This window comes from Pterocles gutturalis, unplaced genomic scaffold (genome assembly GCF_000699245.1).
Source record: "Pterocles gutturalis isolate BGI_N339 unplaced genomic scaffold, ASM69924v1 scaffold45057, whole genome shotgun sequence".
In the NCBI taxonomy this organism is placed as follows: Eukaryota; Metazoa; Chordata; class Aves; order Pterocliformes; family Pteroclidae; genus Pterocles; species Pterocles gutturalis.
The window spans coordinates 42,026-97,263 of NW_010109431.1; the positions used below are offsets into that span (position 1 = coordinate 42,026).

Below are 55,238 nucleotides of genomic sequence, written 5' to 3' on the forward strand. Positions count from 1 at the left end.
AAGAGCAGCCTGGTGCCCTTGTGACCAGAGCATTTAACCCCTGCTTGATGTCTGAAGACAGACAGGTTTGGTTTGGCGGAATGTTTGCAAAACTGAATCATGGAAAGTTGCACATGCTGATTACATTATATTTATTTCTGCTTACTTTGTGACTCATAACTTTCCTAAGTATATGCAGGCAAAAAAAGTCTAACAATTTCTTGTATTTAAATGAAAAGTCTTCCACCATATACAAGAGACATCTGGTCTCTAAAGCTCTCCCTCTGATCCCTCTCAAGGTCAAAACCCAACAAGTTGTCTCTGAGCTGTCAGGATGCTGATGTGCAAGTGTTCCCCTCAGAGCAGGACCAGCCACTTGAGCAAGAGCATTTGGCTTTGTGCAGAGTCCGGCTGCAGCGGGGTGGCACAGTGGCTGGCTCAGGGGTATCAGGAAAATTAGCATCAACGTGCTACCTGAGTCCTAACAAAACCAGGCACAAACCAATGTCAGCAGCTTCACTTTTTTTCTTAATTGCAAAGCTGTTATAAATAAAAAAATTACACACTTTCAGTACCGAAATCTGTATATTCTTTGAGTGATTTCCAAGTTTTTATGTTTTAACTGAGGTGAACCCCCCCGCATAGTCCCCCCAGTTACTCATCTTCCCAAGCACTCTTTCATCTTCTCATCTTTCAGACTGTAAGATCTTTGAGGAAGAGACAGTCTTTATTTGTGTACTGTACAACACCCAGCACATTTAACACTAAACTCAAATGTTTGCCTACACTGTAAAATAGTTGCCAAGCAGTGCGGTTTAAGAGGGTGTCAAAGGTGTTAATTTCTAACTATTAAGAAGGGAGTGAGAAACAACGTGAATGTACTGTAGTTTTTGTTCAAAATGAAATGATAGAACATGGATCCACGTTAAGATTTCAATCAGAGAGCCCCAAGTACAGCGTTGGTCAGTACACGGTTGAGGTTGCCCGTGCAATGGCAGTTTTGCTCCTTAGCTTCTTTCTGCCCCCTGCAACTTGCTTGTTAATCGCAGCCGTCATCACAAAAAACGTTTTGACAAGGATGTTTTAAGGAAGAGTTGGAGAGGCCTAAGAAGCTACAGACACCATGTTCACACTTAACAGGATCTGTTTGTTCAGGGAAATTAGGTGTTTTCGGGTTTGTTTTCACTTCTCTAGCCTGGCCCCTTTTACCCAACAGATCTACTGTGTGAGGCCCCAGGTCTCTTATCCTCCTCTCAAAGTGCAGGCCTGCTTTAAAGTCAGAGGAACAGTGTCTTTCATGACTCTTATTTATTATACCATATAATCCCTACACTTATGTTCAGTTTATAGGTAAAAACACAGCTAGTTTGACTCTGTATGGCACTTTTTCGCATGATGTGATTCTTTGCTCCGGTGACCTGCAAGATTATGGAGTAAGTCAGAAAAATAGTATTTTCACCCTCACTTTATGTAGGAATTGTATGGGCACCAGCCACTGGAAGTTTATATCTGTTTTCTTTCCCTGACTGCCATTATAACCTGAAATCAGAAAATTGCTCTGCATCTTGCTTTTATGTGGTCTTAAGGATGAGATCTTTCAGTGTTGCTTTTTTTCTGCCTGTAATTTTAAGTGAGTAAAAGGTCCTTCTGAAGAGCTCTATTCATTTGTCTACCTGTGTGTGACTACTGCCATTTAAGATATGCCATGTAAGATGTACATATGAGGCTGGCAGGTCTGACACAGGACCCGGATGGGACCTGCAGTCTTTTGGAGTGGCACACTGAGGTTAGGTGGGGTGCCAAAGGACATGTCAGATGGCACCAGGCACCTGCGTGTGGGCAGATGTGTTGAGCCCTTGCTGAGTCCAGCAACTAGAAGAACTGCTTAGCTAACAGCTCCAGAAAGCTCCTGATCATCTCCCTGGTCATCAGATGACTTTTTTTTCCCTAAGTGCCTTGTGCATTTCTTCTTTCTTGCTCCCATGGTGTTTCTTAGCTCTCCAAGTAACCACAACCTTTATGCTTGCTACTGCATATAGTGGATTCCTAACTTGGCTATAAATATGATCATTTTACAACACCCTCATAGGGTTTCAAAATTATGTAGATACTTTAATATCACAAATATGAACTGATTATTAACTCTTAACAAACTTTTAAGAAAATCACAGCGAGAACAGAACACAAAAAAATTGGCTGAGGGACAAGATCAAAGCAGGGGTTTTTTTGAGTTCTAGCTCTGAAAACACTGAACATCCAAAAAGTGAGCTCACTCTATTTTAAAAAAAATTATTATTATAAATTTTCTGTGCCTTATGCAGCTTACCCTCATTTTTCCAAAGAAACCTGCAACAAGGTCAGTCCTGTAACATTACTGAACAAGTAATATGAGATTTACTTCAACAAGTACTAAAACTGCTAGATAAAGAAAAATGCCTTTTTCAATTCTGACCTATTGCAGTGACTAGACATTTAATATAAAACTGTCCAAACCTTCAACTCTGTTATCACGGACAGGAAGATCACCAGGAATTTCAGAAAAACTTGACCTCTTCTTTTTGTCAAAACTTGCTTCTCTCTGTATCCATTTCTTTAATAAAAGACACATGAAAAAGTGAAGTTAAAGTATGTCTGCATCTGAGGTAGCTCACAGATTTGTCTCTTACAGTGGTAGTAGGCTGGTGAGGATCAACATACAATATTGCTTGTGAGGAATAATCACATTAAAAAGCCTGGCAGAGAATTACACCTCCTGCAAGCCTTCATGCTTTGACCCCAGATATCCAGTACTTTATAGAATAAATTCTCCATGTCCTCATTACATTGAATCTGGGAAAAGCAAATTTGAGTGTGTGGTGTCATTGATCTGCAGTAATTAAGTGTTTGTAAAAACCACTGTTTACCTTACCTTGCACTCAAAGCTAGAGAGTATAACACAGGAACTGTTTTGAAACAATATTCTTGATGCTGCTGAGCCTTGGAAAGCTCACTTTCTTGGTAATTGCCGTCAGAATTCAGAGCAGAGCTATCACGCTAGGGATTCAATGTCTTTTCTAGAAAAAGTTTAGGCTGGCTGGTAGTTCAGAGGAAGTTGTACAAAGGATGAAGTCTGTCACATCTGAGGACTGTCCGTATATTGGTCTCAGTGCCTTAGGTCTGTCAAGATAAGGACCGGTCTCGTCAGCCCTGTGTCCACCACTGCAGAGTTCTCCAGGCCACTTTTGCAGTGGAGATTATGTTAATGTTAATAAAAGCTATACATAGAAAAGGGCAGTCTTTTCAGTCCATAATTTGTCCACACGTACACTCATATCCTGACAACACTGTTTCTAAGCAACTGAAACCATTTATAAATTCAATTCTAATTTGGAAAATTTTTAGACAATAAAACTGGAAAGAGGCTTTGGAAAACACAAACTGATTCAAATGTAGGATTTGCTAAGTGAAACAGTTCGTATGTTTAAGGTACTTCACCGAGAAAATTGCTTATTTATTTTAAGGAAAGCTAAAATCCTTCCCAAAACCATGGGGAAACACCTTTAGCCAGGTCTTCTCCATACACGCTACTTCACCCTGTCCGAACTCAGTCTTCAGTTTGAACAGTAAAGCTCCCTGGAAGCATCCCCTCCAGTCATGTCAGGAAAGCATTAGCTGTCCCAGCTGCACAGACTTGCCAGACTTGAAGTGGCACCAGCAAGCCACCTCCATCCCCAAAGCAGTCATGCTTGGTCCAAAGGCTGAGGAAATTTTCCCCTCCCAGAGGAAAGGGGTGCTTGCCTTAGTGGCTTCCCATCCTTCCTAAATAGAAAGCTACTTTATTTTCTCACATCAAAGCAAGGAGAAAGGGGAAAAGCAGCCCAAATCACACCACTATAGCTTTAGGACTTAGAGTGTAGCAATCACAGTGTTTGTAGTGTGAGACACAGCACAAGACATCCGAGAGCAGGGAGGTGTCCCATGGGTGTCCCTGCAGAAGAGCCCTGCCAGGTGTCCCAGAGAGGGTCTCCGACCCTCTGAGCTTTCTGGGTCGAGCAGGAGAGTGAACTGCAGAGTGTTGCTGACATGCTCACTGGCACGTTTGGGATACGGTGCTTGGGGGCAAGTATGGGCTTCCTCAGGATTACTACTTGATGCCATAATGGATGGCTAATTATAGGTCTTGCAGTAAAAGAAGCAGCCCCACAGAGATCTTAAGCTACGAGAACTTAAGCAGAGATGTTATTTCTGGAATATTATTCCCACAGGCCAAAGTACAATTACAATAGCGTTTTATGTTTCCTCACCCCAAAAAAAAGTTAAATGAGCAAACTCTATGGTTTTTAATTAATCCTCTTATCAAGGAGTCACTTAGACACAGTGTTTCACCTTCTGCTCCCTCCTTGTAACACCATTGATACCTGGAAAAGTTGCTGGTTTGAATCTTTGCGTGGCAGAGGGTAAAGGGCTTGAGCAGGTACAGCCTGGCAAGCTTGATCGTGCAAGCTTGGGTTCCTTCTTTGAAATCACCAGAAAACCTGATCCTGTATACCAAACAAACAAAAAAACAAGCCTTGTGCTATCCAGTACTCCTCCAAAACAGCCAAGGGAAAATAATGTTGTTCCCTCTATGTATAGGAGAACAAGTTCTTGAAGCAAGTCAGAAGTCTCCTTTGTTCGTAATGGGAGCCTAGAAACATGGTTAGCTATGCTTACTCACTTTAAGACGAGATAGTGCAGTACAACTCTTTGCATGCCTCTTAATAATGGCCAAGAAAAAGATTTCCACAGGTTGTCTGTAATTGATCTCTCCCCAAAAGATAAACCATATGAGGAAGAGATCAGGAAAAATGAGCTCTCAGATTTCCAAGTAAGTGAGAAGCCATTTTGCCCTCTCTAAAGTATGACTTCCTTGAGCAAAGTGACAGAAAGATGGATGAAGTTTGAAAGCTTGAAGTTGGCACAGTATTTGCTGGGAAATACCCACCTTTCTGACTTGAAAATAAAAATGGGCAGAGTATGATGGTTAGGAGTGTTTGCAAGCTGCACCTTGGGAGCAGGCAGTGGAAGAGATGAAGAGTTAACCCATCAGAACTGAGGACTGTACCTTTACTTGTTTACTGATGTGTCTGCCTGGGATATTTTCAAAGTCAGGATACTGTTTAGAGAGTCCTATGAGTTTACTCAGGATGTCATTGAAGTGCAGAAGGCCAAAGTTTGTAGGTGTCCAATACATCATGCTGTACTACTGAGAAACAGCATGCAGTTCGATGGTGAGAGGTCATTAAAATGGAGGGAAGGTGAGAGACAGGACTGTATTTTCAATAATGTTTCAGTAATATCTTTGATCCCAAAACACGTGGAAGGATTTTGCAAAAAGATTTACAAATCGTACCTAGGAGCAAGCTTGTTCATAGAAGCATGCCATTGGCTTTGTGATGCAGGGTATAAAACACAGCACTGTGCTCAGCAATACTTTCCATTTCCATTTGAAGCGTGTGAGTCTGGAGCATATGAATAGAGGAGTAATGTTTTAGGTGTTAAAAGAAAATATCAGCTGGTGAAAAGTAGTTACAAAAATGGGCTCTGGATTGTGCAACATGGAGATGGCTCTGGTATTTAATCTAGAAAGTGCAGTGAGACTTTGGTTGCATGGCCACTCTGCAGGGAACCAGGCAGCCCTCTGCAGTCCTGTGCTCCCCAAATTCTAGCTTGATAACACCCCCTGTCCTAAGCACCAAGGAACCTTCCATAACCACGGTTTAAATAGGTTGCCTGTTTACTGATCTTAAACAGCACTGTCAGCAGCTTTATACTTCAAAGATTTTGCTAGGTTGCTGATTGGGTGCCAGCACCCTGAAGGAAGGGTACCCACACCACTTGGCAGGGCAGCTGGTGTTTCTCTTTGTCTCGCCTCCAGACATCAGTGCCAAGCCTGCCCCTTCGGTGAAGGCCAGGATCTCTCCTAATGCTGTGCCTGCTGACCACACGCCTCACATGCAATAGTCTTGGCAAACACAATTAATTGTCTCTGAGAGGTACAGCAACCTGAGGAGTAGCTCCGTCTTTGGCAGAGAAAACCTGTTCCCTAAGATGCAGGTATGTGAGAACAAAGAAGAATGCATGTGGGCACTTTAATTACCAAGCCAGGTAGGCTGTTGCAGAACTATCCCAACCCCCAGTTCTCTGAACACGTTTAAAGGATGAAAGTGAGTGATCAATGAGCAAAAGAGGGATCTAGTCACAACCTAATATCCCAGTCCTAGAGTAAGATGAGTATTGTTCTTAAAGCCTATTGGGTTTCCAAAGATTTCAATTTGTGTGACAGGATGCTAGATGCATTGCCCAAATGGTCTGTCAAATCTGTCAGAGTGACAAGGAAATATTGTGCTCTCCTCCTTCCCTCTGAAATTCCTTGAATACCTGGTACCAGAAGTTCAGCTGATAATGCAAAGAGGGATGAAAGCAGACAGCCTTGTCTAGAAGAAGTTACTTTTCAGATGGGCTGTGACAGGCTCCCTTCATCTTTCTGTAACATGTCATTTTGATGCAAGCAGCAGACTACAAATAAACCCTTTGGTACAGCAAAGGCTACAGCAGTTTTCATATTTCACTAATTGTGAACTATTACTTAATTGTTAATATGCTAGTGACTATTCCATTATTCGGAATATACAGTGTTGCGTTTCAGGCTCTGAGCTAGGATTTGGCTATTTTCAAGAGACTTTTAGGTTTCCTGATCAGGCTGCTAAGTACAGGTTTATGTTAGGGTAGGTCTGTGGTGTTTGTAGTGGTATTGTTTTGATAGGAAAATTATGCGACTACTTATTTTGAGCACAGTGAACACACACCATTTTTATCTACATGATCCTCTTTTATTAATTCTGTCAACTACTATATTGAATGCGCTCTTTGTGTGTCATGGCTCAAATCCAGGTGCCGCCAGGATCACTGAGAATTCCACCGCAGACTTCAGTGGGATTTCACCTGCGCAGCTGTGCCTGATGCTTCACCTCAGGGAGGGAGCAGCCTTATTCTTCCTCGAATCCCAGGTTCTTCCTTTGAACAAGGGTTTTTCAGACAACCTGCGTTCTCTCGAGTGTCTCAGCCCCTCCCAGTCTAGGGAATGTGGTCCCTATCCGCCGCAGGTCTGGAGGCTGGGGTCTCAGTGACCACCCTCCTCCAACCAGACAGAAGCAGGTGCCATCACGCAGGGAGCGTGGGACTGTATGCAGAGCCGCAGCTGTGTCCCTCACTGCCTCCCAACAAACACTGCCAGAGATGACAGGTTTTAGGTCTCTAATACAACAGAAAAATTTCTAAAGGACAGGGGAAAAAGCCTACCTAGAAAACAAGACAGGGCTGCCAGGGTCTGTTTTACTTAGGGCAGGCAAGCACTGCGCGAGGTGTGACTAGAAGCTACTGAATGCACACTGTGGAGTTAGAGCTGGAGACGAAATATATCTCTGTGACCACACTGGCCTCAGCACAGGCTGACAAGAGAGAGTGGCTGATGAGAGGCTGGCTGAGAGTGCTTTGCCTCTCCTGACTTAGCCCCAACATATATTAAAGCAGCCTGAGGGTGTATCCAACTATAAGGGCTCCAGTGGACCACTGAGGTGCACAGGCAGGGTTTGGGAATGGTTACAGGTTTTCTAGGTTATTTGAAGCATCTATGGCAACACGTCAGACTGATCCACAGGAAGATAACTAAAGTCTACTCAGCTGCACATGAGCTCATCTTTCTGAGACAGGTCCAAGGCTTTACAAAAATAAGTGTGTTTACATAAGAGAGCAAATATTTCCCATATTTGCAGCTCCCAAAGCGATCTATGGCGGTCAGTCCATCATGGGAATTATTCTTCTGTGTTTCAGCCCCTCATTTTAAAGCATGTTCCTACCATGCAACACAACAAACCAATTCTTCTAGACTACTTACCTGTGCAGGCCATTCTCCAGCCTCTGTTACAGCAGTGTGCTTCCAGGATAACCTCCCTTCCCTGTAAGATGGCTTAATGGATAACCTTCCAGTAACGTGAGGCTGAGAACAGGAGCAGGAGCAGCACTGCACAACAAGGTCAGCATGCTGTGTTTGAGCTACCTAAGAATATGTATCTGAGGTCTGCCTGTGCCTCATATAGCTTAGAAAAGTAGTATTAGTCCCTTCTGACACAGTAGAGCAATGTCTAATATACCCATGGAGAGAGGTTGTCTCTCCCAATGAGAAGAGACTTTTGATTTCCAACTATAGCAACCAGTCCATGAGTTTCATATTCACACATCTCATATATAGTTGCAGATACAAGCACCACATACATGCAGGACTTAAGCACAGGATGTCAGTGGCAAATATGTGAAGCATGAGAGAATAATTACATTTGCTGCCTTCAGACTGCTTTCTTAGCTGTGTGGTGGTGTAACTCTTACGCCATTCTGTTTTTTTTCACCCTGGATGTTAAGTTAGTTAAGTAAGCAGCCTGAGAACACTCTAGCAGCCACATTCAGAAGAAGCCTTACGGGTTTAATGTGCTTTAACTTCATGGGTTTAGTTCATTCTCCCACTCCAGTTCCTCGCCTGGACTCCTCCAGTGTTTACGAGCCTTTACTGTTATTTTAGCTTCTTACTCTTGCATTCGTCATAATCTGTGAAAATCAGAGTTGACATGATGACAAAAGTTGTCACACTGAATACATTGTTTACTTGGCTTGAACAGTTATTTTTATAGTCTCTCCAGAGAAAGTTTCTTATTCAAATTTGCCAGAGAGACTCCACAAATTTAACTAGAAACTTGGCATTTCCTCTTCCAAAAATTCTTCGAGTGATATTTTCCAGCAACAGACTAATTGACAACATCTTGCTTCATAGAGGCACACATCCTTCTGCATTAGATTTTCTCAACACATTCGCACCTGGAGTTTGGGGATCGGCAGTTAGGCACAGCATTGCACAACCAGTAAGCGGCTCACCTAGGAGGCAGGCTGATCAATCCCCAAAATGCAATTTTGTGTAAACAAGGGATAAAAATCCTGACAATTCATGACAAGAGTGATTCTTCACACCCAGACTAAGATTTCTCCAGTGTTCTGCCCTGTATATTTTACATACTGAATCTCTCAGCAATTTAATTTTCCCCAAGGCTTTCATATTGTTCTAAGGGAAACAACAGCTGAGATCTTTTCCAAACCAGTGTAACGAGACATTGTGTTTGACAAGAAAGGTCTAAAATTTATGTTTTACTTGCTTCATGCTTAGACTTGAGCTTGCAAAAACAGCATCTACAAGAGGAGATTGTCCCTGGTTATTTATAACCACTGAACACCGCAGTCACCTGTGTGATCCAAGACCGTTTGTGTCTGGGTTATTTCCGAATTGATACCTGCAGACATTTTAACCTGGAGGATGATGGGTAGGCTACTTTAAATTTTATTTGTGACCAACAAGGAATACCTAATCCACTGAACTTTTTAGCTTAGAAATAATACCTCCCACAAATTTGGGCTAGGTAGATTCATTAGCACTATGAAATGCTTCATGATATATGCCATTGGCCTCCAGATAGCCATGCACCAGTTTGCAATATCTCTGCATCAATCACTATTAGCTGCCTACAGAGCTGCAAAACAATACTTCTAGGTATAAGCCACTTGGTAAAAATCGGTGTGATTTGCGATCTACAGTGTGGTTAAGGTAGAAGGAAGCATGAAGACATGGTAATCCAGTGGCAGCAGCTATGATTTCAGGGTGGTCAAGAGAAGCTGAGTTCTGCATCCGAGAAACATGTTTATTTGGCTTAAGAAAAATTTAAGGAGAAAACACCACCAATATCTGACCCAGCTCTACAGCAGGCAAAAGAAATGGCTCGTGAAGGTTAACAGCTGGCTGTCCCGCCAGCCACCAGGGAGCAAACAAAGCTGTTTATAAAAGAAAAGGGAAAAAAAAAAACCCAAACTTTGTCATTCTGATAAGTCTCATCTATTCTGTTTCCAATTTGCATAACATTCTAGGCTTCAAGGAGTAAACAATATGTTTCTGCTTCTGGCTCTTCAAGCAGCTATCTGATTTACCTTTCTCAGCTCTAAGACGGTGGGTTTACTGCATGTCCTGCCTTGACTCCTGCCACCTGGATGCCAAACTGTGTGCCTGCACAGTGCCCAAGAGCGCTAGAGCACCCAGCATTGGTGCCATGTCCTGTTTGGGCTGTTTATCTTGCTAAGCCATCCACGCCCTGTGTGTGCCACCCTCCTCCCCTCCCCATTGCTATGGATGTCTGCCCCTTCACAGGTCACATCAGATGCGGAAGCATTACTTTGCTGGACATAAGTGTTTTTTCCAGCCTGCCCTGCAGAAGCATCACACATGTGTTTAACATAAAATGTAACTAATTAAAATATATCAAGCTGATTTGGGAGGTGGCTTTCACAATTTGTCCTGTTCAGGAGGGGAGGTTACCCCATTAGCTAACTCCATGCAGCACCCTGAGGTCTTCCAGAAAGTGCTGAAGAAGGTATTGCCAGTATAAGCTAGGTTTCGTGTGAGATGATCCAGCAAAAGATCAGGCTTCCTCCATTTCAGATGAATCCAGCAGATTAGTGCTGGCTTTTATGTACATACTAGCTTTCTATTCAGGATAAATTCAAAACTATGTGGTCCCATCTCAACAGCTTAGGTCTGAGAATAGCTGACAGACAGATCAGGCACACAGTCTTCCCCCCTCCCGATATTTCTCCAAAAGCATTCAGCTAGCACTGGCTTGTTCATATGATAGTGTAAGTAGAGCTTTGACCTGTTTGTAGACTCCTTTGAAAGCAGATACTTGACTCCAGCAATTGCTTTCTCTGGGTGCAAACTCAAACAAGCAATAATACATCTCAAAACACTCCATTTTAATGCACTGTCTTCTGAGCAGACTGAAAAAAAAAAAAAGGTAAAGAGCTAAACCCAGATATTTTCATAATCAGACTCTTTCCTCCTTGGGGCTTGATAACCCTGCAGCCTGTAAAACAGGGTCCTTTAAACTTCTGAACCTGCAGCAACACAGAAATTCCTTCTCTGAATGCCTTAACTTTCCATATAGTAGGGGTCACATAGTGTTAACAATGGGAAAATTTTAAGGTTTGTATGAAATTGAGGCTTCCCATGTTTCTTCTAAGTTGTTGTTCTTCAAAGTACAGAGGAGCTGGCTCTGCAGGAGCAATCACTGCTTTATACAAACCAAATCTTCTGAGAAGTTCACTGTCTCCATGCAAAAGCCATCCCTCAGTCTTTCACACAGAAAGCAAATACACACAGCTCTAAGCCGTTGCAGGTGTGTTCCTAAGAGACAAGACATAAGCTTCACTGTAGCATCTCCTAGACTCTGCATGTTGCCTACTACTCTGCTTCACTTTTCTGCTTCAGGACAGCAGTTAAATACACAAGGAGATAGCAACCTAATTTTACCACTGTTGACCAAAGAGCAATTGAATATCTGCAATATATATTTGCTGAGGTCGATAGTTTTGTGTTGTTTTATTAAAGTAGAGGCTATCTATTAAGGCATCCTCCAGTAGACTGAGCTCAGGGCTGGTGATCAAGAAACGTACAAGATAGCTCAGAGAAGTTAATGGACAAGGGGAGCAATTTCTTTGCTCTATTTAAAGCAGAACTGTTCTTGCCAGCCCTCACAACTGGATTCTCTCCTCACCATGCAAGTGTGCTTGTCTATAATACATTCAGTCCTCAAAAAGGGATATTAGAATTTGAGGACGAAAGCAGATTTTTGTAGCAGAAATATTGCAAAGATGTTCTGCCAGAAAAATCTTTTTCAGCAACTTGAGCATCCAACTCAAAATAGCAGCTCATGATGCTGGAGTCATTGCTCTCACCCAGCATCCCTGTGAAAAGATTCGGGCTGGCATGGCTCAGCAGTCTCCAGGAGATACGATGACAGCTTTCTGAGGGTGCAGATTGCTTTTGTTCTCCAGATGAAAACACTCTTACCATGGCAGTCTCAACATCCCCTTCACCAACCTGGCAAAGCAAGGAGCATGGAGAATGGGAATGTGTTGCTATGGCATCGCTGGCAAAACAACAAATTTGGTAGAGTTTACTCCAGCAGAATGAAAATCCCGGGGCAGTCGTTAGGCACAAAAGGAATGTATTTGCTGGTGCGTAAACAGCAATACTGCAAAACTGATATATGTCTTAAAAAGGCAAGATATTTGTTCACATCTTGGTGGAAATGATAACATGGATTATAGGGAAGGAGGGAGAAGAGCAAGTCAAAAACCTCACTAGCTTCAAACATGTAGTAGTTTAATAGATTAGATTTTATGGTCTCTAATAAATCCCTAGCTGACTGCAGGACCTTTATTCTACCCACAACCTCATCCTGGGATGTGTGAAAAAGAGCCTATAAACTGTCCAATGAAGTGCTCTATCCAGGATGTCCAAGGCCTTCATAAACATATTCTATTCAGTTTTAGATATTCACCTCAAGAAAGATGGGTGCAGGTTGGAGAAAATCCAAGTAGAAGCACAAAGAACCAGTGGTCTAGGGATCATGGCTTAACAATGCAAGATTGGATGAGTTAGGACTGTTGTGCATAATATATGACCAAGCTGAGACATGAAATCAGACTCAAATACCTCGGGGACTACTGTAGAGCAGGAGGGAATAATCTGTTCTCCTCATCCATGGTGGGTGAGACAAATGGCAGCAGCTTCAAGTGCATGAATAGAGTTGTAGATTAGACATTAAGAGAAGCTGCCTAATACCAAGAATGGCACAGCACTGGAATAAATAGACAAGGGAAAAATGTGTAATCTCTATCAGTGGAAGTTTCCCAGTTAGAGACCCAGTTAGATAGACACTTACTGAGGTGGCAGAGAATGATTTTGTCTTAGTGTGAAACAGAAGGGTAGATTAAATAAGTTCTTGAGGTCTCATCCTGTCCCGTTTTTTGTGGTTTTTTTAGTGACTGAATTATTTGATAACTGGTAAGTATGTAATAAGCATAGGTCTCAGAATCACCTTTTTTCCCCTGACAAGATGCGCTTTATTGTACTGGTGGATTGAACTGGCAAAGGTCTGTATAATTCTCCATAAAATCTAATGGCTTTCTAGTCTGGTGGTTTTGGAACTAGGTGTGTCTTGGAGGTACATAGACTTTTAAAGAAAATATAGCTGATGCAAGAATCTTGTTTTAATTAGGATAATTTGATGTAGTTCTGAGATTTGTTTCAATATAAGCTTTATTCTGTTAATGTTACCTAATCATCAAAATCACTACTTCAAAAATAGTGAGATGAAGCATAGGAAAAACATCCATACTAGCCTTGCAAAAGGAATTTTTGTGTTAAAATACTTGGCCACAAATGTTGCACACGTAGACACAAACTGTAAAGCTGTCAGATGTGACAGAAATTAAATATAGGGAGAATTAATTTTTTTCCATGTTTAGTAATAAACTGCATGAAGGCCATAAGATGGCGATGCAATATCCAAACCGGTAAGAATCTATGATCCAAGTTTTCCAATAAAGGTCCACGTGAACCGAAGAAGTGTTTGCAGTATCATCTGAATTGCAGGCAAGTTTAATCCAAGGAGGGCCTTCAGCCTCTCATTGCTGCAGTTACAGAGTTCTTAAGTGCTAAGAAAGTGAAAAAAAAACCCGCTTGAATTTAAAGCTGCAAGCTATTCTTCTTTCTTATAATCCTGATAAACATGAATTATCCATTAATCACCAAAAATTATTTTTAATCTTCTTAGAATTATCATCTTAGTTTTAGACAACTCTGCTTTCTGCCTTGTACTTCTGCCCACAAGCTGAGAGGAGTGACATACCTCTAACCAGACACATAGCATTTCTCCTCTGTCAGGGATCTCCTGCACTGCTTCCCAACAGCCTGTCTCCCCTGTCCAGAGTCCAGCATAACTGACTTCACCCCTCATCCTCCCGTGGTCATACTATAGTTTAGCAATCAGCTGCATGGGACCTAGTAACGCCATTTCTTTGAGTGCCTCCTCAGCCTCTTCCTCCCGCGTCAGAAGTCTCTTACTTATAAAGTCCAGATGTGCTCCACCAACCTGTGGTGAGGTAAATCTGTGCTCTTTGCTGCAAGGTTCTTGGACAAAGCCATCCATGGCATGTCCAGCCCTGAAGGAAAAAACCTCAAAACAAAGCAAAACAAAACAAAACAAAACCCACAAAGCACAGTGAGAACCTCCTCCTCCACAAGCTCCAAAATACAAGGACTGATGAGTCAGCATGAACTTCCAGCAAGTTCTGCCTCTTCCTAGCCTAGAGGGATCCTAAATATCTCTAATGCTTCTGCCCAGCTCTGCTCTGAAACCTGCTCAAATGTACCCAAAAAGAGACAAGAGCAGTGACCTGGACTAGCTCCAATCATTGGACACGGGTACGGTCCTGGGGCAAGTATTGAATATGTATGTTACATTTCTCTACAGCCTGAAACAAGACACAGAGAAGCGCCCATCTCCTCTCAGAGGGTACAGCCGTGCAACTGCAAAAACACCATGAGGGCCCCAGTGAGAGCAAATCAAAGCCCCAGTGAGAGAAGATTTGCTCTAACACAGAAAATGGCTTGCAGACCCCACTTTCCACACAGCACACATCCCGGCAGCCCCGGCCCATCTGCCATCATAGACTCCTCTCCTTTCCTCCATGTGCACTGCTCAGGGTGAGGGCTTTGCTTGGAAAGGCATGTGCTCAAGTCCTTTCTCTGCTGCGGTGTAATTCGTGTGTTTCACTTACAGTAGCTGCTTTGTGTGTACGTATCCCTCAGCTATCCAGCTCCTGGGTTGAGGCCAGAGTACCTATATGTCTACCTTCAGGGTGGTGTGTAACCAAGGTTTCATCCTACCAGCTTATCCTTCACTCTCTAATTCTTGTCACCATCCCAAGGCACTTGGCACGTCACTGCAGAGCTTTGCCGGGGGAAGTGCAAGCAGCTCTCTCTGTGCTGCCATGGGGCAGACATCACTGCTCTTTGTAAAGCAGTCTTCTCCCATGCCTTCAAGTAGGAGCTTGAACCTCATCACAAGGCTCATCCTCTTCCTTATCCTACTGCTCGGCACAGGATGGCTCCAGTTCTGCTTCCTGAAGCCTCGGCAACCTGTGCTGTTCCCTCATGTTGCAATTGCTTCCAACCCTGGAGGCCCCATGCATTGTGATTACCTCCAATCCTGCATGCCCTGTGCCATTTCTGGAATCATTTAACCCAGACCCCACTAGGCAACTGTCCCTACAGTTTGCCATGGAGCAACCAGCAGACAGGACCCCACCAAAGGGCAACCACAGCCTGTGCTCAGCTCTGCTGCCTTCCAGTTATGTCATGTTCCCTACTCCTGTCCTCACCCCTGGTGCCCTTTCTCCAGCCCAGGGCTCCTGATACAGACACTAGCCCTCCATGCCTTCTCCAGCTCCATGCCTAGACTTTTTCCCTGGTTCCTGCTTCCACCCAGCTTCATCCCATCTCCCCAGCTGCCCTCCGGTCTTCATTTCTCTTCTAACCAGAGAGCCCTGTCCCACCCAAACCCTGGTATATAGGTGTGGTAGCACCTTGTGGGGTTTAATGCTTAGGTGGTGCTCAGAATAATTAAGGGGCCAAATGGATTCCTCCCACAGCTTGGCTGCCCCAGGAGAGTGGGGATGTGCATACATTACCCCTGCAATCCTGCACATGGTGTTCTGACACAGCACGGCTCCTGTTTTCATGTCATTCCAAGCAGCCTTTGATGGATACAGGTCTGCAGGTCTGCAGCATGCAGACAGGACTTTTGCCATGTCAAAATGCCTCCAAGCAGCAACTACCCATCCTGGCAGTCTATTAAGTTTCTATAGATTTTTGACAAGCCTCCAGATGAACATCAAACCATCCCAAATCTCCAGAGGGGCTAAGAATATATGAAAAAAAAGAAAAAAAAAAAAAAACCCTGACTTCACACGTCATTATTCCCTGCAGCGCTGTAGCTAATTTAGAATCTGTTGATCCCGGTGCCAATAAATAGTTTATCTTTAAACTACCTCTGTACTTAGGCTTGGTTGCATTCTCAGGTTAGCGTTGGTTGTTTAGCTAGCAAGTCAGTAGTCTAACAGCATGTATAGGAGACATATTCACCTTCTATATCTGCCTGTGCATATTTGTTCCATTAAGCAGAGCCTCACGACAGCTAAATATTTCTCTGGGAAAACCTACTTTCTCAGAAGAAGGCGAGTGCAGAATTAATATATGTGCTAATGCACTGCCCCCCAGTGGAGTCGGGGTCTGGTTTAGGAGACTGAGTTTTGCAAACGTGCACTTGTAGGGTGCTTAAAGAAATCACTCACAGGACATACATTAAATGTAGGAAAATGTGTCACCTTCTGGTTTGTACTAGAAAAGATTATGTTTATTTGAGCATATTAAATGTTTATGGAGATAACTTTAAACTACATGGGTTTTTTACTGTTTCATTTCCTTCTGTCACTGGTCCCTTGTCTTCCAGACTTCTTAGGACTACTATTGCTTCTCAGAGGTCCCTTTCCTGCCCTCATTAGATTTTTCCTGTAGGAACACAGAATATTCTAGAGAATATTGCAGTTCAGTTCACAGTTACAGTTGTTATTTTGGCATGTCCAAAGACTCTTTTGTGAAAGAGCAGATTTAAATGAACATATATTTTAAAAATGCACATAACTAAATGTCTATATGGTAGAAATGAAGACCATAAGCCCATTGCTTCAATTCTCTTCTAGTGTTATCCTCATAATTTTTCTCACAGTGCTCTGCCACATTTCTGTCACATCACCTTTGTGTCAGGACAGGGTAATGCTTCTGAAACCACATCTCCAGGCTTTCATGTGCTTGTGTCGCTGGAATGGGGTGAGGCAATAAATGTGCACATGGATAATAAAATTATCTTTTTCTGCTCGCACCATAGTTGGGTTGTAGCACCATAAAAGGTATCTGAATAAGCTAAATGACCAGTTAATGGAGAGGGAGAAGAAGAAATAGAAAGACAGTTTGAAATACAATATATTTGAAGAAAACATGTAAGCTAGGCTTAGCAGTACTCAAGGCAGTAGCAGGCACCAACCCTTCCCAGGCGACTGGGGGAGGCACTCATGAACACCCCTGTAGTGCACGTGGGGAAAACAGTGCCTCACACAGCGGAAGGAGTATAGCTTCCTTGCTGTATATACATTTTCATAACACCCTGTAGTCTTGCCTTCCAGGGCATTAGTTTGCCAGCCTGAACTCCCCACTTTGCCTGTGCCTTCTGGGGTGCTTGCTGTCAGGTCAGCAGGTGGCAAAGCCTGATCCTCAGACATTGTGTGGTGGCCAGCAGCGTGTGCAATGGTTTCCAGTTACCCCAGTTCCCAGGCTGTAGACATTCAGGCTGAGATGCCAGGAGGACCCACAGGAGGCAACCCCACGCCTGCCTTGGGGCAGCCATCCTGGCAGGACACTCGCTCAGCTCCCTGCAGCAAGCAGCTGCTGGACCGGACTGGCCCCTTCTCTCAAGATGGATGCTAGCAACCTGCTCCTTCTCCCACTCAGCCTCCGCAAGCTCCTCTCCCTCACTGGACACTTCTCACAGAGAGGATTTGGGCTGGTTGGACCCACATCCTTTCATTCTTCTCATGCCCTGCCTTGCTGCTTGGCTCACGCGGTTTCAGCAGTCAGCAGTCCACTGTGGGGCTTGCAGTGGGGAGGGGGAGTTGGGTTTTGTAACACTTTTGGCTGGTGGTACCTGAAAATATTCTCCCCTCCCCATCTACACTTGGGATCAATAGCTCCAGTTGTTTTGTTAGTGGTTTTTGCACAAGAAATACACGTATGTCTTCTGTAAAATCAAAGCAGAAAGAGAGACTTCCTTCAGATGTACAGTACGATATGACCTTGGAAGGTAATAACAGGCTCCTAAATTATCCTTGACAAGAAGATTTAATCCCTAAATAGAGCAGGTACATGGGCTGTCTGCGCTTCGTAAAGCATTTGACACTGATACACATAAAGAACATGGGATAGGTCCAACAGGTAAAACATGAGCAAGCAGAGAGCTATGGGTGGGTCATGTCAGGAGAGAAATTACTGAACTGGTGGTGGTGTCTCAAAGTTCTCATGATGGGCTTGATGGTGGTGGTGGGAGAATAGGCGTGGAGAGAGAAGTGATGTCTTTTATTGGACCAGCCAATAGACCTGGAAAAAATAAACATCTGTCAAGCCTTGCCCCTTCAGCAGGCCCAAAAAGCAGCAGTAAAATCCATGCTAACTGCAGGGTAGGAGCAATCACTCTTGGATCAATCCCACCACATGAGAGAAAAAGGTGGTTAACACCTGTGGAGTGTGGGGAGCATTAACTGGGGGCAAAGCAACAGGCTGTAAGCTCCTGCAGAGGGGGAAAAAGGAGGTGGAGAAAAAAAAAAAAAAAGCTCGTTAGCACCTGTGTTATATTTTTAAATACATTATTACATTTCTGGTATTTTGTAATTAACCCAAGTTAATTGCGAGCTCTTGGCTTGCACATTTCCAGCCCAGAGGATAACCAGTTTTTAAAACTAGCTTGCTCCCTTGAAAGGCTCAGCTTGACGTAGCCTTGTAACAGGTTTATCAGATAAGGTACCACTAGGCTTAATGCACTCCTTAATTAGGAATGTAAACACCTTCATTAAAAAAAAAAAAAAAAAGAGGGCTTCAGAGGAATTATGAAGAGACTCAAAAGAGAAAGTATTCCAACAGAGAAAGCCATTTCTTCCTTCTTTCCTGGAAGCAGAGGCACCCTACTTTCTAATTGTAACCCTATGTGGCACATTAAGCACAGACATCTCCCTCCACCGGGACGTTATCCGAGATTCGGGAGATCCAGACTGAACAGAGATGTGAGGGACAGTCAGATTCTCTGAGGGCACATGGAGATAAATAGATGTCTTTGTGTTCACGTGCATGCCTGTAAACACGCAATTTCTGTAGGCACAGCCGTATAGTAGGCTGTGACTCCAGCCGCTATTAGCCAAGGTGGTGGTTGTTCCTTCTTTCACCCATACGCGTGGTGGTTGGCATACATCGCAGCCCCAGCAGGTCGTAGCTCGCTGCTACCCACAGACACGGAGGATGGTTGCACGGGCATGTTCCTCTGCCTGGCGTTGGACCAGGAGCTGCGTTTTGTCCTCTATGCCCTATCCCCTTGCTGTGTCCCTGGGGAACCCACGCCCAAGAGATGGGTGGGTGGATGAGGTACATGAGGGGGCTGCTCTCATGTACCACCCCGCATCCCCCTGCTCAGGGCACAGGGGCCCACAAGCCCTGGCTGGTGCTGGGGACACCCCGTGCTGTGCCCCCAGCCACCTCATCCCTCAGGCAACCCCCAGCATGGTGCCCGCTCACTGTGTGGCCCCTCTTCCCGGTGGAGAGCTTCCCCGCCCCGTGCTCCGGCTCCCTGCTCTTCCCAACAATGGTGGCCTGGGCAGCTTGGGATGTAGTTTTGAATTTAAATGCAGCCAGCCTTCAGTTTACAAAAATAATAAATCATCTTCAAATAGACTTATGTAAAAAGTAGAAAAATAAAAGACATAATGTTTGTTGGCAGCGTATGTATTCCTTTGTCTGCAAGACAGAGGCCTGTTGACAAACAAGAGGGTTTTCCGGGACTCTAAAATCAAGTACTAAAGTATAAATGGCCACCACCTAATACTGACTTCATTACATTTGCCAGACACATTGGTAGTGCTGCACTGTTACTTAGTGCACTTGTATACGGAGAGAAACATCGTGGCCAGGACCCTGCCAATGTCATACTCCCACTGCAGCGACCTGCTCAGGGGAGGTTCACCCTCTGAAGGTACCACCATGCTCTGCTCCACCCCCCTCCTGCAGCACCCCAGCTGCTATTCACTGTAAGATGCAGTAATTCAGATGTTTTCATGTAAACCGTGGAAAAAACAGAGCTGTGTGTTGACCTCTCTAACAATTTTCTGGCTTTTAAATTGTAAGAAATACAAATGTGCTGCAGAGCTAAGAGCAGACATTATTTATTGATAGTCACTATGGGATTTATATTCTATTTACAACTTCAATAAATTCTGTTGCTGGTCACTGTAGGATTTCACCTCAATTTCTTCTTGTATTTTTAAATTTCTCCACCTCTGTCCTGTCTGTCAATCATTATTCTATGCAAAACATGTCAGTCTCAGTCTCTGGACAGTGCTAAAAGCCCTCAGCTTCCCAAGTACTGTGAGATTTGAAGGCACCCGTCAGTTCACAGGATCAGACCCTGAGAAACAGAAGCAAAGTGTGAGCTCAAATCCTTATCGATCTTAATAATGCAAGCTAAAACTCAGCCTGTTCTTATTATCTGTTCTTATTATCTGATTATCTGTCATCTAGGAAGCATAAAGCCCAGGGAAAAGGAAAATATGTTAGAAAAACATCATCATTGCTTCGGCGGCTTATATTATCCTAATAACCTTTTAATTTTCCGCTCCAAATGGAAAGTAATGCTTGTCTTAGGAATTAAGGAGAGCTTCTGAATCTAAAATGATTTGGTTTTGTACCAGCAATTTTACCTCACCTGTGGAAATAAAATGCCAAAACCAAGTTTCTTCTCTCTCAGGTAGGGGACGATGGGGAAACTTCTTAAGAAGCAGTGATGATGATGGAGAAAGCACTGAGCCAATGCAGCTTTGGGACAACCCCGTAGGCAGTGAATGACCGTACTGTTGCTTGTTAATTCTTGCATTAGAATTATTAGGCTGGGGAGTCTAACGTGCTCATTTGCAATTTTTCGTGGTGATGTAAGACCCATCTTGCAACTATTTCCATGGAAAATCCGGGTGCCCTCCAGCAGCTGTGAGCTGGCAACGGGGCGAGCTCACCTGGGCAGCAGAGCAGGAGCTCTCCAGGAGGAAGCGGGGTGCAGCCCTGATGTGCCTCCAGCATGCTGCTCCCACCGCTGCCTCTGCCAGTGCTTCTTAAAAGGAAAGCCTGAGCCCTCCTAGAACAAACAAGTAAGCAAGCAAACCAGAAAGAATGTTTCATCAGTTGTAGCTCTTCCCAGCAGATATTAGGAGGGGCTGAAAATAACAGGGAAGCCTTTGTGTAAATCACCTTTGAAAAATTTTATTTTCAGAGAGACGGAAAGCAAGCCTCTCCCACTGAGGAAAATCCTTATGGGGACCAGCCAAACTGTCAAGATTTTCTTTCCCCGTTACAAAGATGAGGTTTCTAATTTTTTTTTAATTGTGTGTCAGAACAAATCCCATATTTTATTTATTTTTTTTTAATTATAGCAAACAAAAGAGATCATGTGACTTAGCCTAAGGGTCAGGGCAGCCTTTTGACTGGGGGAGGTACAAGTCCCTCCTCACGTTTTTGCCCGAATGAGTATTTTCTTGTTTGTATAAAGCAGCACCAACGGCAGCAGCCTCTGTGGCAGGACGTCATGAGTGCCTTTTACCTACAGCATCACTTCCCCACCAAAATATCAGCCTTTCTAGTGGAAACATCACTGAAGTGGATGCATTGTGATGGCACGTTGCGGGATCAACGAATTACCATTTTCCTGCTCAAAAAGCTGGCCCACCCTCACTCCCCACTCACCTCCCCAAGTGGCTTGGGTCACTGGGGTGGCAGGAAGGGGGGCTTGTGCCATGGGAGGACATTGGTCTGGGGATGGAGACCACCATACTCCTCCAGCAGCCCTGGGCTGGCAGGTTTGGGTTTTGGAGGGATGCTGCTGGAAGATGAGACCAACATCAGCCTGGAGGAGGTCAAATTGGGGCCATGTAAGTAGCAAGGGGACTGGGGAGCCGCTGGCTTGTCCCCAGCTGGCTGTGGGTGCCCTGGGGCTGGGCAGAGAGACCCCAGGGTCCCTTCGGCCCCTGCACTGCATTAGTGCCCCCGTTTCTGCAGGAATGTATGTCAGCTGTGTAAAGTATGTTGAAAAGAGCTTTTCCTTCTTTCTCACTTTTTTCCTGCATCATAGACTCATTTTTTTTTTCCACAAAAAACTTTTCAGAAAGCTGATGGCCCATCTACACAAGAGCCAACATGTGTCTTTGTGTAAGGTGAGAAAGCAGGTTCAAATATGGACTTCCAGATGTAGTTTCCAGATAAGCGAGTCTGTAAGAGACACACAGCTCTTCATTAGGCTTGGCTGCCCCACGTCTTCAGCACGCAGTGCCCCCATTAACAAATTAAAGAATCTTTTACATCGCCTCTTGTCAACGCAGCTCCCACTGGAAAAAATCTATCTGTGCCTGAGCAATGAATTATTTTTCTGACAGAGTTGCCAGATCACAGAGGCAATTGAAGTTTTATGTGTAGGTTGAGCTGTTCTCGCTTCCTTTTGATGTTTCAGGTAAAAGGAAGAATGGAGCTGTATCATTTTAGCACTTTTTACATCTCTCTCTGAGGTAATTCTTAAGGTGTATTTGCAAGGCCAAAGGGATAAAAAACAGATATGGGAAACAGTGTAGTTGGTGTTGTCTTACAAATGTAATATTGTTCTGTGCAATATTTTTTCACAACAATACAAACTGTAACCAGGGCTACAAAATAGTTTTCCTCATTATCTCTGCTTCCATTTGCTTATAGCTCTCTAAGTTTATTCTCTCCCTGAGCTTGCGCTGCCATCATTGTCATTCAGTGATGGGCTCAGGGAACCCTCTTTCCTCCTGAAAGAAAAACTCAGACCATATCTTTTTTTCACGAGGCTGGAGCCAGACTGAACTCTGCTGATGAACTCTGAAACCTGTGAGGCCCTGCAGTGAGGATTATATGTTTATCACAGCTAAGAAGGATTTAGCAGCATCAGAAGCACACAGAGATTATCTACTGAGCCCATAAAAAAACCAACCAACCAACCAAACAAACAAACAAAAAAAACCCTGTGATGATCTGTGGAAAAGGCTGATTGTGAGGTTCCTCTCATAAACCCTCGCATTCTGCTGTCCATTGCTGTTGCTGGTAGTAGTGGAGGTCTTGGGTGATGTGATGTGATGGGTATGTGATTAATACCCATTTGCCAGCTTCTTAGGAATTACGTTTGTAACCACAGACCTGCTAACCAAACTGCTTCTTAGAAAACCGCAGAAGAGAAATGCATATAGAAATATGAAAATGGCAAAGATGTCCGAGACGGTGGCTGTGCCTTTCCCTCCTGCAAAGTAAAGTTTTGTGTCCTTGAAGTATATCTAATCAGTGATGAAATTAAAGAAATGTAGACACAAAAAAAAAACCTCTCTACAACATTAAGAAACACGTATGTCTGTACTTCAAACCATGGAATAGTTTTCCTCCTTTTTTCACACTTTTTTAAAAAACCAAATAGTCTGTGATGGGAAATTATCTTTTGCACTCTATTAATACTGAAGCCACAGAATTAAGATAACAGCTAAGATCACCTATTGAAAGCTGTGAGCCTTAGCTTAGACCATCAGCAATGGTAAACTCATTGTTTGCGTGTTCTCTATATTTACTCCCTTTACTCACGGATACTGTAAATACCATGGCAGCACTACCTAATCATCTAAGTAAATTATCACATCCAAAGGCTGACTACCACGAATGATGCTCTTTCTCCTTTGAACAACATGAACTAAGCATTTTCTGCCTGGGGATTTTTTTATTAATTAATTTATTTACTTATATCTGCCAGTTCTCGGTAAGAAGCCTCCAGGACTATATGGGACCTTTCGTCTGGGAGGAGAAATATTTGAGTAATAGGGTCCCAGGCGTCTCTTTTCCTATTCCCCCAGGCCAAATTTGTGCCTCACAGTCTACAGGAGAGAAGCTGAGACAAAGAGTCTCTAGCATTTCTTGCTGCGGTTGCCACTGGGAAAATAGTCTTCCTTTTCCTGTCAGCTTGTGTGTATATTCTTAACAGCTATTAACGAGTATGCCCCGAAAGGCAAATATGGCTGTAATTAGCAACCCCCTCTAGTCATGACGGAGCTTGCTGCATGTTACACACCTGATCCGCAGAGACACAGGTCTGTGTTTTACACCTCCTCTCTGGAGACACCCACACGGCAAAAACAGAAACACGAGTCAGGATCTGCGGAGGGCTCAGCGGACGAGCTGCCGGAGATTCCAAATTGCTTAGAAGTGATTGCATGGTCCCAGCAAAAATACACCCCAGCTCCTTCCCATTTGCCACCACATGCCATCCCGCAGGAGAGAGTCATTTGCTTTAGTCAAAGCACGGCAGAATATGAAGGGAAGGTGTAGTATCTGTTAATTCATTAAGAACTAATTGCTTTTAGTGATTAGGAGCCATAATAACTGGCCACCTTTTCCTGCTGCTCAGCAGAAGCTAGCCAATTGTCCCAGCTTTACATGTCTTCACAGATGTCAGCTAGAGACAAAAGCGAATTTAGCTCTAGAAAATTCCGTGTTGTGTGGATGGGATTAATGCATGACTGACAATACGGTGCAGGTATAAATTAACACACTTCAAAATTGACAGCAAGCCCAAGAGCAGCCTGGCATGTCTCGGTAGACGCCATCAGGTATCATCCCAGCTGAGGAGCTACCTATGGCCCTACTCCAGAAATCTCTCGCATCTGCCTTCCCCCACTCCTTCATTATAAAAATAAAGTAAGCATTTTGGTCTTTAACTCCAAAGGAATTAAAAAAAAAAACAAAACAAAAAAAACTAGAAAATAACACTGCTAGTTTATGGCAATGTACTTGAATAGGAGGGTGAATAATTAAATTCAACTTTATGGTATTCCAATTTGGAGAAAAAGTCTCCCCTGGAGTTCTAATCTAGCCACGTTCAGCCCTTTAAACTGGCTTTTTCCAGTTAAAAACGTATTTCCCATATGTTTGACATATTGCTACATATAAGGATAGAATGCAGGGGGGGAAAAAAGTATGTTTACATACAAAACATAACCTCACATGCATATTTATATTGAGAGACAGAAAAATATTTTACATGTGTACGTATAACTTGACACTTTGAACATTTGATGTAAATAAATGCCAAATGGATGGAGAAGATTGTATTATACACTAATGGCCTATATTTCTTCATTTCCATTTTTCAAATCTGGCTATAATTGCATGCAAATACCTCAAACAGCAAACATCTGGGTGGCTTGAAAGCAACTGAAGCATGTTTTCATTGTAAGATTCATTCTTACTGTAAAATTACAGTCAAGCTTTACCAGTGAAATTTTTAGTCCTGAGAAACCTCAGACCCGATTTATAATAAATAGAGTCATTTTGCAGTATCAGCAGCGATGCAGCCTTAATAATATTTAATATTTAAATTTAAATCCTTTCTAATTAGGATTCGGTTTAACAGACATATGTATTAAGACTACATCCTTGGAACTTTTCCGAGTAACTGCACTGTCATAGCCAAAGCCTTTGTCCAACCCAAATTTTTGACAGTTTGTACAATGGCATGACTATTTTCCATCTCTTACAGCCAGATTTAGGACAATTTATCTCTGATTCTCTTTTGTTTCTAGGTTTCAAAGTGCAATTTCCTGCAGAAACTAATATACTCATAATTCAGGTTGTCCACCCACCCACCCAGTTACCTGTCTCAGCTAGCCCAATTGCTGGAAGGAACGTATAAAGCAAGTTTTTAGCTTGATGCTGGAGTGATAAAATCTTTGCTTAATCTACTTAATGTTTAAAAATGTAAATGTTAGTGGCTATCTCAAATACTAGAGCACTGCTCTCATGTAGGTTGTATACTTGAATGTGGCACAAAACAGTAATTGTGCTGTTCTGGGAGACTGAAAGCCTTGCAGTGTCTGAGACCTGGAAAATTTAAAGAGTAGTTTACATCTGCTAGGACCAAAGTGTTGCAACTGTATCTTTCTCAAACATTTGCAATTTGAAGCCGTAAAATCCCTAGGGCATATTATGTGCTGTAACAATACCATTTAATATGTTGTATCATGCTAACAAAACAATTTGTGCCTCCTTTTCCTGTCTCTTCTTTCCCCTTAGAAAGAAATCCAGTATATGAATATGTATCAGCTCTTATTCAAAATTATTCATTTGAAGAAATGAAATAAATTAGCACGTTTGTTTGTAACAGAGATTGCAGCCTTTCTTTTCCCCAACCATTGTAATAGCATTTCAAATACAAAATTTGGCTTCTTTCTTGAGTTTAACCTCTTAAATCTGCAGTTTGCTTATCGAGAACAAAAAGCAGCCTATACTTCCTACAGAAGGCAGCTCTGGGCTTTCTCAGTGGATCCACAAGAGCTGGCGAGGAAGGTGCAGCCCCAGCATGCCGGCTGCCCACACTGCTTACTGTCAGTTCATTCCCTGGCTCTACTTTTGGCTGCTCCATCTAGATCTTTCCTAGACTAATCTGATCTAGTGGGGTCAAGCACTAAGCGGTGTGGACACAAGCCAGGCTACTGATCCCCATCCGTCTTTCATTCAGCAGTCAAGACGTAGCCCTCAGTTCCTCCGTGGGAGGATTTCTCAGCAGGCCAAGAAGTGCCAGGGCTCAGAACTGGTTCCTCATCTTTGACAGATTTTTATAAAGGTTGCAAGACTGAACTGCCTCATGCCATTGATCTTCTCAAAGGGAGGCAAGAGATGTGCAGTAAGGGTGTGTGGTGCACACGTGTATGTGAGCGCACGTGCGCATCTCCCCTTCACTTTGTTTAGACCTCTGGGCATCGCTCCCGTGTAACCTCTGTTCTGCTTATGAGCCCTTCTGTTCTTATTTTGGCAACCTACACAGATATTTACTCATGTTCATAAACCATCACTGATTCTATCTTTTCAGGTAAAATATCAAGAGAGCATGGCTCACCTGGGTGAACGCAAATGGACTCACGTGTTCCCTTTCCTGGTGGTAGGTATTTATGTGTGTACAGGTCTCTCCAGCATGCAAAAATAACTGGTTTCTGCTTGGGTCTTTGCAAACATCTGTGAATTGTCATGGCACAGCTACAGATGACTTAGGGACTGAACACCAATGCAGTTTCCATTCAAGAAAACATCTAGGCATGTGCTGCTTAAAGTGAGGCTCCTAGACAGGAGGGGGAAGGAAAAGGACTGGAGACAGAAGCCTCTGGAAAAGCCAGTTAGCCTGGGTGTCACAGGAGGCACAGCCCTATCATGGTTAAGGCCTGAGGCACCTTGTTATCTCAGGTTCATAGCTTTGTTCATAGAATCATTAAGGTTGGAAAAGACCTCAAGGATCATCAAGTCCAACCCAACACCACTAAACCATGTCCCTAAGCACCACAACTACACGTTTCTTGAACACCTCCAGGGAAGGTGACTGTTATAATTGTCCCTTTCAGTCATGTTTATGAAGGCTCATTGGAGCTCGGAGGGGCAAGGGTGCAATCTTAGGCATTTGCTGTGCAGGAGAACATGAGAATTAATAGGTCAGGAATCACAGCCTTCAATACTTTGAGGAGTAGCTGTGGCAACAAGCATGAATTTCAGTGCTCTGAGAAACTCTTAGCAGGACTAGGTTGCTGAAAACCATACCTGCCTCTGTCCCACATAGTGGCACTTCTGTTTCTGAGCTTTAGTGATGCTCCACTCCGCCTTCTGAGCCACAGCAGCTGGGCAAGGGGAGGGGACAAGGCGTGGGGGACAAGGCGATGGAAGTAATGGTGCTCTGGGATGCTCTCTGGTGACAGGTCTCCCTGGTGTACTCTGCCAGCGCTGAATACTCCAACTGTGGCGAGAATGAATACTACAACCAAACCACCGGCATGTGCCATGACTGCCCCAAGTGTGAGCCAGGCGAAGAGCCTTACATGGTAATTTCAGCTTCTTCTGCTAGTAGGGGAACACATATAGAGCACCAAATTCAAAAAACAAATGCTTTGTTACGTGGTGGTAACGTATGGATAGGAGAGAAATTGGGGAAGGACGGAGAAATGCTTAAGCCGGAGCGCTCATGCCTGCGAGCGTGTCGTGGGAGCACGTGCATGCCAGTACACCACATCCCAAGAGCGGCCTGTTAAAAGTGATACTGTAAAAGTTGTAAGGTAAAAGTTTCACGCAGGGTCTCTGCCAGTCTGTTCTCATCTCAACAGTTATTTAAAATTCGATGCTGTCGTTCCAGCATGGTATGATAAATCAGTTAGTTTGGCATGCTCGCTGGCCCCCCACATGGGGAATTTAATTTTGCTCTCCCGCTAAGATGTTTTGGCACTAGAGGAACTTGGATGCTTCTGCAACATTTTAAATTACAGTTCCTAAGTAACCATTTGATTTACAGCATATAATTGTTGCTTATTAAAAAATAAATTACTGAAATCCTGTTTGGTTTAATGGGATAAACATCCTATTGCAAGAATTTCACACAGTGGTAGTCCTGAACAAATACGTTTGAATAATAACCAGTTGGGTTTAGTTTTATTTAATCTAACTGTAATGTTCAGCTGGGACATGTGAGTTCAGGGGTTATGAAATCTCATAAAAACATTGCCTTTTGTGATGTTCCCTCTGGCCTCTCCAAGCATGAAAGCAGGATCGCTGATATCCCTGCTGCAGCCGTGCTCCCCCTGTAATCTTCTTCTCTACTTTTCAGTTTTCAGTTCACTTTTTGAGTGGCAGCTGAAATTCACTTCCAAGGCTTGCTGCAATATAATATAGCTATGGGGGACCATTTTCAAGGAGTGTGATGCTCTGGTTCCCCTTTTTCACTCTCCAGGACACAGAATGCTGAGTCCTTATACCCCTCCATAGCCTTTTTAGGACAGACATTAAGAGGCCAAACAACAAATTGTTTTCCCTTGGTGTGACATTTTGCTGCAAAGCCAACAGGCCAGACTGTGAATATTCCCTTTTCTAGAAGCCGGTGCTCAGCGCAAGCATGCTTTTCAGTGACTTTGTGTTGTTGCAGACATGTGGATATGGCACCAAAGACGAGGACTATGGCTGCATCCCTTGCCCTTCAGAGAAATTTTCCAGAGGAGGCTACCAGATATGCAGGCGGCACAAAGACTGTGAGGGTTTTTTTCGAGCCACAGTCATGACACCTGGGGATCAGGAGAATGATGCGGAGTGTGGGCCTTGTCTCCCAGGGTAAGGATTTAACCATGGACCTTTGCTCTACCCAAGGCACTGCAAAATGCTTTTTTAAAGTCAAAATCTCTGACATCCTCTCTTCATGTCCTAGCTGACTGTAGGTACAGTACTGGTGAACTGTGCTTTTCAGTATCTGCTAAAACCATACACTTACTGTTTCAAAAGCATTGGTGAATTGAGTAAATCAGAACATCGTTAGTCTTACTGAAATCTCACTGAAGGAACAACTGTTGGGAACAACAAGAAAATCTGAAACTTCTCCTCTTACTAGCAGTAGAAAGGGAACAGCTCACGTACCCACGCACAGCTGTGCAGTGCCATTTTAGATGCTGTAAGAAATTCTGCTTGGCCTCCAGCTGTGACTTCAGAGGGCCACCTTGTAAGTCCTGCATCCTATGAGCAAGCTCCATGAAGATGCCTTGGATACCCAGTAGGGTCCCTGGTGGCATTATGGGATGCTTAGGTACATAAAATACCTCCTCTCCAGAAGTGAACAGCTGGCAAATTTGTCAGTAGTTGACAGCATTAGCTATCATAGGTGAGATTTACCAAGGCATTTTAGTCTGTCAGGGTCCTTTCTAGCCAACAGAAAGAGGTCTAAAGAGCTGCTAATGTGGTGTGTGTGCAGTTGTTCAGAGTCAAAACAAGTTCCAGGGCTGGATGAAGGGGCTTAAAATAGATGCTGTTTATTAAGTCCATCTCTTTAATGGTCTCAGTATAATTCTGATAGTAATGTTGAAAAAGCAATTGCTACATTGAATATGTTAGCAATATATTCTTGACCATATTATATTTTAAAGTCTGAAACCCAATCATACATTTGCTTTCTCAACATAATTTTTTGTAAGGTAAATAGATACTCTAAAACACAGCCTCACCTTATATACCTTTTCAGTTCCTGCCAGTGTACTTCTTTGGTTTAGAAGTGTAATTCCTACTGATGTTTGGCTTTTGTGCAGTTTGCAGATGCTTTATAACCCAAACTACTTATAGCACAGGAAACCCTATTAAAGAGGCCCTGCAAGCTTCCAGGTTTATTGTGTCAGTGAGTCTGTGTGAAATTTTCACAGTTTACAAATAAAAAAGTCTTGTCTAGCTGCCAGCCAAGCAAACTGATGATGTGATTTGAAAAGAGCTCCCTCTTGACTTCCCTTCATACATCATAAAGAGCAAGAAAGTTAAATAGTGGCCACAGTTGCTGTTTTGCAATTTTTGTCAGGACTAATGAGGTCACCCAGGTGGGAGCGGGGTGCTAGCTGAAAGTAATCAGCTTGTACAGCTGGTGCTTGGGGAGTAATCTCACAACATCATGTTTGCACAGGTGTAACCTGTAGCAGAAACTGGTCTGCAGGAGTTTGGCTCTGTGCCCTCTGTGTGTGACTCTCAGGTCCTGGGATAGTTTGGCAAGGCCGGCAGTTAAGGAAAAACACCCTCTTACTCTGAGCTTGAAGAGGCGAAATTCTCAAGATAAATTAAATACAGGCTAAAAGAAGCTCTGAAGCTGCCTCGACTGCTCGTGCAACTTAGAGACCCCAGAGTGTCTGTATGATGATGGAGGAGACGCAGAGCCCCTGCATCAGAGCAGAGAGCTGGCGAGTAGCACTGACTCACCGGCCACCCTTCCTCATTCTCCCAGTGGCCCAGGGACAGCCAGGCGCCTGTGTGAGTGGCAGCTGGCAGAGTGCTCCTGTGCCCAGGCGGTAAACCTCAAAGAGCCCGTGAGTCAAAAAAGGGAGGGAAAAATTAAAGTTTCCATTTTCAGAGGACTGGGCTTCCATCATGGGCTGCAGACCTTCCCAAGATAACAGCCCACATGCTGCAATCTATATTTGAGGGCATCTCATCCCTTTGCTATTTTTCACCAGCTGAGTAAAGCATCCTGAGGAAAAGATGAGCATGTGGCACATTCTGACCTAAAGTTTTTAGACAAAACACCACTGAACTGGCAGTCTTTTCCCAGGGGCTATAAGTGCCTTTTGCTAACATTTGCCTTAAAATAGGTGCTGGATAATTATATAATTTTCCTTCTATTTTTTTTTCACTATTACTGATGATTAGTTTTAGGGAAGGAGACCTTTGGAACAAGAGCATGGGTCATCCACTGCTTCTCTGTGTCCAGGTTCCCCTCCTTATAAGATAGGAATAACGCTATTTGTCAAGGTCACAGAAAGGTTGCAAGACTGTGACCGGTGGGGGAATTTAAAGGCTTAGCTCCGAAACTGTGGTTCTCAAAACAAAAGTTCATCTGCCAGTGAACTCAGGAGGTACTTACATCTCCTGGGACACCGCAGGCTTCATCCTCTGCTCCTGCCCAGAAGCTCTTCCATCATGGGAAATAAGACAGGTCAAAAATGTGGAAAGTAGGTGCAATGCAGACAGTTTCCCTCAGTTGGATGATCCATTAGGTGTTCCTGGAGTGTGACGAAGATCACAACCAATGAGGAGCAGCCACAGCAGGTCAGAGCAAGGGGCCCTCTTGCCTGGTTGTCTGTCTTCAGTAGCGGCCATCAGTGGAGACCCACAGAGAAGTAAGAAAAGGCCAGGTGTATGTGATACACATCTCTCATGCTGTCCTAGCACATATTTTCAGCTCAGAGTAAGTCCCTGGTCTCCTCACAAGATGGAATTGTAAAGGGATCATTTTCTTTTAAAATGTAGTCAGAGATGCCTCCACTACTGACGCTTCCCCTTTTCATGGTTACAGCAAATCCGGGTTCAGTTCTCTTCTCTGAGGTGCTTTAAGAGAAGGAATGAGCTCTTTCCTCTGTTTTCTGAATGAAAGGATTTAGCCAGTGAATTTCAAAGGAAATAATGTCCCTCCCTGCAGTTCTGGGTAAGGCAGCAGGATACCTCCACCTATGTGCTCATCACCTCCTTGTTGTCTCACTGCAGACTGTCCCCATGGAGAACAAGTCCCCTTGGTCACAGGTGCCCTGATCACTGCAGGAGGGTAGGTTTAAACCTGGGGCCAAGTGCCTGAGTGTGACATGACACCACCAAGGTTAGCCTGAGATAAACCACCATGGTATTAAGCAGGAAAACACGTCCATTTTTTTCAGTCTAGCCTTTACTCTTAGATTTTTCCTGTAACACTTCAAAATCTGAGCCTGGAATGTGCTAAGGAAAGAGAAATAATGAATCTCATAGTGGAAGAGTAACACCATGAAAATTCATTCTTTCATTACTGGGCACCTTTTCCATAGTTAGCAATAGAAAGGGATCAGATATTTCCAACATTGCCTTTAATATTTGGTGCATTGCAAAGTATCCAGAAACACAAATCTATGGCCAGTACTTCATAGGGGTGAATCATTAATGTTTGCAGCTGCAGAGCTTTCTACTCATGTGGGTGAACAGTTGCTTGCCATGAGCATCCTCTTCAATTTTCTTCACGTGTCCTGCGCCATTCTGCATTGTGGCAAAAACCAAGAAATATTCCACCAGCTTGATTTAATTAACTGTCAGAAAGGCTGTTTGTCTTTCCTAAACCACTGTGGCTATTAGACTGTGGATCCTAACTGTCCTGTATTTTTCTTTATAGATTTATATGTATCTTTGGCCTGCCACTCTTTTTTTTTTTTCTTTTCTTTTTTCTTTTTTGTTTTTTTTTTTTTGTGGTTTGGCAGTCATTTCCTGCTTATTTATTAGAGGCTTCACAAGCTAATGTTACACAGGCCCCCATAAGAGAGGAGTGGTGAAGTTTTGCTCCTGATAGAAGGGTAGAGTGGCAGATGGGGCCACTCAAAGTGAAGAGTGAGGGTGAATCTTTTAAAACCAGTGAGAAAGAAAGGAGAAATCATGTTCAGTTTACATGCTCTCTGAGGTACTTCCAGCCCCTGTCCCCCTCCTTGTATCTCTGTGTACTCCATTTCCTGGGGTAGGAAATCCCTTATTTTTAGGTTGCGTCATTCATTAATGACCAACTGATTTTGATGGGTAATTTCCTAACAATACACACATTGTCCCGAAAAAAAAATACTGCACATGCACAGACTGGTACATAAGAGCAGAAAACAGATTCCTCATTGTACAAAATGTTTTATTATATTATCTGTCTACAGAGAATGGATTATGAATTTATTAATTTCTTCATTAAAATTTGTAGCAATTTACAAGTGATTTGTAAAGACACATCCATGACATCAACTGTGTATGATTTTGATGTAATTTACTCATTAGGATCCAATTCTTGCACAACCAGTTACCTTATTTCAACACTAACTTTATTAGCATCCCAGAAGTTCAAAACGTAAAAACCTTCTCTTCACCCTGTAATTCCACTTCCAAGGACTAACATAAACTACACAACAAGGAAGTAAAAAAAAAAAAAAAAAACCAACCCACAACGTGTAAAACCTAATCTGGTTTTCCCTGTAAGGGTGGTGTTTTCCTGTGGTTTTTATTTAGATTTGGATCTGACATTAAGATTATTTGTATGGTGCTTGTGAAGAAGATTGGCCAACCATATTCATCCAACTGGTGGTCTTGCCTGAAAGATTACTGCTTCAAAAAATAATGTTCCCTTATTTTGAAAAGTCTTATTTCAGGGCATGCTGTAAACTGCAGCTTGAACTCAGCAGGGAGAATAATGTTGTTTTAGGCAATGATACTACTTCTTGTCATGTAGGCTTGATGGTTTGGAGTGAAAGGAAAAAGAGAAACACTGTCTCTATTCAGGCAGTTTTTTTAAAAAAATAATAATCTTTGCATCAAATTGCTTATAAAAGTGTTTTTAAAAATGATTTTATCTCAGTATAATTGGTTGCTGCTAAACTGAACCATGCTTAGTTCTAGCATATTAATTTACACTGTTCTGCCTCATCTTGCCTTTCATTTCAGTTACTACATGCTGGAAAACAGACCTCGAAACATATATGGGATGGTTTGCTACTCGTGCTTGTTGGCACCTCCTAACACCAAGGAATGTAAGTGATTTGCAATTTCCGTGCATTTCATCTGGCTTTGAGTTGGAATCATCTGGAATCTCAATATGAAATCTTTGAGCGATGATTACTATGTTCAAACAATAATTCCGTCTCCAGTAGAGCAATCTCTAGCCTTGCCAACAAAGGGAGCAAATGCTGAATATCTGGGGAGAGGTCAGAACCTCTGATTTTAGGACCTGCTATTGTCCAGTTGTGCTCCAGTTTTCATCTGTTAAGACATCCCATATGGGACTTATTATGGTTCCTTAACCAGTAGGCACACAGAATGTCACAAATCTGTGTATTTTTTAAAATTTAGTTTCAGTTCAGCTATGAAGAAAACATGGGACACTGCAGGTCCTAGTAAAGGTGCATCACACCTTTTTATATCATAGAATCATTTAGGTTGGAGAAGACCTTTAAGATCATTAAGTCAAACCGTAAGCCTAACGCTGCCAAATCCACCACTAAACTTTGATTTCAAAGTGATTCAAGGGTTGACGCTGGCATGTGGTAGTCAGCGCTGATAAGAGGGCTAATTCTGTAGATTTCACTAACAGAAGAAACTGTAGTTTGCTAATTGAAAAAACACATATGTACGTGCGTGTGTGACACCCTAGCAGTACCTAGGGTATTAGGCATGCTGCACATGTGCAATGGCTTACCTATCCTCTCACCATGGAGAGGATGGACAGCCACACGCTAGCACTGTAATGCAGAGGTAACCCCCCAAAAAACTGCTTTCTCCTTTAGGAGGTAAAGAAAGTGAGAAAAAGGTGAGGAAATAATGAGATTCTCTATGAATGAACAAATTATTTCAACACCCCCTCAGAGAATCCGGAGCAGATCAGGAGATAAGGCTTTTATTTTTTTTTAAAAAAAAAAAAAAAAAAAGCAGCAGACAAAAATGGGCAGTCCCCCAGAGAAACCTGATGCATCTAAAACCAAAATTCTGTCTGTGTTCTGTTCTTTTAAAAGTCTTTGTTATAAAAAAGGATTGCAATATTTTGCCTGCCGGATTTGAAAGAGGAGATTGACACAAAAGTTCCTGAGCATTTATTGGTGTACATAAATAGCAATTACTGAATTCAGATGCTGCTGAACTGTGTATCATGGGTGCTCTGCAAGCCACTTCAAAGAAGGAGAGGTCATTAACAGCTACCACCTTTCCTAAAATGCAAGATCTCAGATGACCCAGCGGATAATTATCATCTCACAGTGCTCCTGGTAGCAGTAACAACTTGGGTGGAGGCATCTCCCTGAACTGTCTGCATGCAAAGTGGCTGGTCTGTTGTACAGAGCAGTTCTGCTTGGCTGCAGAAACCCACCCGGTCCTGAGACGGGCACTTCTGCCTGAGACAGTGGGAGTGGGCGAGGGCAGGGTGAGCGTGATTTTGGTCAGATAAGGTCTGTATTAGGAGGTGAAGTAAGGGTGCTAGGGAGGACCCAAACGTGAGATGTGTGAAGAAGGTGGAGAGGTAACTGAAAACAGGAGGTTAGGAGTCTCAGCAGGAGATGAGAAGATTGTCTAGTAAAAGGATGGGCACACATCTTCTCCTGCACACCTGTGCAGGCTGGTTGCCCCATTGGTAGGAATGCAACCATGCCTGCTGCTAGGTGATAGCCAGACATGAATCCCTTCCTCAGCTCTGACGGTCTGTCCCAAACATATGCTGAAATGGGTTTTCGGTAGTATCAAATGATTGGCAAGGATCTACCAGAAGATATTAGGGCTACTACTCAAAAAAAAAAAAAATCTTTGTCTTTTACGTGATATCTGACAGGTACTGTATATAATGTGCTTAGTGAGGGACCTGGGTCTCTTTAGCTTGGAAAAGAGGAGACTGAGAGGTGACCTAATCAATGTTTATAAATATGTAAAGCGTGAGTGTCAGGAGGATGGAGCCAGGCTCTTCTCTGTGACATCTAGTGATAGGACAAGGGGCAATGGGTTCAAGCTGGAACGTAGGAGGTGCCACTTGAATATGAGAAAAAACTTCTTCACGGTGAGGGTGGCAGAGCACTGGAACAGGCTGCCCAGAGAGGTTGTGGAGTCTCCTTCTCTGGAGACATTCAAAGCCCGCCTGGATGCGTTCCTGTGTGATCTGATCTAGGTGTTCCTGCTCTGGCAGGGGGATTGGACTAGATGATCTTTCGAGGTCCCTTCCAATCTCTAACATTCTGTGATTCTGTGATTCTGTAGTTCTGAGAGGAAGGTATGAATTGCACAAGTGATTAACTACACGCAATTTCTAACTGACAAACACAAGAATAAATATATATTATCTTTGGGAGGAATTTAAGCAGGTGCATAAACCAACAAATTTGGTACTAAGGTAAAAGAAAATGGTAGTCCTAGAAAGAGTGAACATTACCATTTTAATCAAGTCTATGAAACCAACCATTTGATTACAAGTGTTCAAAAAGTGGAAAAGCTTCTTGAAATCCAAATTCCTCAAATCCCTAAACTCAGATAATTTAATTTATGATGTCTAAACCTCTGGACCCAGTTGGGAATGGCAGCTCCTTAATTCATAGGGAATAATTTGTACTCCAGATGGAAAATCAGCCTTGCTGCAGGAACCTTTTGAAAGGCTCACTGTTGTGGCAGGCAGCATAAAATTTGGTATTAGCAAATGATGAAAAATAAATCCTCTTTATCACATGTTCCACTGTCATCAGACTATACCAGTCAGAACAAAGAAAAGGTGTCATGTCAGTGTTGCACAACTGCACAATTTTTTGACGCCTGCAGATTCCAAACTCTGAGCACATACCCTTGATGTCAGCATGTGGTTTCTGTCATGCGAACGATAATACCAGCTCTTTGGTAGGAATGGTTCCTCTATGCAGAACAACTTCTGTGTAGTGGTGCTCCTTGCTCACCCCTCCGGCTGTCATGGTGGAGGACCCAGAATGAGAACTCCAAACGGTCCCAGGCATCTTCTGTTCCCTTCTTGAGACTTCAAAAGAGCATTGAACAGTGTTCAGGAGCCTAAACCCCAGACTAAAGGGATGCCTGTCCCTTAGAGCTCCTTTTCTTCAAACACTCCTGAATACAGCACACTGCTGGAGAAAGGTGACCCAACAAGTTGCAAGGAAATAAGGGTGGCAAATTACTCAGAAATAGGAAGCTGGGGGTGACAAGCTCTGGCTTTACACTTTCAGACACAAAAATGAGGGCAGATAAATCCCATTTCAGGCCTTCATTAGGTTTGAGACAGGGTTTGAAGACAGTGGTGTTCTCCTTAGCTGGCGACATACCTTGCCGGGGAAGTGACTGGCCTGCACGCTACGGAGAGCCAGAAGGAGAGCGAAGTAGGGTATGTGTGCTGCTGCAGGGAAACCTTCTCAAAGAATTTGCCTGATGATACATTTTATCTGGCAGAAAAGTATTTTGGGTTGATCAAAGGGTAAACAAATGGCTTTTAACTCCAAGAGCCTGCTGTGCAACTTTCATCTCCTACACAGTCAATAAACCTAGAAAGGGCTGAGGAAACAAGTTGAACACCCCGTGTCCCAGCATCTGGAAATAGTAGCATAAAAAGGGCCAGAAGTGAGAAAGAAATTCCCTGATGGGCCTGCGTCACCTTTATTTTTTTTCCTCTCAAGGGAGTTGAGACATAAATAGCACAAAATAGCATGCAAAAGAGGGGGAGGAGAGGGAGACTTTTCACAAAGGTCAGAGATTTAATTGAGGCAAATGTATCGTGAGGTTACAGTGTTGAAACTCTCTCTCTGGACTGAAGGATGGGAGCAATAGTGTTCTGCAATCTGGGAGAAATACCAGGCTTCAGCGGCAGTTTGTGGGCAACGGGCATGTATGGGGAAGGGGCTGTGCAAATGTTATCGTAAGGATGTGTGTTGTGCAGCAGGAAAGCTTATTCTTACTGGGAAAAGGGTGAACACCAGTGTAAAGACTTCAGTTTTTCATATCTTGTGCACTGTGAAACACCCGTGTGAGACTTCGGGGCTCTCAGCATTCAGCTGCCTCAAGTCTGCTGTGTAGGAGCCTCAGGACTGGTCTGCTAAGCACAGAGGAGCATGATGCCAAAACATCAAAGATGCGAGACCTTCAGCTGTGCATGAAGCAAGTCATGAGCCATCAGCGACCCTTGCTGACAGTAAATTGGGATGGGATACCCCTGCGATAAATAGCAGCACTTCCAAAGAAGGGGAGGCAGGTTTCCTACTCAAATCAATGAATGAAGGTAAAGAGCACCAAAGCACTTTGAGATGTGGCTTCCCACAGTTAATGGTGCTGGATTTTCTGTTGACACCTCTGGAACTGGGGTCATTTGAGGCCTCTGACTACATGGGGAGTGTTTTTGTTGTGGTGGGTTGGTTTTTTTTTTATTTTATACAATGTAAAACTATATGCAAAAGACAAAAGATTTTAATCTACATGGAGTTTCACTGATAGAGAGGTAGTTAGTTCTTTAAGAGATTCTGTCTTTTAGCAGCTGCAATTCTGTACCAGATTATATATATTAACTCTGCTTTTCTCTTCAAACTTTGATATTTGCCATTCCAGTTCAAAAATAATGTAGGAAAAAAAAAACAAACCCCCTACAAAAATTTGAAAAACATTTACTTTGAAGTTGTATTTACACAATTACATCAAATATGCAAATCCTTTTCCACACACAAATTATTGATCTCAGAAACTCTGGCAACTGATTGAGGGTTTTCTTTTTAATCTACTGTATATACTCATATGTGTGCATGGACACAAAATACTGTTATTTCTTCTCACCTTCTTTGCTGGTCATATACATGAAAACAGATCCAATAATCAACCTGCATAAACTTTTAAATCTAACACCTACTGATGATGGCTTAGGAAAATCTTTTTAAAAGGAAACCAACAAAGAAAAACAAATGTAGTCAAGTTATTTTTTAATTACCAGAGAATGAATAACATCTAGAAACATAAAAGATAATTTTTATTGTTGTATCATTAGACCTTGAAAAACAACTAAGCAGATGAGATGGAACAATTGACTAACAGGCTGACAGCTTCATGTGATGAGCTGTAATCAGGGGGGTCACTTCCATGCCCATGTACTGAAGATCAGGAACTCAGTCTCCTTAATTGAAATGCTTAACACAAACAAGCCTAATGCCAAAAACATTTGTATTAGTGAAAAATATTTCTTTCTGATTTTTTTTTTATTTTAACTCTCCATTCTTTGTAATATCACTCATTTTCTTTCTTTGCCAGTTTTGTCCTTTTGTAATATGACCAACATCAGGACTTTTTTTTCCCTTCTGTTTCAAATTATGCTTACAAATGAATAGGCTTGTTAGCTGGAGCTAACAAACTTTTTTTTTTTTCCAGTTGTTTGATCTCTGAACACTCCATTCCTCTTCACATGTGGAATGGGAGAAATGTTGAAGGCAGTGCTTTATTGTTCACTGGTGGTATGGCCTAATTCTCATCCCCTTAGGGTTTGTCTATATTAGGAAAGGAACCTAATCTTAGGACAAAATTGGCCAGCCTCAGCCATAAACCTTCAAGGGGAGGCATCTGAGAAGCAAATATAGGGTTTGCTGTCTTCAGCTGCTGGGAAAGCTGGGCACAGGTATCACTCAGGAGGGCACCATGTCCCAGTGCTGCTCTCCTGAAAGAAAATTCCAATGACTTGGAAGGTTGCCCAGAGAAGCTATGGATACCCCATTCCTGGAGGTGTTCAAGGCCAGGCTGGATGAGGCTTTGAGCAACCTGGTCTAGTGGGAGGTGTCCCTGCCCATGGCAGGGGGGTTGGAACTCGACAATCTTTAAGGTCCCTTCCAACCCAAACCATTCTATGGTTCTGTGACTTCAATGTTTTCACCCATACTGGAGCTGCAGCTTCCATAGTGAGACCGTGGGAAATGCAGGTTTCTGCAAAAGCACCCTGCCCATGCTCATGAGCTGCAAAACCTGCAGAGGTACAGCTTCTCTGACAGGCTGAGGGAGTTAGGCCTGTTCAGCCTGGGGAAGAGAAGGCTGCGGGGTGACCTCATTGCAGCCTTTCAATACCTGAAGGGAATCTACACCCAGGAGGGGAGTAAACTCTTTGAAAGGGCCGACAATAGCAGGACTAGGGGAAATGGATACAAGTTGAAGGAGGGAAGATTTAGGTTGGATGTTAGGGGGAAGTTCTTTACTAGGAGAGTGGTTAGGCCCTGGAACAGGCTGCCCAGGGAGGTTGTGGATGCCCCGTCCTTGGAGGTGTTCAAGGCCAGGTTGGACGGGGCCCTGGGCAACCTGATCTAGTAAATGTGTATGTTTGGTGGCCCTGCCAGGCAGGGGGGTTGGAACTACATGATCCTTGAGGTCCCTTCCAACCCGGGTCATTCTATGATTCTATGATTCTATGATTCTCCACCAAGGTGCAGGGGAAATGGGAGAGCAGGTCTGTTCTCTTCTTTCAGATACTCTGAAGTCACCCTAGTAGGGTTTCAACAGCAATTGTCCCCTTCATGTTGCACAGAGAAAGAGGTGATAACACTGAATTCCTGGAGGTAGGCTTATCTCATGAAGCACATGCCTACAACCTTCCATTGCTGTGGAATGATTACAGCTCCCAGTGAATCCTAAACAAAGCTTCAACAGATGCAAATAAATTGCATCTGCTACTGATTAGTGCCACAAAGCCTGTGATAATCACCACTTCCCTGCCCTGGCAAAATAAAAGGAGAGAAATAGAGCTGTTAAAGATGTTACAAAGAGCATAACAGCAAAAAATATTTCCTTTTATGTGTCTGAACAGTAGTGGTTACTTACAGTAAGAACGACCAGATCTAAAATAAAAGTCTGGGAGAACTTTGCTATCGCCATTTTTAGAAGGTTTGATCTCAGGAATCAGTTTACTTCATGTTCTTCCTGGTTTAATAACTACCTACACTAACTGAAGTATCTACATGTGGCTGCAAGAAACATTAGAGTAACCTGCCTTATAGTATTCTGTATGTCTCCTGAAAAGAAAAGGCAGGGTAATCTCTTTTGTTAGAGATATTTATGCAATCAATATGCAATATTGACAGACTTGGTTAATGTTTCATTGCTGAAGTCATATGTAGACACCTTAGAGAGTGGCCTGGTTTTAACTGGTGCTTCAGCATCCATGACTTTCCAAGGGTACAGGTTTTTCATATGAACTATTGTTTCCATGTGAACTGTTGTTTCCTTAACTTTGAAACCAAACCTTTCATATAAGTACCTGAATACACATTTACATTAATCGGAAAATTCTGACCTCTGCTTTCCAAATATCTAGGTCTTTATTTATGACTAGGTTTAGCTATAATCCAGTTTTCAATTACTTTGTCAGCCATAAACTGTCTACCTCTATTGAATTTCAACTCAATGTAATTTTTCATCTCATATTCCAGGATGCTAGTTATTTTTTTGCATGTGTGCTTTATCTTACTTCACACTTGCAAGACAGTCTCAATGATGGCACTCACAGCTGGGCTGGCAGTACCGAGTATGCATTGCCATGCATAAATGGATCATGGCTGTGAGAAGAGGGATGCATCAGGAGAAAGCAAGCTGCCCTCAATGGCAAGAAATAGATAGATACATACACAAAGACATTTTTTAAAATGCTTCTTATCTCAGGATCACTCTGATAGTCTGTTGTATACACATTTTGGATATTTTTATAATATCTCACTAAGTATTAAATAAGCTTCAAAAAACGCTGTTGCTAGCTATGAGCAGCAGCCCTGCGCATGGACCAGTAAGCTGACACCCACAGAAACATGTCAGGAGCACATATGGTCTCCTACTGCACCAGGTTTTATTCACTCACAAACACTTGCAAGGGGGCACGATGGTAAAATCTCCCCTCCCTGTGCCCTCCTCATCTCACAAATCTGGTAGTTTTGTTTGTCACTTCTTACTGTAAATCTGTCTTGAGACACATGAACAACTGTAATAGTCCTGTTACATAAAGCAGAAAGGTTCTTTGAAACAAAAAAAAAAAGATTATTTTATTGCCCGGCGTTTTTTTCACTATGGGGACAAAAGGCTGACTGCACGGCAGTTTAAGTTAAAGCTATCTTTAAGTTAAAAAACCCCAAACATTCAAATATGAATACAAATTCAATTGTTCTTTTAAACAATGAGTACTTTTTAAAAATGAAACTGTATTTAGACTCCAAGCAAGTTATAAGTAAATAACATTTTTTGAATAAAGACTTTTATAATGCAAAAGCTGACCAAACTTCAGTGATAAACTTCTTTCCTAATGTCTTTATCACATTCCTACAGTATTACTTACAGGTGTCTAAGAATATAAACCAGTTTTTTGCACAGCTATATTACTGCCATCAGTCTTTTTTTGTCCTTAAATAGAGTTGTTTCCATATGTTGTGCTGTAGCACCTTAGGATGTCACTGCCTGAACTACATCTAAGTCTTTATAGATTATGTAAATGTCATCTATATTGGAACCAGAACTAGTAATGTGATTGGGATGCAAAACTGGATGCGCACAGGAACAACTGACATTGCAGTCGTGGTGTACTGCTGGACTAGGAAAAGAAGGAGCTACGAGTTCTATTTCTTTTTGTTCACGCAAAGCCGATATGAACTGAACTTTTGCAGAAGCTGGCATTTTTGGTTCCTCTTGTAGTGCAGGTGCATGAATTGGCACTTTCTTCTAAGCCACATCTAAAAGAAAATCTTGGCTCATAATGAATATTCCAAATTATTAAATTTGACAATAGGTTTAAAATATGCATAACAACTAGCTCCCACCTAGGCATATGTAAAAGCCCATCACGTTCTACCACCAGCCTCGATTTTGCCAGGACAGGCACTACAGAACAAACGAGATGGCCCTATTCCCATGCAAAGAAAATTCTGCACGTAGGCTCTGGAGCTGAAGGTGCTCACTCTTGTGCACAGGAGCGGGGTGTGTGCGTGTGTGCACGGCATGGGCAACATGCCATATCCTGATGTGGGGTAGTGCTGGGTGAAGCATGACGATGATGCTGGATGAAGAACGGATGACCTTCCTCCTTACCGTTCCTGTGCTACATGCTGCTGCTGCATGACTTCCCACCTTTCACAGACAGGTGAAAAACATGAGGTTAACAATACCAAATGACTGAAAGATTGATTGGGCAGAAATACTTCAATGACTTCAGATTTCACATGAAGGAAAAGAGAGAGAGGAGAGTTTGATGTAACTTGCTTCTGGAGGAGACAAGCTAAGGCTTGTTAGATAAACTGCACATAGACAAAGCAGCATGGCTTGCCCATGTTAACTGAAAAGCAGTGCAAGGAAAGCTATTGTTGACTTGCTGCAGCTTGCAAGAAGTGCACAGAATTACAACTGTTTGTAATTGGATTTGCTAGGGGGACTGCAAGAATAGGCACAGGCTAGGTAGCTGTGGACATGAAAGAAATTGTTGGGCTACAGCTCTGGCCATTTACTGAATTTTCTCCATTGTCCAGCCATGATGAGTATATAGGTCGAGACCAAGGGTGATTCACTTCACTTTTGTGAAGAACTGCTGAAGATTTAACAAATTACCTGTCTTTAGTGTCCATTACATGAAGGAGACCTCTTCATTGACAGATTTCTAGATGCTCTGCTGCTATATTGCAGTTTTGGGAGATCATAACTAATTCTTCTTAGAAGTCAGTCACAGAGGAGGGAGCAGAAGCAAGATTTACGTATTCTGCCTGTCATTTACATAATATGAAAAGCATCTGAATTAAAAAAAATAGTATATTTAAAACTTTATGAAAGTACTTTAGTTTGGAAAAAAAACCCAATTATAATAAATGAATCCATTTCCTTCCAACAAATTAGTTTTGAAAGATGTTTCACCATTGTTAAAGAAAATTTCTTTTGAAGACATCTGCAACTCATACTTTGTGGCCACTTTAAGAGGGTACATTTCTCATTCACTACATGCAGCCACGTTTTATGTTAGGTAATACTTTTTTTCTTTTTAGAAAACATTTCTCTTAATTTGAAGAGCATGTATATTGCTTTGTTCTTAACCATGGAACATTTCTCAGACCACTCCAGACCACTTAATTTCCTGTCAAGTTTACCTGGTGGGTTTAATTTCTCGTAGTATTTACTAGGTCAAATGAATGGCACGGCTAGTTCTCAGTTACTCTAGTTGCTAAAGTAGCTTGTGGAGCCATGTGCTGTATGCACCTTACCAGATGACCAAAAGACCAGGGACAGTCTTTTGCCTTTAGTTCTGCTGAATTTAATTATCACTGGACTTTTTCCATGGATAGCTACTACAAAGCAGGAGGGATTTCATAACCCCTCCAAGACAGAAGATGATTTTCAGTGTCTGTTGATAGTAGCTGTTTGCGTAACCTGCTTACCAATGACATTAAAGTTTATTTGACAATGAAGAGAATATTTTCTCACAACCCTAAAATTTTGGATTGCTATGCTGACACCATCCTGTATGAAAATATTCCCATCAACAGCCTTATTCCCAATAATATCCAGTATTGTCTGGTATGGTCAAATTATGTTAATTTATGACGTGGTTTACTGCTTTGAAAACTTGGTATATGACACCATCTGAAAGATTAATATTAACTTTTAAACTGAACTGTAGAACTGACACACAGAAACCCCCATTGGATAATCTCACCCCTCTGCCCTCATTAAGTATTCCTTTAAGTTCTTAATTTCACTGTTCTTGTGGCTTTCGCCTCTCCCCAGAATATGGATTTGGACTGACAGGGGGAATCATTAGAAACATACTGCCTAGATAGACTTCAGGAAATTCTAATATTCCCTTCTATGATAGTACAGCTCCATGGAACAGAAAAGCATTGAACAGTACTACTTGTCACCTCTCCTAGGTTTTCTTGTGGGGTCATGGGGGTTTCACAATGATCCTGCTAGTGAAGGATGCTTGTGAGAAGCACTAATTTGATGAATCTACCAGCTGGGACTTGGGGTCTGTATTTGGAAATAATGGAGTAGGGGTTGTAAATGGTTTGAGTCATCAGCTGGTTCCTGGAAAATTTTCAGCTACTCAGGACAGATTTGTAATGTGGGAATCTACATAATCACTGGCCTTCCGTGTGTCTGAAGATGCTTCTGTTTCTTCTAAGCTCATAACAGCTCAGGAACTTTGACTTCTACTCCCTCTAGATGCTATGCAAACATGTAGCCCGTAACACAATTTTCAACACAGTAGAAATGCAATCACGCTAAGTAAAAGCTCTGTTTACTTGGGCCAAGCTATTCCTGTGACTGGACAAAGTACCTGTGGAAGTTTAAGGCATTTCTGTTTATATTGCAGGTGCAGGGGCTACTTCTGGCATTTCAGCCATTTTCCCAAGCACCTCTGGCACAAGCACTTTCTCACCTTACCAGCATGCTCACAAAGGTAAGAACACATTCACAGATTTCATTTAGCAGCTGCTGGTTTTGAAAATAGCATCAACAAAGTGCAAGTGAACTGAAAATTCCTGTTGTGAATTTTATTGCCACTATTTCTGGATTTCTAAAACTGCTATCAAAAATAATTTAGAATTAATTTTTATTTCTTGGTTAATCAGCAATGCTGTTTTAGTCAGATAGACTTAAAATGAATTTGAACTGTACTCAGTAATGCCAGCAACTAATTTAGCTTATTATTTTTAGCCATACAGAAATGGCACTATGCCTCAGCAAAGCTTAGCTTAGACCGGTGAAAATAATTTAATGCACAAATATGGTCATTCTCTTACTGAGCTAACATAAACAGTTCTCCAGAATGATTATTAGGTTTTAAAAATATGTGAACCTGAAAAGACACAACAGGAACGATGCATTTAATGAGGTACTGACAATGCCAATCTTCCTAGTATTGTCTGGAAACACGATCATGAGGATGATGTTTTCAGAAAAATTAAACTTTTTCATACATTTTAGCATATCTGTCATTTTCTGCATCCTTTTGTGTTTTTCAGTTCTTGCATTCAAATTCTGTTTCTGAATACTTTTTCACAGACCTTATTTTAAATTCACTTTCCAGCCATGTTGTTTTAAGTCCCTGTTACAAAAACATCAGCTCTTCCACAAGTGCATTGTGTTTTCCTTTTTACTGCAAAGGTTTTGGGGCAGCCTTAGTTATCAACAGTCATTTTAGCTCTCATCCCAGTTGTTTATTTTTGCTTATTTGGTGTTTTTTTCTTCTTTTCTAAGCTGTTTCCCAGAATACAGTGTCAGGAAAGCTGCTACTCTTGCTTACATAAAGCTTCCTATATTATTAGCAGATAATGTAATTATGTACACCTCTGCATCTGATGGATCACATAATAAAATATTTTTATGAATACTGTTAACTGATTGTTGCAGCATAAATGTCACAATTTTGAAAAACTGTTTATTAGTTTGCCTTTGAGATGCAACACTAAGTTTTTCAATGCTTAACAAGTCACCAAGACTCAGATCAACTTAATGAGTATGCAAAATGTAAGTGTAGAGCAGACTGCAAACTGTTAACTATTCTCTGCTCCTAAGAGTTGCTCCTTTATGAAAATATTTCTTTGTTTATTCCAGCAGATCTTTCAGGACAAGGACATCTGGCTACAGCTCTTATAATTGCAATGTCTACCATCTTCATAATGGCTATTGCCATTGTCCTCATCATCATGTTTTACATTGTGAAAACAAAGCCTTCTGCTCAAGGTAATTGTTCAGCACATTGAATTTTAGCTGCACATGCTATTTTTAGATAGCTTCTGAGAATAATTAGTGTTATATTTTTATATTCTAGCATGTTGCAAGAGCCACTCAGTAAAGAATGTCGAAGCTCAGGCTAACACACAAGAAGAGAAGAAGGAAGTGCAAGGTATAAGTTGCTTTAGTTTTGCTTTTTCTGTCCAGGAAAACATTGGGCTTAAAATACTCTTAATGCAGTTCTCTTAATTACAGTTTCTCTTTTGAATTGTATAAAATCCATGTGAGTTTACTAAATAATTGTACGTAATGGTTTTTGTAATTCCAGAATGTCACTTAATCCTCTAATAGCAATTTAAAAAGTAGAAGAGAGATTTATGTTTACAGTTAGTTTGCCAAAAGAAGCAGGTCCTGAGACAAAGCACTGGTTTGGAAACTCATTGCCAATTTAAGCTTCTCTAATTGTTGATCTGCAGATAATGTTGTGATATTCACTGAGAAAGAAGAGTTTGAAAAACTTACAGCAACTCCAGCTAAGGCTGTTAAAAGGTGGGTAAAAAAATAAACGTATTTCCAGTTTGGCTGAAGTGGGGAAGGGACATAGTCACGATTCATCCTGGTACAGAGAAATAAAGAACAAATGAGATGGGTATGCTGGTAGTTTGCTCCAGCAGGGAAAAGACTAGATGTCGTAGTAGCCTTTTCCCCCTCCGGTTTCTAAGAGAGGATGACAGATGTTACCAAAGATAAACTTGTGTCCTCCCCAGTCCCTCTGTGACCAGTTCATCAGCTCTTGGGGCTCCATCTCCTCTTCTGAGAGGTCTGGTTTCGGGACCCGAGTGCTGCTCTCACATACATGCCCTTAAGTAAGGTTCCCCTTCACTTTAGGCAGGAGGGGTAAACATAGCTGCTCCAGGCCTTAAGGAAACTCGGTATGGTAGTTTTCCTCGCCTTGTGTCTGCCTGGCAGCCAAACCTGGCAGAGTAACATGATTAAGGTCAGCTAAACACTGTCTTCAGTTGGAAAATCCCTCTATAAAAGGATTCTTGGAAGTTATGTATGAGTGTGTAACTTGGTGGGCATTGTACGTATACCCTGGGCAGGTGAAGGCAGTTACATTCACAGGATTTCAGAGGAAAGGCATTTAAAAAATGGAAGACACTTTTATACCCATTATTCTAGAACAGCAAAAAGGAAATGATTGGAGTCAAACCCATGAGAGGCTTCACGAAGACAACCGTATACTTTATCTTACAGTGAAAATGATGCATCTTCTGAGAATGAACGACTTTTAAGTCGTAGTATGGATAGTGATGAAGAACCTGCAGTTGACAAACAAGGGACTCCGGAGAGGTGCTTGTTATCTTTAGTGCATTTGGCCAGAGATAAATCTTCTGCAAGCAATAAATCAACTGGGGTAAGGCTATTTTGAGATTTTAAAACTGAGAGCATTTTTCTGTGTTTTGTTTTGGTTTTTTTTTAAGAAAACAATATACAAACTATAAATGCATTATAGTGCAGAGCAGATTAATTTACAAGGGCTTCTCCAGACAAATTTATTATAGAATCTCCTTTGCATAGTGACATATATATGTACATATATGTTTAGGGCTGAAAAAACAAATTTCCTACAAGAGTAATAACTTTGCTTTTTTAAGTATTACATTTTATAGTCTAAAGAAAGAAAAAACAAGTAACAGCAAACCCCCAATGTAGCTAATGCTAATATAACTAACCCCAATGCCACATTTGCCACAGAAAATCCAAGATAGAAAAATAATGTAGCAGCATGGCTGGATTCATACAACAGCATAGTGTCTGGGTACCTTGACCCAGTAGTATCAGTATTTCCACAGCACAGGCTTTTCAGTGATATCCAGTGTTGTTCTTGGTTTTTGTGTATAATTTTGAAAAAAACACACGTGCTTTGAAGGTCACTTCTGTGCTCTGAAGGACACTGTAAATCCACTGTTTGTTTTTCTGTGGAAGGCCTTCACTTCTTCCTGTTGAGCAAGTACTGTGCAGGGCATTTTATTTCACTTGGAGTATTTCAAGGCATAGTTAAGGCCACCCTTCACCCACACTAACATTTTAGTTTATATTAACATGAAACTATCCTTAAAAAGAAGGTGTCTGCTCTGATATTTTTTATGTTTTTAGTAATTAAAAAATAATTTAAAAGCGACAATAGATAGGAAAAAATCACACCATCAATATCAAACATCATATAACTTTTTAAGAATAAAAAGGTTTGAAAATGCATCTTCTCACGTTTTAAATTGTTGGGATGGTTCAGATCAAAGTTTCTAAAATACCTCATTTTTCAGGTGAGACGAGACACACTGTCTCAACACCAGAGAAATGGTTTTTTTAGTTGTAGACAGTTATGACTATCTGAAAATAACTTACTACTCTAATGCTCCTATTTTAAAATTATTTTTTATGACGTTTCTCTAAATATCCAATGTTATCAACTTCTGCATTCATTTGTTTGAAATTGGGTAACGCAAGTTTGGGTAGGCATGAAATCAGAACGTTTGCTAAGAAGTGGCTTACCTTCTAAAGACCATATATAATAGATACATTCTCTAGGGTGATTTAAATAGATAGCTCATAAGCACATCTGAAGCATGAAGTATTTGTTGCAGACCTTCTGTTCTAACATACTCCTCATGGACTGAAGCCTGCTGACAGGGCTGAAGACAAAGTTTTAAATGAAAGTGGAGATTGTATCAAGATCCTCCACTCCATACCTAAGATTTCACAATTAAGCCAGTTGCCAGAAATTAGAAAATAAGTAATTTGCTGCAGGATGGAGATTAAGTAGCTGAGGGACAAGGGTAAAGAAAGTTGAAGGCCTGCTCTTATCCAAGTCTGCTCCTTCCTAGTTAAAACAAAAACCATTATGCAATGAACTACCACACAGAGGATGGTCAGGCTCAACATCACTTGTTCTCAGCATAAGTCCTACAAATCCCCCGTCTTCTGGGTCTGGTAAAAAGCGCATCCTGCATAATTCTTCATGGGCATAGAATTATTTAACCTCCCTCCTTGCCCTAAAAATGAGAGGAGAATGCAAATAAGCATCCAATACTTTGCTTAGGAGGAGTTTTAATAAATCTCATTAAAAGAAAATTTCCTGTTTACAAGGCTCTGAAATAGCTAATCCAAGCTTACAATTGCAACACAACCCATTAAGCACGTGTAAATTACAGCAAGAATACGTGAACAACAATTGGTGTCTGCATTGCATTGCCCTGCGGTACAACACACTTGCGCAGCGTCTGCGCCTGCAAGACGGCCTTTGGGAGGAGCAGCCACTCTGTGGTCTCCGGCTGCGAGTCTATTAATCCAAGTCATGGATGTGCCTTGCCCTTCAGAGCCCGAATAAAATGAGGAAAATCTTTCCACAAAACAAAATACTGAAAGCAGAGCTTTTTTTTTTCTCCAATCTGGTTTGCAGTGAAAAGTGGCAAATTTGTGGAGATAATGCTACAGTCCTATCAAAAAGAGAGCTTTTCAGAAAGCTCAGTCCTGATGAGAACTGGCAGAGGGATGACAGTCCCTGAGAACTCATGACATTTTGACATTTGTTTTCACTCCACATTGGATCCAAAGCCAAACCTTGAGAATATTTTTGCTAAATTAAACTATATTTAAATGTCCATTTTCAGCTTAGAAAATGACAGGTTTTTGAGTTTCTCCCTTGTCAAAAATTACTAGAGCACCCTGGACCTCAGATTTCCCCTGTCCAAAGCTTCACTGATTTTTCTTTTTTTTATATATCTATCTGTAGAATGTTTCAGATTCAACCAGGCAAAATATCATTGAAAATACAGTTAATTGGGAATGCACTAAGCGGTTCTGTGTCAAATGACAGGAAGGAAGATCCCCTCCTATACAGTCCTCAGATCACTGGAAGAAGGCAATTTCAGTCTGAATTTAATTCCCTCCACCCAGTCCTATCCTGGTTTACCTAGATATCCCTGCATTAGTTGTCTGCATGTGTGGTATTGAATTTGTCCTCATTGTCAGGAGTTCGCTTCAGTCTGAAAGAGAAATAAAATATACAAACACACACTTGGACCAGAAAAGTAATTGATCTAAAAAAAGACTAGAAGATACAAAGAAAGGTCTCTAGCAGTGGGAAGTGAAATCAGAAGTAAGTTTAAGTAGGTTTATGCTTCCTGGAAGAAGTGCTGGAATCTTCAAAGGGGACCATTGAGGACTTTATGTGATAACCCCCTAGTGCCATGAAATGAAGATCTCCCACAGGTTTTTTACTGCTGTCTGCTAATTGTTTACTCCTGTGACTGAAAAATTAATGCAATAAAACTCTTCTCATTTAGATTCAAAGTCGAAGGAAAAAGATACTTGACGTGTATGCTAACGTATGCGATGTTGCAGAAGGTGAGTGCACAAAACTTGCACCTATACCAACAACATGAAATTAGATCACAAACGCTTATTATAAAATAAGAGAGGCCTCTGCTTTCCTATGGAAAGGAGGAAGCCCCAATCCAGAAAAGACACGCTGTAGGTAGATTTGTACTCACTTGCCAGGAAGCCTTGGGGTGCCCCGACCCCAGAGGTGTGTAGGGTGGTCTTGGCTGGAGCACACCATGGCTCCTCTGCAGGTGAGTGCATGGGCTTCCTTCCGATGGCGAGCAGGGAGAGTTGTGTTGGGTCACGATGGGACACGCACGCAGACCAAGTTCTGGAGAAGCACTCTCGCACTCCCCATCTAGAGGAAACATGTTTGATTTATTTGTCTAGTCTCTTGGGCAACAGATAGAAACTAGTTCCAAATATGAAAGTGTGATTTGGGGAGGGTCAGGATTGCATTTCAGAAAAAAAGTCTTGACCTATGCTGCTTCTGTAAATGCTGTCCCGCTCCCTATGACAAAAAATGGAGTTTTCTAGTAAGTCAGTGTTTTAACCCTCTTTAGCACCTGACTAGCTGGACTTTTTCTGGCAGAAGAGACATGAATTAATTTCCCTGCAGAAGGCAAGACTGCATTGACTTCCCTCCACATACACTTTCTGTGCACGTGTGTGCGTGTATGTACAAAGTTCCTGTGATTCGGGGAGCTCCATCTCCCATCAACTTACTGCTGTTGAGTATGAAGTAGGAAAACTACAGAAACAAAAGACTGCTTATTTGTGGAAGAATGCTGTAGCTGATTCTCTGCTCTGTTCTGTGAGCATGAATACAGAGAAAAAATGTCGAGGAGGAGATAGCTTTTTCCTCACAGGATGAATGTTAAATCCTCTCTAGAGATTCAGTGACAGTAATGACAATCAAGCACCTGCAGGGACTTTTATGCTTGCAAATATCTGGCATCATTGCTTCACCTCACTCCTCACATTCCTACAGGGCAGCTTTCAATTGCAGAGATGTTACAGCAGCTGCTGGTGACAGACTGAGGGAAGGGTCAGAGCTGTCTCTCGAGCTCATACACTATGCCTGACGTGCAGAGGTGTATTAATGGAGCTGTTCCCTAGGGATATGGCTGCAATGTACTTTTTCTAACAGCTAGTAAATTGTTGAAGGAAGGGGCAGTGCCATGGGAATTCACAGAACCCATCTATTACTTCTTTCCCAGACTTTTTACCCTAATTATTGTACCCTGCTGTCACTGGGAAGAATTAATTTGGTAATATACAGTAATAACTTTGGAGCTAGACATACCTATCAAAGACTATCTCTTTGAGATTTTAGCTGTACTTATTGCTAACAGTATATACTGTAGTACTTTAATAGATATAATATTGAATAGTCAAGACTTGTGCACAGAGCCATCTGACAATAAACACCTCACTTTGCAGGTCTGAGCCCTACAGAGCTGCCGTTTGATTGCCTGGAGAAGACCAGCCGAATGCTCAGCTCAACCTACAACACAGAAAAAGCCATCGTGAAAACGTGGCGCCACCTCGCTGAGAGCTTTGGACTGAAGAGAGATGAGATAGGTGGTATGACAGATGGTATGCAGCTATTTGATCGCATCAGCACAGCAGGTTACAGCATCCCAGAACTGCTAACTAAATTGGTGCAAATCGAGAGGCTGGATGCTGTGGAATCCTTGTGTGCAGATATCCTGGAGTGGGCACAAGCGATGCCTGCTCCTGAGCCAGCAGGAACATCCTGACATGCCTGCCTGGGACCTGCGCTTCCACATTGCCCACAAGAACCATGATTCCAGCAAGCACCATGTCAAAGACATTGGACAAAAAAACAGCGATGTCTCTTCTACATAATCGCTCCCAATAACCAGCGGGAAGCTCTTTTGACTTCTAAAGAAGTGAAGTTACACATCTACCAAAACAAGAGCAGAAGTCTCCCAAGAAGCTTGGTGTGAAACATGTCATTAAACAAAATGGTCATGTTAAGCAGTTACTGATAATAAGCGGACACACAAACAACCATTTTGCGGCCTGTGTGTGCAGATAACCCTGCTGATACCCTCCTGCCTGGCCTTCAAGAAAGCCATTGAATTGCTTTCTGAAAATATTCCTGTCTCTTGGGACTTCATTCAACAATTTCATAGTTACAGTCAAAAGCAGTGCCACAGCTACAGTATCAATTAATACACATTAGGCACGTACATTTCTATCGGCTCTAACACATTTAACATGTAACCAGTTTCATTTTCTATACTTGCTAAGGGTTTGTTGAATCTAGAAGTATGTGCATAGGTGTATATACACAGTCCTCAGATTAACTATGCTACATAAAAAAAACGAGTCAACATAATTTACAGATTGAAGTGCTTCAAAATGCTGTACGTAATACATGTAAATGCACTCTTGGTCCATACTCACATTTCAGAAATTGTAAATTCAGTTACTGCTGACTTGCTCGGTTAGCAAACGGGCAGTGAAAGTTGGCAGTCACTCTTTGTAAACTGAGAGCAACAAGTTCTTCTCTGCCATTACAAAATAAGAAGCAACGAAACCAGCTTGTCCACTGCCATGAAAAATGTATTTTTCCATTAGTGACATCTGGATATCAAATTATATTCCAAGCAGAGGAATTTCAGATAATATTGGTGCACATTTGACGCTAAGAGCAAAAAGAGTCCAGTTCTTTAGAGACACTTCAAATTTAGAGGAACAAGTGTTTTTTAAATACTATACTCCTGTAAATGTAGACCATGAGCATGGAGTCCACATGTGAAACCCAACTCCTCTGAAGGTAAAACATTATTGTGAGTTTGTGTACAACAAAAATTGTCCTGTTTTTTTTTTTTTCCCTCTTAACTAATCTCTGATTTTCCTCCTTAGAAGTTCTCTAAAACTTGTACAGACCACAAAGCAGTAGTTGTTACCAAACCAATTGGCTTAATTTATAGCTAAAATGAGTGATGACAGATTTCAACAAGTGCAACCCCTAAATTAAGAGACATGTCAGTTACAAAGCAATACTTTTTAAATTCCAAAAATGCATGACTGAACAAAATGCTATGAAAAATATTAATGATAACCCTGAAGTTAACAACCAGTATGCCATCACTTAGTAACTAGATCTTATCTATGATAGTATCATAATTGTGCAGAACATTTAGTATCACCTTTTAACATCTGTATTTACTATCTTTTCAGCACCTGATTTGTATAGCAGAGGAAGTACATACTGCAATGTAAAACCTATCCTTCTCTTTATTCTTCCTCCACCATTTCATTCATATCATAACACACTCTTCATTAATTTGCATATGCCAAATTTGCTGAGAATTTTTACTTTTGTTTTAAAGGAAGCTGCAAACTGCATTTATTTGAACATTTAACCAGCTAATCAATGTTTAATTCTTGCTGTCTTGAAATCAATGACAAATTAATGCAGATTTCAACAGGCTTCAATAAGATTTATAGATTTCCTGGCAACTCAGCATCTTCAATAAGCTTTTCAAGAGCCTGAATTTACAGTTTAGGACTATTGCTACTAAAAAAAAGTAAAGAAAAAAAAAAGAAAATGGTAAGATTCTACTTTTTCTTGTGCCAGTGTGTAACTACAGTGTTATTCAGTGGACTGCCTCCCCTATTTCATGTTTCTTTTAATAGTATATACCATTTATTTGTTTAAAAGAAGATACAGGAATCCTCTTTTTTAAGTTTATTGGGCCTTGAAAAGTTAGGGTCTTGAAATCAATGGTGCCAATGTGAACACAGACTATTTAACATTATTTTATTTAGTATACAGTATTTTTATTGATATACAAAAGATGTACAGGAATTAAAAAAATTCCTGTAGATCTTGACAAAGCTTTCTTTCTAATAATTTTGTTTAATGCTGTATATATAACTTATTATATTGTAAAATATGAACATAAAATATGCTAATAAAAGAAAGAGGTCAAACAGTTTTATTAGCCATTTCTTTGATTAAATCATACGTTGACTTATAAATCGGTAATTAAATGAGTTAGCCAGGGGCTAGTAGGCGCATTCCTTTAGAATCATAGAATCACTAAGGTTGGAAAAGACCTCAAGGATCATCAAGTCCAACCCAACACCACCTAACTCACTAAACCGTGTCCCTAAGCACCACATCTACACGTTTCTTGAACACCTCCAGGGATGGTGACTCCACCACTTCCCTGGGCAGCCTGTTCCAATGCCTGATCACTGTTTCAGTGAAGACTTTTTTTCTAGTATCTAGCCTAAACCCCCCCTGGCACAACTT

General features: G+C 41.9%; 1 protein-coding gene across 2 annotated transcripts; it reads left to right on the forward strand.

Annotated features, from left to right (window-relative positions):
* Window positions 1–26,714: 26,714 nt before the first annotated feature.
* Window positions 26,715–52,704, forward strand: EDAR (ectodysplasin A receptor). Of its 2 annotated transcripts, none has more exons than XM_010072963.1 (11): window positions 26,715–26,777; window positions 27,580–27,702; window positions 28,794–28,975; window positions 33,818–33,903; window positions 45,192–45,278; window positions 46,436–46,564; window positions 46,653–46,727; window positions 47,032–47,104; window positions 47,813–47,972; window positions 50,905–50,965; window positions 52,385–52,704. In XM_010072963.1, the coding sequence occupies exons 1-11, from the start codon at window positions 26,727–26,729 to the stop codon at window positions 52,702–52,704; spliced, it is 1,347 nt and encodes a 448-aa protein (XP_010071265.1). In that variant the 5' UTR covers window positions 26,715–26,726. The 2 variants fall into 2 exon arrangements, with proteins under 2 accessions (XP_010071265.1, XP_010071266.1); XM_010072964.1 differs by having other exon boundaries at window positions 26,727–26,777; window positions 46,439–46,564.
* Window positions 52,705–55,238: the final 2,534 nt, after the last annotated feature.

Excerpts from the sequence above, each read along its gene's own strand:
- EDAR (XM_010072963.1), top strand. The coding sequence starts at position 26,727 with ATGGCTCACCTGGGTGAACGCAAATGGACTCACGTGTTCCCTTTCCTG. Across the intron at positions 33,904-45,191 it reads ACCTCCTAACACCAAGGAAT|GTGCAGGGGCTACTTCTGGC; the intron begins GTAAGTGATTTG and ends TTTATATTGCAG. Across the intron at positions 45,279-46,435 it reads TTACCAGCATGCTCACAAAG|CAGATCTTTCAGGACAAGGA; the intron begins GTAAGAACACAT and ends TGTTTATTCCAG.